This window comes from Oryctolagus cuniculus, chromosome 5, assembly GCF_964237555.1.
Source record: "Oryctolagus cuniculus chromosome 5, mOryCun1.1, whole genome shotgun sequence".
Taxonomy (NCBI): Eukaryota; Metazoa; Chordata; class Mammalia; order Lagomorpha; family Leporidae; genus Oryctolagus; species Oryctolagus cuniculus.
The window spans coordinates 120,508,232-120,580,320 of NC_091436.1; the positions used below are offsets into that span (position 1 = coordinate 120,508,232).

General features: G+C 36.4%; 3 protein-coding genes and 1 pseudogene across 8 annotated transcripts; 3 read left to right on the forward strand and 1 right to left on the reverse strand.

Annotated features, from left to right (window-relative positions):
• Positions 1–6,104: 6,104 nt before the first annotated feature.
• Positions 6,105–7,761, forward strand: PGK2 (phosphoglycerate kinase 2). The gene has a single exon (XM_002714491.5). The coding sequence runs from the start codon at positions 6,233–6,235 to the stop codon at positions 7,484–7,486; it is 1,254 nt and encodes a 417-aa protein (XP_002714537.1). The 5' UTR covers positions 6,105–6,232; the 3' UTR covers positions 7,487–7,761.
• A 6,711-nt stretch (positions 7,762–14,472) lies between these two features.
• Positions 14,473–17,561, reverse strand: LOC100350408 (tudor and KH domain-containing protein-like; annotated as a pseudogene).
• A 12,996-nt stretch (positions 17,562–30,557) lies between these two features.
• Positions 30,558–49,365, forward strand: LOC100350165 (cysteine-rich secretory protein 3). 2 transcript variants are annotated; one of them, XM_002714381.5, is made up of 8 exons: positions 30,559–30,677; positions 36,386–36,459; positions 39,490–39,606; positions 40,196–40,283; positions 41,878–42,023; positions 42,444–42,538; positions 45,105–45,193; positions 48,975–49,365. In XM_002714381.5, the coding sequence occupies exons 2-8, from the start codon at positions 36,388–36,390 to the stop codon at positions 49,118–49,120; spliced, it is 753 nt and encodes a 250-aa protein (XP_002714427.1). In that variant the 5' UTR covers positions 30,559–30,677; positions 36,386–36,387; the 3' UTR covers positions 49,121–49,365. The 2 variants fall into 2 exon arrangements, with proteins under 2 accessions (XP_069930763.1, XP_002714427.1); XM_070074662.1 differs by lacking the exon at positions 39,490–39,606 and having other exon boundaries at positions 30,558–30,677.
• Positions 49,366–52,617: 3,252 nt separating this feature from the next.
• LOC100358266 (cysteine-rich secretory protein 2) lies at positions 52,618–68,148 on the forward strand. 5 transcript variants are annotated; one of them, XR_011389008.1, is made up of 11 exons: positions 52,618–52,774; positions 53,611–53,714; positions 55,207–55,245; positions 57,784–57,854; positions 59,354–59,470; positions 60,115–60,202; positions 62,290–62,435; positions 62,860–62,957; positions 65,742–65,830; positions 67,323–67,418; positions 67,539–68,148. XR_011389008.1 is itself a non-coding variant. In XM_070074663.1 (10 exons), exons 3-10 carry the CDS (start codon positions 55,233–55,235, stop codon positions 67,292–67,294), a joined length of 666 nt encoding a protein of 221 aa, XP_069930764.1. In that variant the 5' UTR covers positions 52,618–52,774; positions 53,611–53,714; positions 55,207–55,232; the 3' UTR covers positions 67,295–67,309. The 5 variants fall into 5 exon arrangements, 4 of the variants coding, with proteins under 4 accessions (XP_069930764.1, XP_008261255.1, XP_002714536.2 ...); XM_070074663.1 differs by lacking the exons at positions 67,323–67,418; positions 67,539–68,148 and adding an exon at positions 67,251–67,309; XM_008263033.3 differs by lacking the exon at positions 67,323–67,418 and having other exon boundaries at positions 52,619–52,774.
• Positions 68,149–72,089: the final 3,941 nt, after the last annotated feature.

Below are 72,089 nucleotides of genomic sequence, written 5' to 3' on the forward strand. Positions count from 1 at the left end.
TAGATATTGGTTACATTCTCTCAAAAACATTGAATTTTCAAAAGTGGAGGATATATACATACTTTACTAAATATATTAATAAATTTCTAGTGTTTCAGGGCTGCTGTTGTGGTGCAGCAGGGTAAGCCATTACTTGTGATGCCCGCATCCCCTGCTTCCAGTCCTGGCTATTCTGTTTCTGATCCAACTGCCTGATAATGTGCCTAGGAAAGCAGCAGATGGCCAAAGTGCTAGGGCCCCTGCCACTCAGGTAGGAGACCTGGATGGAGTTCCTGGCTTCTGGTTTAGGTTTGGCCCAGCCATGGTAGTTGCAACCACTTGGGGAATGAACCAGAGGAGAGAGTTGCTTCTCTCTCTCTCTTTCTTTCTCTTTCTCTCTGTGTGTGTGTGTGTGTGTCTGATTAGCTCTGCCTTTCAAGTAAATAAATAAATCTTTAAAAATAAACATCTAGGGGCTGGCACTGTGGTGTAGTAGGCTAAGACTTCACCTGGTGTGGATACCAGCTGCTCCTCTTTTGTTCCAGCTGGCCTGAGAAAGCAGTAGAAGATGGCCCAAGTGCAGAAGAACTCCTGGCTCCTGGCTTCAGATTGGCCCAGCTTTGGCCATTACTGCCATTTGGAGAGTGAATCAGCGGATGGAAGATCTTTCTCTCTGTCTCTCTCTCTCTCGCTCTCTCTCTATGTAACTCTACCTCCCAAATAAATGAATAAAATCTTTAAAAAGCAAAAAGGACTTATCAAAAAATAAACATCTGTTATTCATTATAAAGTTATGAATAAAATTCAGTTTCATATTAATATTCTCTTCATTTTGTGACAATTTTATTTCTTAATACATGTATCAAAACCAGAAGTCAACATTAGTCATTACTGTTAATTAAACTGAAAAACTTAATTTGGATTAAAATATTTTCTCTGCTAATGGCCTTTATTCAGAACCAATTTTTTTTTTTTTTTTTGGACAGGCAGAGTGGACAGTGAGAGAGAGAGAGAGAGAGACAGAGAGAAAGGTCTTCCTTTGCCATTGGTTCACCCTCCAATGGCCGCTGCGGCCGGCGCACCACGCTGATCTGAAGCCGGGAGCCGGGTGCTTTTCCTGGTCTCCCATGCGGGTGCAAGGCCCAAGCACCTGGGCCATCCTCCACTGCACTCCTGGGCCACAGCAGAGAGCTGGACTAGAAGAGGAGCGACCGGGACAGGATCTGGTGCCCCAACCGGGACTAGAACCCGGTGTGCCGGCGCCGCAGGCGGAGGATTAGTCTATTGAGCCGTGGCGCCGGCCTCAGAACCAAAATTTAAATCCAGCATGCTATATTGTATTTAGTTATATTTTTTCTTAGTTTCCTCTGATATGTGATGACTTCTCAGTATTTCCTTATTTTTAAAAAATTTTTAACAATTTTTAAAAACAGTGTTCATGGCCGGTGCCGCGGCTCAATAGGCTAATCCTCCACCTGCAGCGCCGGCACACCAGGTTCTAGTCCCGGTTGGGGCGCCGGATTCTGTCCCGTTTTTCCCTCTTCCAGGCCAGCTCTCTGCTGTGGCCCTGGAATGCATTGGAGGATGGCCCAAGTGCTTGGGCCCTGCACCCCATGGGAGACTAGGAGAAACACCTGGCTCCTGGCTTCGGATCAGTGTGGTGCGCCAGCCGCAGCGCGCTGGCCACAGCGGCCGTTGGGGGGTGAACCAACGGCAAAGGAAGACCTTTCTCTCTGTCTCTCTCTCTCTCACTGTCCACTCTGCCTGTCAAAAATAAATAAATAAAATAAAATAAAAATAAATATTAAAAAAACAGTGTTCATGTATTTTCAATTTCTTGTTTGGTTTGTCAGATGCTTTCTCATGATTAGACTGGTATTGTAGGTTTTTTGAGAAAAAAAAATCACAGGAATAAAGTATAATGAAATCTATCAAATTTCTCCATTGTAAACTTGCTATTATTCAACTTTCCATACTCCATACTTACTTCTACCTTCAAGTCCAGTAGTCCACATTCACGCATTGGATTCGTTAAGATCCATCTCCAAGAGAGGAGAGTATCCATGGAACGTATACAGATTACTCAGAATTCTTCTCTAAGAAATATTGGCCCTTTCTCCACCACTTATTTATTTATTTCATTATGTATTTATATATGAATAAACACAAGTGAATTGATTTCACACATTGGATAATAATTCAATGCATATTTGTTTTTGCTCAGGTTCTGAAAATTGTATTTCTTTACTTTTCTTTACTACAAAATACTCTATATTCAACTTACTTTTCCTTTCCTAGTGTTAGAAAATGGCATTTATCTAAGGATCTTGGTTCTTTTTTTTTTTTTTTTTTTTGAGAATGCTATTTAGAAATTAAATTGTGAACACAGGGTGTATATTTTGTGACTGAGATGGCTCTGCTTCTATGTCCTCTTATAGAAAAACTGGGGAATATTTATTTGTACACAAATCACATTTTGGTAAGCAGAATAATGGTCCACCAAAAATGACCATGCCAGGTTCCCCGATAATTTTTGAATATATTATGGAATATAACAAAAGAGACTTTGCAAATATGATTAAGGCACAGAACTTAAATAGAAGGTTCACACTATTTAGCCAATTGGGACCAACTCATCAAATGAGTCCTTAATAGAAATTTTACTCTGGCTAAAGGTAGAAGTTGGATGCAGCACATATGAATGTCTAGGATTCCGTGTGTAAGGAGGAGTTCATGTACCATTGCTGGTTCTGAGCTACGGATGCCCATATGCATGAACCTGAGAGGGGTTGTAACAGATTATTAACAGTTTTCAAAGAAGCAGGAGGCTCACTCCCATAAATGCAAGGAGTCTACTAAGTAAAATACAACCACCAACACATTGAGTTTAGTCTGATAAAAACTAGAGCAGAGAAACCAGCCAGGTAAACCTGGACTTCTGACCTACAGTGCTGTTTAAAAGCAAAATTGTGTGATATTAAGTCACTAAATTGTGAAAATTTACCACAGTAGTGACAGAAAGTTAGCACAAATGTATATGCACATATCTATAACTTTTTTCCATATCTAGGTCCACATATATGTTGAACTGAATGTGACTTCATACTGATATCTCCAACTCTTAACTCCAATTTGACTCAGTTCATTCTTATCTTCTTCATTGCTTATCTGTAATTCCTTTTCTGATAAGGTGAAAACTTTATTTTATGACTTACCATTATTTATTTCTTTGTTTGTCTCTAACATATATGTAAAGTAGTTTCATAGTTGTTGACTATATGCCTGTGATTAAAAATAAACTTACATTAGGGTATTATATGTATGTAAAATTATTATCATTAGACTTACAAACTGGAAACCTAATTTTTAAAATTAGTTGAGTTTTTTTTTTCCACCTCACCTGCAGTGATATTTGTTATATTTTATGATACTTTCAGGTTAATCCCTAATATCCTCCTTCATTTTCTTTTCTAACATCCTGCATCATTCTTTTTTTTTTTTTAGATTTATTTATTTATTTGAGGCAACATTGCACAGAGGAGAGACAGACAAAGAGAGAGAGATTGCCCATCCATTGGTTCACTCCAATATATCTGCAAGAACCGAGGCTGGACCAGGCTGAAGCCAGGAGCTAGGAACTTCTTCTGTGTCTCCCACATGGGTACAGGCACCCAAGGACATGGGCCATTCTCTGCTACTTTCCTAGGAAGCAGAGAGCAGGGAGTAGAATCAGAGGTAGAGCAGCTGGGACTTGAACTGGCACCTATGGGCTGCCAGTGCCGCAGGCTGTGCCTTTAACCTATTAAGCCAGTGTCAGCCCCCAGATCATTCTTTAAATTTGCTCTGTATAAAGTAAAACTCTGTAGACTTGAGTAAATGCATAGAATCGTGTAGCCTCCACTCCTATATCATGTAGAAATATTCTATCATACTAGAAATTCCCATTGGGATCCTCATTATTCTTGACCACTTACTCATACCCAGCAACAAAAATTATTGATATGTTTTCCATCTATTTAATTTTATCTTCTGGGGCAGACGCTGTGGCACAGCAGGTAAAGCTGCCACCTGTGGAGTCAGTGTCCCATATTGGCACTCATTCAAGTCCCGCTGCTCCACTTCTGATACAGTTCCCTGCTAATGGTCAGGGAAAGTAGCAGAGGACGGCCCAAGTGCTTGGGCCCCTGCACACATGTGGGAGACCTGGAAGAAACTCCTGGCTCCTGGCTTCAGATCAGCCTAGCTCTGGCCATTGCAGCCATTTAGGGAGTGAAACAGAGGATGGGAAACACTTTCTCTCTCTCTCTCTCTCTCTCTAACTCTGCCCTTCAAATAAATAAATAAATCTTTAAAAAAGAAAAGTTCATGGAAAAATATAATTAAAAGATAAGCTCATTTAAAAAAATTATTAATTTTATCTATTTTCAAATGTGGTATAAATGGAGTTACACATAATCTGCATGTATTTGTGCCTGGTTTCTTTCAGTTAACAATGCAATTTAAGTTTCATTCAGGAGATCTATGTAATAAATAACTTGCTCATTTTTGTGTTAGAATATTCTATTAGTAAATAACTTGCTCATTTTTGTGTTATAGTATTCCATTTCTTGAGTTATTAATTATCCATTCATGAGTTGAAGGATATCCAAATTTTGGTAATTCCGACTAAAGTTGCTCTAGACACTTGTATACAGAATTTTGAAGGAATATTGGTTTTTGATGTACTTGAACAAATGCACAGGAGTTAGGTTGATATGTCTACATTTAGATTTATAAGAAATTTCCAAACTTTCAAATTGGCCATGGCATATCTTATTCCCAACAGCAACAAATGAGAATTTATTACTGTACATCTTAGTGACACTTGTTATTGCAAATTTAAAAAAACCCAGCCATTACAATAAGAGTGTAGTGAAATCATTATAAAAAATGCCTATGAGTTGGGTTGCAGGGGTATATGAAAACTTCATTGTAAGATTTTTAGAAACTGCAAAAGTGGTTCCTGAAGTGAATTGACAATCTTACTTTACTATCAAAAATATATGAAGATTCCAATTTTTCTACATCTTTATCAATATTTGTTTTCTTTCTTATCATGAGAATCCTTGGGTTGCCTCAAATATATTTCTCTCAAAGTTCTTATGCTAACATATTTATAGTTCATCCAATTTATGAAATGGATTGAATGAAAAAATTACCGAACCGGTTTTCATTACTAAACCAATTAACAACATACACTTTCTTTTTCAAAAAGTAAAATCTTTCATTCTTGTTACAATAGACATATGTTACAATAGACATATTTATGAAAACTATGACTTTTCAATACAATTTTAAGTTACATGGGTAGTAAAATAAGGAGATAAGAAAGAAAAGGAGGCTCTTTATCAATTTGTAGACTGAAAGAAACATCAACCTCGCTTTCCGTGTTTTTTATTTTATTTTTTTACCGTTGCTCTTTGCAATGATCTCTATGGAATCGTCCTGAAAAAGCCTGAGAATTGGAGAAACAGGGTAATGAAAAAAATGACATCATCTCAACCCCACTCTTAAAATATATCTAAAGAAAAAAGCTAAAATCAAGATATGCCTTTAGCAGAATTATTTGACACAAGGCCTTTAGCAGAATTATTTGACACAAGGGAAAAAAAGAAAAAAAAAAAAAAAGAACCAGACTGTGCTACTTTGAAAAAACAAGGTTTCATAGACCCATTATTTCAGATTTTCTCTTTTATTTGGCACCACAGCGATTTTTACATATCGCTAAGATTTGATATGGGTGCATATTATACCAGTATGTTGTTTGGTTTTTTGTTGTTGTTGTTGTTGTTTTGACTGGCTCGTTTTGAAAAAAGGAAGAGTAACTGTCAAAAGTAATGTAGGAGAAAAGGATCAGCAGAAAGCTCCGATCTCAGGGCTGTTCTTACTCTGCCATTTCTTCACCTTCCTTACTGGCCTCAAGACAGGACACTACTCCACCACTTCCCCTTCTCCCCTGACAGTTGAAATCTGTACCTAGCAACATAGTCCAAATCCAGATTGACAGGACCAATGACCAATCACAGAGCGGGATTTCACTCCCCACTCTAAGACTGGCTGCCAGGGTGGAGATTTCCGGCCTAGAAGGAAGGGGCGGGACAAGAAAAAAGGCGTTAAAAATCACCACCTCCCAGCCTCCCAGCCTCCCAGCAGGAGTGAAGTGGTTCTTCAGCATCAGGATCCAGGTGTCATCTTATGTCTTTGTGTTATCAAGATGTCTCTTTCTAAGAAGTTGACTTTGGACAAAGTAGATGTTAAAGGAAAGCGAGTCATCATGAGAGTAGACTACAACGTTCCCATGAAGAAGAACCAGATTACAAACAATCAGAGAATCAAGGCTTCCATCCCAAGCATCAAGTACTGCCTGGATAACGGAGCCAAGGCGGTGATTCTGATGAGTCATCTCGGCCGGCCTGACGGTATTCCAATGCCTGACAAATACTCTTTAGAGCCGGTTGCAAGTGAGCTCAAATCCTTGCTGGGCAAAGACGTTCTGTTCTTGAAGGACTGTGTAGGTTCCGAAGTGGAGAAAGCCTGTGCCAACCCAGCTCCTGGTTCAGTCATCTTGCTGGAGAATCTGCGCTTTCATGTGGAGGAAGAAGGGAAAGGCCAGGATGCTTCTGGGAAGAAGCTGAAAGCTGAACCACATGAAATCGAAGCTTTCCGAGCATCACTCTCCAAACTAGGTGATGTCTACGTCAATGATGCTTTTGGCACTGCGCACCGGGCGCACAGTTCCATGGTGGGAGTAAATCTGCCTCAGAAGGCATCTGGATTCCTGATGAAAAAGGAGCTGGAGTACTTTGCCAAAGCCTTGGAGAACCCAGAGAGACCTTTTCTGGCGATACTTGGTGGAGCCAAAGTGGCAGACAAGATACAACTCATCAAAAATATGCTGGACAAGGTTAATGAGATGATTATTGGTGGTGGAATGGCTTTCACCTTCCTGAAGGTACTCAACAACATGGAGATTGGTGCTTCCCTGTTTGATGAAGAAGGAGCCAAGATTGTCAAAGATATCATGGCCAAAGCAGATAAAAACGGTGTAAAGATTACCTTTCCGGTTGACTTTGTCACTGCTGACAAGTTTGATGAAAATGCCAATGTTGGGCAAGCCACTGTGGAATCTGGCATACCTTCTGGTTGGATGGCTTTGGACTGTGGTCCTGAGAGCAGTAAGAAGTTTGCTCAAGTGGTGGCCCAAGCAAAGTTAATCGTTTGGAATGGACCAGTAGGAGTATTTGAATGGGACTCCTTTGCTTCTGGAACCAAAGCCCTCATGGATGAAATTGTAAAAGCCACGTCCAAGGGCTGCATCACTGTTATAGGGGGTGGAGACACTGCTACTTGTTGTGCCAAATGGAACACTGAAGGTAAAGTCAGCCATGTGAGCACTGGAGGGGGTGCCAGTCTAGAGCTTCTGGAAGGTAAAATCCTTCCTGGAGTAGAGGCCCTCAGCAACTTATAATTGACACAGTATTCCTACCTCCTGTTTCTTGTCTGCAGTCTTTAAGTTAACTTACTGCTTTTACATCTCAGCTTTCATTAAAAGCTACCCACATATTAAGACCCAGGTAATGATCAAGTCGTGGGCCATCAGGAACTCTACATCAACCAACAATGCATTTTACTTCTGTTATGCACTTGCCTACTTTCTTCAAGATCTCATTGGAATTTCACCATTGTGCTGCATAGGGAGGATATATTCTTAAGTTGCCTATTAAAGAAAGTGAATTGAGTGAACTGAATTTCTCTCTTTTTTTTATTTTACTTCAGCTATTTGAAAAATGGAAACTGGACAAAATCCAGGTTAGGGAAGGTGGGACAGAAGTTAACAAAAAGTAATATCAGTGCCCAAACTGAGGAAAATAATTACATATAAAAATACATGAATAATGAATACAGCTCTGCTAGGATGAAATTATTACTAAACAAGAATAAATAGAAATCAAATATAGCTATTAAATCCAAGAAATTTTTAAAAAGGGAAAGATACTAAGCCCAAAGAAAGAATTATTTCTGTGTTGTGGATACACAAGTGAGTATACAAATATCTCTGTCAGAAATTCAAATTCTAAATGAAAAAAAATTGTTATTTTTAAACCATTTTATTTAATAAATATATAGCTGATAAATACTAAAGCAGAGTTTTTGAGACATAAAAATATTTATGAATTGTTTAATAAATGGGATAAGCATTAAACTACTCCTGGAGATACAAGCTGAAAACTGTTTTCCTCTCTATTTCAATAAATGAAAGGCCCAAGTGAATTTAATATTGGATAAGTGAGTACTAATTAGTACCACATTTAATTACATAGGTCAAAAGCTTAATGTTGAATTATATACTATTTAAGATTTCACAATAAAATCCTCAGCTTTAGAAAAAAAAGAATTGAAAAAACTGTACAGAAAACTGCAAAGAAAAAACAGAAAAATAGAACTGTAAAATAAACAGAAAATTCATTGAAAAAATTTCCCCCAAACTCTATAGACAAAGAACTGTTACAGAGCAATAACATCAATGAATTAAGTTTAAAAATGTACAAATTTTCTCAGATATAATATCCTACATCCGCAGCAGTCCAAGATTACAAATTCAATAACCTGAATAATGGAGCATCAAATATAAATTTAATACACTCAAAATTTCAACATTTTAAGGATAATATTAATAATTGTTTGCTAATCCCAGAGAAGAGGCAGAAGTTAAGGTGTAGAATTATAAATAAGTAGGGGGGGAGAGAACCAAAACTTTTATTGTTAAAATGAGATTATGGGGCTGGCGCTGTGGCGCAGCGGGTTAACACCCTGGCCTGAAGTGCTGGCATCACATATAGGCGCAGGTTCGAGTCCTGGATGCTCCTCTTCTGATCTAGCTCTCTGCTATTGCCTGGGATAGCAATACAAGATGGCCCAAGTGGTTGGGCCCCTACACCCACGTGGGAGAACTGGAGGAAGCTCCTGATCCTGGCTTCGGATCAGCCCAGCTCTGGCTGTTTCGGCCAGTTGGGGAGTAAACCAGCTGATGGAAGACTCTCTCTCTCTCTCTCTCTGTCTGTCTCTCTGCCTCTCCTCTCTCTGTGTAACTCTGACTTTAAAATAAATAAATAAATCTTTAAAAAAATGAGCTTATTGCTATCTTACAAAAAAGTCTAGGACAAAAAAATGAGCTGTTATGTCATCTAGGAGATGAACCCAGTAGAATGAATCTGCTGTAATGCACAAATGGGTTCAGCCTCTGTGGGAGGTATCTGAGGTTTTTCTACTGTGTAGCCAACCTAAAGGTGAAATCTTGTGAGATAATTTTTTAAAATAAATGACCCCAAATTTTCAATTATTCCATTAGCTGTTAGTCACATGTTGAGACTGATTTTGTGAGGAAGGCTTGGAATGCATTCTTTCTAGCTGGCTATCTTGAACCCAATTAAAAATCAAACTAAACCCAACTAAAAATCCAACTAAAAGGAAGTTTGAGGAAATAAGCCCTTGTGGAATATTAATGATTTCTATTAGACTGTCACTTACTCTGACCACCCATATAATCACTTTCAAGTATGTAACACTCCTACCAAAAAAAAAAGAACTCCAAGAAGCTGAATCAAATGTGCTGCCCATTTTTGATTGCCAATCAAATGTGGGTATCTCTGGATAATGCACAATCCTTTTATGTGAACCTAAGAAGAGCCCAACATTCTGGCAAACTAACATGCACAGACATTGTTCTCATGTTTCTTTATCTACTCCATGCACACCCATTAAGGAAACAAATAGGATAACTGCCATAAAAACACTACCTTAAAAATCCATTAGTTCTTTAAAATTTTTAAATAAATCATTGCTGGATTAGAATTTCAAGAACTCTGTGACCTAGTAGTGGAAATATTTTTTGGTTGTACTGGTTTTGTTCTACAGAAACAATTTATTCTTCAGTGCCACTTTTGGCCCTTCTTTCACAAACGTAGACATCTTCCTTCTTTCCATAACTTCCGTGGCATCTTCTAAAACACATGTTGGAAAGCTGGGCCACAAGCTTGGCAGACTTCCTAACCTTCTACTTGCTAGCAAAGTTTTAAGAAACCAAGGATGCCATTAATGTATCACATAATGAAAAGCTTAGGAAAGCCAAGTTAGGGTTTTCTCAGCTTTCTCAAGAATCAAGTTTTCTGTTCTATTTAATTCCATGTAAAAGAATCTCACCCCCCAAATTTCTTTGCATTATAATTTTTAAACTCCAGATTCCTGCTTTTATTTAATTGGCTTCTTTCCTGAACCCATTTTATTCTCTTACATTTTTAGGGTGGATAATAAATGGCCATCTGAAAAAGTTGGGAACATCTATAGGCTACCCTTTGTCTCTGACTTTCTCATACATTTGGCTGAATAGTCCAACTGGGTGTTCTTTAAGAATGCCCTAGGTGATTATCTTTCTCCTGATGTTTGTGGTATTGAGCTTTTTCAATTCTGAAAGAACTCACTTTCCAAGTCTATTAGCAACTTGTGGGATGCCTCCCAAGAAAAGCTCTATCATATGTATATCTGTTCAGTTTTTCCTGGAAATGCATATTTTTTGTTATAGTATTTTGCTAAAACAGCATGTTACAACTAAAATATGCTGATATGTTGCATCTTTCAAAGCACTTACCTTGCAGTTTCAGTTTCTGTAGGAATATGTTCAGCCTATTACAATAGCACAGACAACACTTTTACTAAATGCCACTGCCTTCCAGCCTTCCATATTTACTTTCTCTCACCAGACCCCTAGTTAGATACTTATTTTGTGGATTTTTGAAGGGAACACCCACTACAGGGAGCAATTGCTGTGGTAATTAGTTTACAAGCTTATGTCTAAGTCTGGAGGCATTTTTGCTTGTCACAGTCAGGGTTGCTATAGGCATCCAATAATAATGGCTAAGGATGCTACTCCACAGCCTACAATACTCCTTTGCTACCTCTCACAACAAAGAATTATGCAGCCCCAAATCTCAATTTTAAGGTCTAGAAATTTTCCACTACACTGATCTACAGTAATAAGTAGACTTAAATATATAGCTTATCCATCAACATAGAAAGTCACTTCTTTTTCGCCTAATATTCCAAGTACGTACAGATATGTAAACATCTCTTGAGCTCATCTAAGGACCTACTGTTGCAAAATGACTCTTTCATCACCTGTTCATGGCTTGCATCTCTGGAAGGTAGAAGATCAACCAACACATGACTGCTTTCCAGCCCACTGGGTAGGTAAGGAAGAATCCAGGTGGGTATCCTATCTTCAGGGAAGAGCATGAAAGTCACACTATTTGACATTTACATATATCCCTTTGGCCTGAACTTAGTAATATGATTACAGTTTGCTGTTAGGAAATCTGAGAGATTTATCTCTGGCTGGGATATCATGGGATCAGTTAAAATCAACACTAAAATTATGAATAATAAAAGGTGAGTTTATGATATCAAAACAAGGAACATATAAAAATTTCAAACACTTTGGAAGAATCTAGAATACTAGTCTAGATGGTTTACCTTAAAAGAAAGAAGGGAATTTAGAAAAGAAAATGAAAACTTCATGAAAGAAGTTAAAATAAATTAAGAAAGAAGACAGTAACATGAGATGTAACATAAAATGTTAAGTACAAGAAAATATGGCATTCTAATAACACTAGTACACAATATTAAATGGCATTAGAAGGAGTAAATAAAATAATTGAAAGTTTAGCAAAAGGATCCAGTGTCTTAGATTAGAATATGGAAGAGTGTTGAGAATACAATACAGACTTAGAAAAGAAAAAGATGTCTGTGAATATATAAGTGTATACATAGACACACGAGTCTATCATTGACATGCATATATGATATAGGTGTACATATTTATAGGTATTTCATACAGTTTTAATGATGTTATAGTTACACATTATAATTGTATACATTGAAAATCGTTAGTTTTTGTCTACTAAAACCAATTGTTTTAACACATTTATAATTACGATAGTACCACAACGTTACGGTTTTGCCTTGATGTTTTAGTTTAGAAGTATGGAGTTATTTGTTTTGCCCAAGGTTGCAATTTAGGTTACTTAATTCATGTACTTCAACAGTACATTTCATTCATTTTTATGTGTATTTTAATAAATATATCTGTTATGAAACAGCTAATTTCAAGTAGCATTAGCAAATAAAGCTTTGATTAAATATGTTTTAAAAGATAAGAGCAAGTGTTGTTATTCATGGCTTTATGTTTCCCTTGACTTTGCTTTTATGGAATTTCAAATCTTAGCTTTTAAAAATATCACAGATATCATAGCATACTTTGTGTTGCCTAAGTCAATGTGTGATAATGACAAATATGGAAAGGTAGAAATACCTGATAAAAATAGGAGTGATAAATGATAAATATGGAAGTCAGAGAGATGACAGGTAGATGGATAGCTGGATGATAGAGGGACAGAATGTTTTAATTTGCACCTTGTCATTTCAGAGCTCAGAAGATCCACCTGGGGTTGCCCTTCCTTCTGTGTGGCCTGGAAACTCTCCAGACAGTAATTAGATTTGCTGTAAACTCATTTTGTTTGTTTCCTATCTCAAGTATTGTTTCATGGATTTTATCTAGTTTTTCTGCTTTTTTTTTTTTTTTTCCTAGAAGGCACCCTATCCTGTCTCTACTAGCCTATCTTACTCTTAAGTGAAGAATCAAAATAATTTTTTTAATTTGTATACCAACATTCTTTTTCAGATCTAGCTGGGTTGTTGCTATGTTATCTCAGTTTTAAGTTTGTCTTATTTTCTTATATTGTTTTAGAGAATATTTTTTTCACTGTATCAGAAAACCTTGCTCTGTGTGTGTGTGCATGTGTGTTAAAAGACTATTTTCTTAGCAGTTTTAAGTACACAGCAAATTGAGCAGAAAGTACAGAGTTTCCATACACTCCTGTCACACTCTCCCACCCACATAAACATATTTAGATTAATTATATTTAAAGTGGCTATTTATACAATTGGATTGGTATTTACCATATTTGTCACTGTTTTTGATTCATTATATTTTTATTCCATTTTTTGTCTTTCATTCTGTGTCTGCATTTTTGTGGTTTTAAATGAGAATTTTCTAAGATTTGATATTCTCCTTTCCTGGTATATAAATATATTTTTTCTTGCTATTTTTGGTAGCTGCCTCAAATTATTACACTATTTAAAATTAATCAAGGTTGTTTCTCAAATAGCAAAACATCCATAATTCCTTCCATTATCCCTTATATTGTTCCTGTTGTTCCTATTTTTTTCATTTCCCTTATGAGAAGGAACTTGAAAATGGTTGTGGAAAATGCAATTAAAAGATAAGATTATTTTGATGTGCATTAGCAGGAAACTGGAATCAAGAGCTATTGTCCAAGATTAATATGCCAATACATATTGGCCTAGGTCTACACAAGGTCAGCATCACCAGTATCCTTGCATTTCCCATCTATATCTTCTCTCACTGGAAGGTGTCCAGAGGCAAAACCATCATGGGGTTGTCATCTACTATGATAACAATGCTTCCTGGACACCTTCCAAATACCTGCTTGAGGTTATTTTACAATTAGCTTTTTTTTTAATAAGTAGAAATGGTACACTCTAAAATAGTGGCAAAATAGTCTACAATAATACATAAACCAGTTATATAGTCTTTTATATTCATTATTAAATTTGATATTCATTATTAAGGTGCATGTGCTATACTTTTTTTAATCTTTATTGGGAACTTTATTCAATAGAGAATCCCCCAAATTATTCACACAAACTATATGTGTCTTTTGGTACATATCTATACATATAGATATTACACTAGCAATTTATAATATTTCCTAAGTTTCCTCTCCTTTCCTTCTTTTAACTAAATTTTGAAGAGAAATAGCTGGACCACTCTTTCAAAGCCCTGCCTCTAATAACATCAGCAATTGAGGCTTGGAGGCAGCATTCTCTTACTTCCTGAAACTTTTTCATGCATTCATGCTGATTGTTGCTTTTGCCTTCTGACTCAACTGCAATATTTGAGTCCCCAGTTTTGAGTTCACATAAACACTTCCTTTAACCAGAGCCACCTGATGAGGTGAATCAGAAATCTGCAGAATCATCGCTTCTAATAACCAAACCTTGGCTGTTTCCCAACTTCAAAAAGGGCACAGCCTAGCAGTAATGTGTATTATAGCTGGCAGAGGGACAAAGCCTGACATTGAAGGGCCTGGTAGCAACACATTCATACTCACTGAGGGGGTGAAGAGGGGAGGGGATGTATTTGTATCCTTCCTCACACTATTTCTGGTGGTCCAATGGAAAGAGAAAATTAATTTGGAACACAGGAAGACCATTTGTCCAATTAAGAAAGGCTGCCTGGATCTTTTTATCATAGACTTCTATTTCACCAGGAACCAAATCAAAGCTAAGCTGATGGTTGAGCCAGTTGAAACTCAGACTTCAGAGTAAGCAATCATCTTCAGGTTTACCTTCACCAAACAGACAGGCAATCTCTGATAAGTTGAGGCAGAACAGAGTATTGCCATCTCTCCAGTGCTCTTGTTGGTCTCCACGAGCACGCTCCGTAGAGAAGCATCTGCTTCCATGGTCCCATGCTTCAACATTCCTGGACAACTCTGATCTTTTCTGCATCATCAGCAAGTTCAATTGCAGATCCTTTCCAAACAAATGCTAGCCCAATAGCAAGTTTTCCCCATTACTAGTCTCTTAAAGGTAGCTCTCTGGCCAAGCTGAGATTCCTGTCTGATTATATTTAGAGATCTTGGCCACCAGGAGCTTTCATTCAGATAAGTGAATGAGTCTATCAAGCTCATCCAAAGCTCGTTTGTCCCATTATTCACCAGAGGAGACAACCCGTGCCAGAACATATTCTACTGTTTGGAATGGAAGACTCACAAAGTCACTTTTGAGAGCCCTGAGATCCCTCAGTGGACAGCTTCCATAATTTCCTAAGTTCTCATTCTCCAAAGTACAAGACTCTGGGCTCGATGCCAGGAAACATGTTTTAGGTAAATGTGCTGTTACAGTGTCTCCCACATACAGAGTCATGTCCTCAGCCCCACTGTTCTAATAGGGCTGGGTCATCTCACTGATACCCGTGTAAAACTGCAGGCTAAGGGAGCCAATGATTTGGATGCAGTAGTGGTTGGTCTGTTCAGAAGCAGAGAAACAGACTTCCAGGTACTCATCAGCATGGAAACTGAAGTCAAAACAGGAGATTTCAAATATGGACATCCCTGGACTGGCCTGGACTCCAGACCTCTGAAAACTGCCATCATTATATTTCTCCTAGCCACCTGCTTTTGGCCCTACGATAACCATGTCATCACCTCCTTTGTGGGGAGGAACTGCCAGGAGCACTGCTTGCCCCATGCTAGAACTGCTGCTATTCCAAAAACTGAACCTACACCTCTTCCTGGCTCTGTCACTTCCTCCCTTTTCACACTGATTGGCTGACTGCATGGGACTCTGGTTTCTTTAGAATAGGCAATCCTCTTTCTAAGTGTCGCTCCCCCTCTTCGTGGAGGAACGACACTAAACCCTGCCTAGGCTTCATATCCGAGTCACGGCACCATTATGTCGCTCCCCCTCTTCGTGGAGGAACGACACAGGATCCTGCGTTGTTCTTTCGTCTGCTCGGCCCTCCCCGGGTTTGCTGCTGGTTCTTCCCGGGTTGGCTGCTGGTCCTTCCCGGGTTGGCTACCAACCCTTCCACCTCCGTGGAAGGGCAGTTCCTCCTGCCACATTCCCCACTTCCGCGGGGGAGCGGCACACCGCCGGCCGGCTCTCTCGGGGGCTGCACAGGTGTTCCCTCAGGTGTTCCCTTTAGATGTTCCTGGTGTATGCCGTCTCTCTCCTCCTTTATAGTCCTCCTCCGCCAATCCCAACTCAGCTGCCCACACGCCGAGTACGCTGCTCTCCTCCAATCAGGAGCAGGATCAGCTCCTGGAGGTCATCACTCAAGTTGGCAAGAGGCAGCTGCGTAGAAGCTGTTTTCTCCTCTCCCAGCGCCATATTGTGGGAGAGCAGATGCATAGAATAAGTCTTAATTCCAGTAACTCAGTCCAGTCCGGGTTGCTCCCCACACTAAGTTCTTTATCTTAATTTTTCTCTTGTTTCAAATGCTGGTTGCTGCCACTCCCTCTATGTTCCCTAGATTTTTATGTCTTGATAGTAGTAACATCTCCTCTGATTCTTTGCCACAGCTAATTTTAGCTCCAGAGGCCTTCTAGACAGAACGAATGGTCTTGCCTCCTCTCCCTATGACTCTGGCCACAGATCACTTGGGAACTGAGAGCTGCTTAGGTATTGGGGTATTTTCTGTCAGAAACTTGTGGACTTCTGCTTTGGCCTTCACACCTGCAGAGGAAAACCACTGGTAAGCATCGCTCGTTCATTGCTTACTTCCTCTGTGTTCACATTGATCAGAGTACCTGCCTGTTTCCACAGCTGTTTAGTATTGGCTCTTGCTTGCCAGTGATGAGCTTCACAGCCTCCTGGGGAACCTGTGTCTCAATCTCAATGTCATTCTCCCCAACAAATGTCAGCCGCTCTTCTCTGCTTTCTCTATACCTGTGGTAAAGGATGTAGGCAATTGCTGCTCTGGCTGGGATTCCAAAGCCCAGGACTATTTTCGAATTCAGGACTGGTTGTACAGGAAATCCTTTCAGTGGGCATTTTCTGATGTACTGTGACTTACATTCTGACCTTGCCACAGTATCTCTCGTAGCTAATTTCCTCTTCTCTGAAAGACCTTCTCTTAGCTTCCCTGACGCTACACTCTCCAGGGTTTCCGCCTTCACTTCAGACTGCTCTTTCAGTCCCAGTTGCTAGTTCCTTCTCATCTTTCTAACCTCTGAATACTGGAGTGTCCAGGGATATGTCCTTTATCCTCTGCTAGACCTTTTAAGTAATTTACGATACATAGGAATTTTTACAGCAGTGCCGTCACAAACATGAGTAATGCAATAACATTGCAAATTATGATGCCACTAGGCAATAGGAATGTTTTAGCACCTTTATAGTCTTATGTGACCACCATAAACTATGTGATCCTACCTTTTTGGAGTTGAATCAGCAAATGGAAGATTTTCTCCCTCTCTCTCTCTCTCTCTCTCTCCCTCCCTCCCTCTCCTCTGTGTATGTGTGTGTGTCACTCTTTCAAATAAATATTTGAAAATATTTCATTCAATGTAAATTCTGTATAGATAGTTGTCATGTTATTCAAAGAGTAATGACAAGAAAAAATTCTGTACATGTTTTGTACAGACCAATCTATTTTCAAATACGTTTGACAACCTAATCATTGAATCTGCAGAACTCTTAGATGTGAGGGTTGACCATACGGCATAACATAGATGGGGTATGTTATGTTGTGGTGACATATAATGGTCGATTTTGTATTATTCCCTTCTTACTGACAGAATGAGGGTCATGTAGTTTCCAAAATATCTTGCTAGTTTTTTACTTTTGTAGAACCACTCTTTGTTATTTTCGTTACTCTTTAAAGTAACTCCAGCATCCTTCATTTCTCTCATATATATCGTTTAACATGCTTGATTACAAAAGATAAAAATAGTGCTCCAAAGAACTGCAAAACCTTTATTTCTTAGTTCCTTCTCTGAACCCTTAGCCTCCATTCCTATGCAGATTAGAGCTTTGCAACATTAAAAGAAACCTGAACGTGGGGTGAACTTCATGGACATTTGACCTGTGTAGTCACACAGGTAGCATTCTAAGAAGAGCTCTGAATTTGATTTAATGTTCTATTCTTGATTCCTTAAAATAACTAATAATTTTGATTATGAGGCCTACCGTTGACTGGACACTTCCTCCCACAATTAAGTAGCCAGTCCTTTTGAGGACTTCTTCACTGATCCTAGAGTTAGGAAACTAAGACCAAACTTCAATTTTTCCCTTGGAAGTTTGCAAGTTTTGTTAACTCTTTATTTTAAAACATTATTTTATTTATTTGAAAAGCAGGAAGCAAGAGGAAGAGACAGAGAGAAAGTGATCTTCCATCTACTCATTCACCCCCCTAAAGGCCACAGTGGTTGGGACTGACCAAGAGTAAGCCAGGAGCCAAGAACTACATCTGAGTCCCCCAGTGGGTGGCAGGAGTCCAAGTACTTGGGCCATCTTCTCAGGCACATTAGTGGGGAGCTGATTCAGAAGCAGAGAAGCCAAGATTCAAACCAGTACTCCAATATGGGATATAGCATCACAGGTGGCTGCTTAACTGCTATGCCACAGCACCAGCCCTCTCTAACTCACACCAAAGCCCTACAGACTTTCTGAAGAATTAAGGTTTTTAAAATGCTCTAAAAGATGAAACCTCCTATCCTTCACCCCAAAATTTTATTCAGTAACAAATCTGTATGGAAATATGGCTTCCGAATACCTCAATAATAAAAATCATTTTTTTTCATAATGCCTCCATGCTTGCTCAAAAAGAGGACCCATTTGGTCATTTGCTCTCTACCAAACCATGAAGAAATGAGAGATTAAAGAAAGCATCATGGCCTTCAATATCCCTGAGGTGGGATACTTTAATACCTCATGGTGATCTTTCATTCTCTACAAGATTCTTATATCTATCCAGAGGTGAGAAAAATGAGTAGTTGATTCAGAAAAGTCTGTCAAAATTGTGAATCAAATTTTGTCTAAATGATAGTTATTTCCTCTAAAAATATACGTAATCTTTTTAAAAGAAAGTAATGGTAATGAAAATTGAATGTTTTATTTATTAGTGATTGATTAGAATATTTTTAATAAAGCAAAAATTATATGTGATGTTAATTTTTTAAACCTCAGCAATTATATTTGCTGAAAAAATTTAATGTTTATTTTGGTATATTTATAAAAACTTCTAATTATTAGCCACTGTGATTTTCTTTTATTTTTAATATTTATTTATTTGAAAGAAAGAGTTACAGAGAGGCAGAGGCAGAGAGAGAGAGAGGTCTTCCATTTGCTGGCTCACTCCCCAGATGGTCATAACAGCTGGAGCTGGGCTAATCGGAAGCCAGGACCATGAGCTTCTTCTTTCAGCTCTCCCACGCTGGTGCAGGGGCCCAAGGACTGGGGCCGTCTTCCACTGCTTTCCCAGGACATAGCATAGAGCTGGATTGGCAGTGGAGCAGCTGGGTCTCCAACGGGTGCTCATGTGGGATGCTGGCACTTCAGGAGGCAGCTTTACCTGCTACACCACAGTGCTGGTCCCATGATTTTCTTTAAAATGAGTGATTGTTTGTTAACTGTGTCTTGAGCTCAGCCTAGCCACAGCAGCCATTTGAACTAGTAGATGGAAAATTCTCTCTCTCTTTCTCTCTCTCTCTCATTATCTCTATGTCTCAATCGCTCAATCTCTCTCCCTCTGACTTCCCTTCACTCTGCCTTTCAAATAAATAAATCTTTTTAACAAATCCATGCAAGTAAATACCTGGTTGCTTTTCTTTCCCTGTTTGCTTGTTTTGACTTGTATGTTTAAAGTTGTGATTTGGTTGCTTTTGCACCATTTGGATTGTGGCCATCTGGGGAGTGAATGTGAAGATGGAGGATCTTTCTCTCTGTCTCTTCTCCTCTCTGTCTGTAACTCTGTCTCTAAAACAAATAAATAAAATCTTAAAAAAGAAAACTAGAGCAGTTAGCATCTGATAATAAAATGAGAGTCAAAATTGAAGTTAGCACTGTGAATAATTTTTTTAAAAAATTTGTATACAGCATGATTTACAGATTCAATGTAAATCCCAATCAAAATACCAAGGAAATTCTTCACAGATCTAGGAAGAGCTATAGTAAAATTCATATGAAACCTGAGAGACTCTAAATAATCAAAACAATATTTAAAAAAAAAAAAGCAAAGCCAGGGGCCGGCACTATGGTGCGGTGGGTTAAAGCCCTGGCCTGAAGTGCTGGCATCCCATATGGGCACTGGTTCAAGACCTGGCTGCTCCTCTTCTAATCCAGCTCTCTTCATCAGCCTGGGAAAGCAGTAGAAGACTGCACCCACATGGGAGACCTGGAGGAAGCTCCTGGCTCCTGGCTTCAGATTGACACAGCTCCGGCCTTTGCAGCCATCTGGAGAGTGAACCAGAGGATGGAAGACTTCTCTCTTTGTGTAACTCTGTCTTCTAAATAAATAAAATAAAACTTAAAAAAAAAAGCAAAGCCAGAGGCAACACAATACCACATTTCAAGACATTCTACAAGGCCTGTTTCTGGCACAAAAATACACATGATAGAATTGTTGGCCAATGGAACAGAGTGCAAACCCCAGAGAATAATCCAACTAATCTATGACAAACAAGCTAAAATCACTCCATGGAGAAAGCAAAGTCTCTTCATAACATGTTGTTGGGAAAATTGAATCTCTGCATCCAGAACTGTGAAACAAGATCCCTATCTTACACCCTACACAAAAAATCAAGTTATAATGATAGTTCAAGGATCTAAACCTAATACCTGAAATCATCAAATTACTGGAGGAAACCATAAATGAAACTCTACAAGACATTGGCCTAGTCAAAGACTTCTTGGATGGGCCGGCGCCATGGCTCACTTGGTTAAACCTCTGCCTGCAGTGCTGGCATCCCATATGGGTGCCGGGTTCTAGTCCCTGTTGCTCTTCTTCCAGTCCAGCTCTCTGCTGTGGCCCAGGAAGGCAGTGGAGGATGGCCCAAGTGCTTGGGCCCCTATACCCACATGGGAGACCAGGAGGAAACACCTGGCTCCTGGCTTCGGATCAGCATAGCTCTGGCTGTAGCTGTCATTTGAGGGGTGAACAAACAAAAGGAAGACCTTTCTCTCTGTCTCTCTCTCTCTCACTGTCCATAAAATCTGTCAAATAACAAAATTAAAAAGACTTCTTGGATAAGACTTTAGATGCAAAAGTATTAAAAACAAAAACAGAAAAATAGGATTGCATCAAGCTAAGAAGCTTCTGAGCAAAGGAAGCACTTACAGTGAAGAGGCAATTGACAGATTGGGAGAAAATATTTGCAAACTACGCTTCTGATAAAAGGTTAATATCCAGCAAAGATTAGGAGCTCAAGAAACTCAAAAACAACAAAACAAACCATCCAGTTAAGAAATGGGCAAATGACATGAACAGACTTTTTTCAAGGGAGGAAATCAAGTTAACAATAGAATCATGAAAAAATGTACATCTCTTCCCTCTCTTATTCCCACTCTTATATTTAACAGCGATCACTTTTCAGTTAAGTTTCAACACTTGAGAATAACTGTGTATTGATTACAGTATTCAACCAAAAGTATCAAGTAGAACAAACAAAAAAAAATACTAAGAGGGATAACGTATTAAGTTGTTCATCAACAGTCAGGGCAAGGGCTGATCAAGTCACCGTTTCTCATAGTGTTCATTTCACTTTAACAGGTTTCCTTTTTGGTGCTCAGTTAGTTGTTACCCATCAGGGAGAACATATGGTATTTGTCCCTTTGGGACTGGCTTATTCCACTCAGCATCATGCTTTCCAAATTCCTAACAGGGATCACTTTTCAGTTAAAATTTAAACACCTAAGAATAATTGTGTGTTAATTACAGAGTTCAACCAATAGTACTAAAAATGCTCAGGATCACTTGTCAACAAGGAAATGCAAATAAAAACCACAGTGAGTGTTTACCTCACCCCAGTTACAATGAGGATGTGGAGGTAAAGGTACATACAAAACCCCTAAATTGGGTGTGAACTTCCACTGAGAAATATGAAGAGGCCGAATGTAGTTGGGGAAGCATCACAAGGGAGGGTGAGCATGACTGATTGAGCATCACAAGGTGCTATGAGTAGAAAAAAAAATATTTCTGGAGAGTAGTGGGTGAGTTAAAAGGCAGCTCAGAACTAATGTTGAGAACAATGCTCACACATTTTGTGTTCTGCTTTCAAGTTTCCCTCTGCTGAAAGGTACTATTGAAGTAGTTAAATCATGTGGATAAGTAACCAGAATATATAGATAGATAATGCAAGAGAGAGGAGAGTTTGAAATTGGAAGTCAGCCGGTGGAGGTTATATCTAAATCTTCTCCAAACAGACAAGAAGTGCTAATTACCCTGAGTTGATCATTACTCAGTATGTACATGAGTCAAAACAACACCTTATGCCTCATAATAAGTATACATATTTTGTGTTGATCAAACCATTTTTAGAAAGAGAAGGTTCTTTGTACCATAAAAATAATAAATTTTCTAAGGGCAATATAACTTGAATAAATAATATGATCTGACCCTACACAAACAGTTCAATACTTGTCAATCACATATACAAATTTATAATTTGTTATGTAAACTCAGTTTTTTAAAAAAAGTCTGCTTTTGTTTGAGTACAATGAAATGAACATAGGTGACTTCGTTTTTGTGTACTTTGGAGGAAACGATGAACTTCTAGAATAGATGTTAATAACTAAAGAAGGCTAGCTTATTCTCACTCTGTGAGTATTTTAAAGATAATTATTATCTTTAAGAAGAAGTAGACAACTGCAGTTAGTCCATAGGCTTCATATTAAAGGCAAACAAGATGTGATCTTTTTTATTTAATAAATGTAAATCTACAAAGTGCAATTTTTGCATTGTTGTGGCTTTTTTCCCCATAATCTCCCTCCCACCCACAGCCGTCCCATCTCCACTCCCTTTCCCATCCCAATCTTCATCAAGATTCATTTTCAATTATCTTTATATACAGAAGATCAATTTAGTATATACTAAGCAAAGATTTCAACAGACTGCACCCACACAACTGCACAAGATATAGAGTACTGTTCAACTAGTAGTTTTACCGTTAACTCTCACAGTAAAACACATTAAGGACAGAGATCCTATGTGGGGAGCAGGTGTGCAGTGACTCCCGTTGTTGATTTAACAATTGACACTTTTATTTATGATGTCAGTAATCACCCAAGGCTCTTGCCATGAGCTGTCAAGGCTATGGAAGGAAGCCCCTTGAGTTCACCAACTCTGAACTTATTTAATCAAGGCCTTATCACAGTGGAGGTTCCTTCCTCCCTTCAGAGAAAGGTGCCTCCTTCTTTGATGGCCCGTTCTTTCTGCTGGGATCTTGTTCACCTTGAAACACAGGCTAGACAAATTCACAATCACAAGAATTGGCTTATATTAAGTCATACATAACCTTTGGACCCCAATGAATGATTAAAACAAACATAAAAAGGTCACATATCAAAGCACAAGGAACCAGAGTGAGCGATAATGGCTTCCAGATAAATCTCTAAATGGATTTCCTTATTCATTGAGTCTTAATTGGAAAAGAACTTACATTTGGCCAAGATCTACAAGCTTTAAGAGATAATGAGCAGGAGGCTAAAGAAGCCATCAGCTGACCTTTGAGAGAAAGAAGGCACATGCACAGAAAGATTAGGGAATACTTAACAGGGATTTGCATTGTTCTGAGACACAGATGAGCTATTGTTTGGAGTTGAAATCAAGCCCAAAGAATAACAAAGTATCAGTTATTACAAACCTGAGATTATAGTGAGGAAATAAAGCTTCCTTCTTACTGGTTTTAGAAGTGCAGCTCAAAACTCAACTCATAGGCATAAAAGAATAAAAGTGGAAGAATAGTTTTCTTCCTTCTATCTCATTCACTTACTAACTCAATATTGTCATTTTCCAAAAACTAATGTATTTATTTATTTTCCTGCGTTTTTCTTTTGCTATTACCTCATTGGGAGTATGAATAAACCTCATATTCACTCTAATCTGTCAATTTTGTTCAAAGTTCAGTTCACATTGTATCACATTCATTAACCCCATCTGACTAATCTTAACCACCTTTTTTCATAGTTATGTACTTTTTCAGAAGGTATTCAGTTTTCATACAATCAATATACATACAGGAAAAGTACTAAGAACCACTAATAAATACTCATGAAAACATTTTGGCCTGGCAATCAAGAAAATAATTTAGAAGTGAGATGGACATATAAATTGAAAGCCATAATCCAAAAATTACTGAAAAGGAGAAATATACTAAATGAAATTGAGAACATGGAAAGCATTCAAATTGGCCTACATGAGCTAGGGAAGACCATAATGAAAAAAAGGAATTAAACTGAATTACAAATATTTCGCACACTTTCAGAAGAACAAAATTAAGGAAAGATAATGATCCAGGAAGCAGGTGTGAAAGGAAGGAGGTAAGGACTACACAGAAGACGTGGTAAGAAGGAGCCAAATTACAAAGCAATTGTACATTCTAAAAAGGAGATCACTTATTCTCAAGGAAAATATTCAAAGTACTTCACAACCAATGCAACATAGACATTTATTGTTAGAAAATGTTCAAATCATAGTACCTGAGCTTGTCCCAAGATGGAACTGGTATACCATGCATAGATTTATTTCTTTCCTGATTTTGGAAAAGTTCAAGAGAGTCCAGGCCGGCGCCGCGGCTCACTAGGCTAATCCTCCGCCTAGCGGCGCCGGCACACCGGGTTCTAGTCCCGGTCGGGGCGCCGGATTCTGTCCTGGTTGCCCCTCTTCCAGGCCAGCCCTCTGCTGTGGCCCGGGAGTGCAGTGGAGGATGGCCCAGGTGCTTGGGCCCTGCACCCCATGGGAGACCAGGAAAAGCACCTGGCTCCTGGCTCCTGCCATTGGATCAGCGCGGTGCGCTGGCCGCATCGCGCTGGCCGTGGCGGCCATTGGAGGGTGAACCAACGGCAAAGGAAGACCTTTCTCTCTGTCTCTCTCTCTCTCTCACTGTCCACTCTGCCTGTCAAAAAAAAAAAAAAAAAGAGAGTCCTGAGGGTAGGGGCAAAACTAGTTCTGCAGTAGGGGAAGGAGAGCAATAAGGGGTGAGAGTAGTGGTAATTTGTCAACTAATATTTCTAAGACCCTTTTATAAAGTGAATATTAATGATAAAAAGAACAGAGATGTTATTTAACAAGTGTGCAGCAGGTAAAGGAAGGTAATAGACATGAGGCACAAAGGGCCCAGACAGGAGAAAAGAGCAATATAGAGTTTCCCTGGATGAAAAAGGATAATGCTCTCTTATTCCTAAGACGGTCTCAGAACTTCAAACGACATTGAGACCCCTGGGATCTCATAATTATTGTAGACTATAGATAGCTCTTTGTGTTACACTGGGAATCCCGTCTGAATGATTAGAAGTTAGTTGGACTAATACATACAAGTGGATGAATTTCAAACGCACCACCTTGAGTAGGTACTACAATACCATGCAATTCCATTTATATGAATTTAATCTTCAGATACAGACTACAATCAACACTTGTCTGGACCAGAAATGGAGAAGGGGGCTTCCTACAAAGAGGCATGAGGGAAAAATTAAGGGCAATGCAAGTATTTTTTATTTTTATTGTGCTGGAATCACCAAACATCTCAAACCTCATTGAACTGCCCAAGTAAATTTGAACCATTTTATCATGTATACATTTTACCTCAATACAATTGATTAAAAAAAGAAGTTAGTTGGATCTAAGAAGGATAAGATGGAGGTAAAAAGTCTTGACAGAAATGGCAGAATCAGGGGCCTGCACTGTGGCACAGTAGGTTGATCCTCTGCCTGCGGTGCTGGCATCCCATATGGGCACCGGTTCTAGTCGTGCTGCCCCTCTTCCAATCCAGCTCTCTGCTATGGCCTGGGAAAGCCTTGGAAGATGGCCCAGGTCCTTGAGCCCCTGCACCCATACGGAGACCAGGAAGAAGCACCTGGCTCCTGGCCTCCGATCGGCGCAGCTCCAGCCGTTGGGGCCATCTGGGGAGTGAATCAACAGAAAGAAGACCTTTCTCTCCATCTCTCCCTCTCACTGTCTGTAACTCTACCTCTCAAATGCATAGAATCTTTTAAAAAAAGAAGAAGAAATGGCAGAATCAAAACATCATCTCTCCCTAAAATTCTACAAAATGTATTGCCCCTTGATAAAATAAGAGTATTACTCACTATAAGATTTTTCTCTTATGCCTCACTTTTTCTTTAAGGAAAAAGTCAATTATCTATAATTTTTACTTTGAATAGAATTGTTTCCTGCTCTGTAGCTTTTTCCAGAAATATCTACATTATCTAATTTGAAACTACATATTTATAAAACACCTCCTTCCCAAAGTGTTTTCCTATTTGACCACAACCTGCTGAGCTAGTTAAACTATTCATATAGGTAAATGATTCAACTAGTCAGAATCAAAGGATAAGCATGTATGTAAGTCCAATATTTTGACCCACCCACTAACCAGTGTATCTTTGTCATCCATTCTACACTAATCCATTTCCAGTAAGATGATGAATGTCTTGCTGTTGTGTATGGTATTTCAACCATATGGAATGTCCAGCCTCAAAAAGTTAATGGATGAGTTACTTTAGAGGCCTCTGGGCCTGTCAGAGTTCTGAAATCTCATCATAGAAGAAATATTCTTTTCTATTAGGAATGGTACAATCATGAAGGGCTTTATAAATAGATGGTTATTATGGTCTAGGAAAGTATTTATATGTATAATAGAAGTTCTTTTCTATTACCAATAATCTTCATATTTCTCCCGATAAAATGTCATGATGAAAATAATAGGAATATGGAGAAGAAACAGAAATATAGTTGAGCAATAGGGGATAGCATTTGAATTGTGGCTTAAGTAATAGAAAGTGATGGAGATAAAGAAATGGAACAAGCTAAAAAGAAAATAATTTAATGAAATGTATCATTCATTTAAAGAAACAATTTGTTTTTTCACATTTATTCTCTTTAAACAAACACATCAACTTGAGACATCAAGGCTGTCTATCTATATCTATAGATATATAAATATATAATATAGATATATAAATATATAGATATATCTAATATATATGTGTTTATATATATTTATATTATATAGATATATAAATATATTTAATATATCTATATTATATAAATATTTAATATATCTATATTATATAAGTATATAATATGGATATATAAATATATCTAATATTTACATACAATATTAGATATATTTATATATCCATATTATATAAATATATAATATTATATATTTATAATATATAAATATTATATATATAAATTTATAATATATAAATATTATATATATAAATATTATAGAGATATATAATATTCTTTATTATAATATATTTTATACATATTATATAATGTATAATATATATTATATAATATAATTAGATATTATATATATTAATATATAATATGGCTATATAATATAGATATATTTATATATCTATGGATATAAATAGATATAGATATAGATATAGATATAGATATAGATATAGATATAGATATCATTGCTTCTTAGCCTTTTGGCTAAGATCAAGTTTACACTTAGTGAAATTAGCAGTCCCAAAGAGACAAATATCATATGTTCTCTTTGATCTGTGGCAACTAAGATAGTTCCTAAAAGGTAATCTATTGGAGTGTAATTGACACTTTGATGATTTTGAACAGCCTTTGTCTTGACTGTTGAAGAATGACGTTTTGTTGTTGTTTTGTTTTGCTTTCTTTGTTTTCATACTATTAGTTGAACTCTACCTTATGAGTATAAAGTTAACTGAAAATAGTTATTATTTTGTAAGAAATGAGAATGGGGATAGGAGAGGGAAGAGGAAGAAGAGTGGGAGTGCAAGTGGGAAGGAGGGTGAGATGTGAAGAATCACTTTGTTCCTAAATTTGTATATATGAAATGTATATAGTTTGTATTCCTTATATAAAATAAAATTAAATACATTAATAAAAAAGAAAAAAACAAAAAGAAAAAACATGTGTATCCCCATTCACATACACCACCCCTAAAATTTAAGGCAAATAATACAATTGGTTAGTATTTTCAATATAATATTTAATATTTGAATTTTTGAGAACTATACATATGTAATCAGGCTTCTGAAATGATGTACAGCCAAGCTTTTAATGAAATATTCTAATTTGCTTGCATAACTCTCATGCATATATAAAATACTATGATTGCTCCAACAATTTTAGTTTATGGAAATCAATTAGTATTTTATACAAATACAGAATTTGAGAGTGTAGTTTAACTTGTTTCATGATAAAAAAATCTTAAAATGTCTACTAAAGAAGCAAAGATGAGTAAGAACAGAAAGCAACCATTTTGAGTCTCATCATTAACACAAACAGTTCTTATCCCTTGTGAGATAAAATGTATTTTCATGGTCAGGTTAATGAGCACTCCTTGGTGGATAACATTTGATTTTATACGTAGCATGATAAAAGATTGCACTAATACGAGCAGCTGTACACATTGGCTGTCCATTTACAGTCAACTTCACTTGAAAATATTGCCAAGATTCATAGGAAAACATTACCAAAAATATTATTTGCAAGTGATTCATTATCAATTGCTGGCTTTATTTTTTCATACTTTTCTCACATGCAACCACTGTTCTGTTTATGCTGTATTTATTTGTGAAGGTACATATGTTGTTATTGATTATGCTACTGATCTTTTATTGCTCAAGGAATTCTCAAATTATAATTTTTTTCATCCAGCAACAGAAGATTCATCCTCCTTTCTCATAGTTTTTCCAGCAACACTGAATAATCTCTGAGATGTACAGATTTATGCGTGTGTATGTCTAAGCAAAGACACAAATACCCTTCTCCCAGATATTTGAAAATAATACAGTAGATGGTATTAATCTCTATATGTCTATGTGTTTCACAACTAATGCCAGTGACCCTATGTCCATATCCAGATTATGGACACATTTCCTATGGAAAGGGGAGAGTTAATGAACAAATGATTAAATTAATTATCATTTGTCAGAAATCTGAACTTTGGTATTTATTGCACCTCAGATGCTGCAGTTCTTAAGATTTTATTTCCAGAACTGGTTTAGTGCTAATATTTTTAAGGTTTGAAGTAGAATAGTGGGTGTAAATAAAATTCTAATTTTGAAAATTTCTGAATTGATGGTGTGATGGATAATAACAAAAGAAGTAACATTGAAGCAATTTTAACCCATAAAATAATTTACTGAAAAAGGAAATTGAAATAGATTGATTTGTTACAATAAATAAACGATTATTTAATAGTGAGAATAGCCAAAAAGAGAGGATTTTTTCTATTAGCCTAAGACACTTCGTGAAAATGAATTGTGTATGGAATCACATTTTTTTATCTCAATAAATCTATTATACAACACATATCTAATATGAGCATTTATTCAATAGACATTGTTTCTCTTCCAAGTATATTTGTAAAGAAGCTGGAAACAAAGAGTAACTTTAACATTAGTAATAGACCCCTCCCTGGAGAAATTAAGATAGAAAATATAAGTTGTCTTCAAATAGTACTTTATAGTTCGTTTGTGTGGGTTTGAACTGTTGAAATCTTTTCTTAGTATATAGTTGATCTTCTGCATATAAAGATAATTTAAAAAGATTCTTAATGAATAATGGGGTGGAAGAGGGAGTAGGAGGTGGGAAGGGAGTATGTGGGGAGAGTAGGTAAAGGGGGAAGAATCACTATATTCCTAAAGCTGTACGTATGAAATTTATATTTATTAAATAAAAGCTTTCTAAAAAAATGGTAATAGCAATCTTGAAATCTAAAGTACCATATAGAGAACATTTTCAATAATTATTTTAAAGCAGTATCTAGGTCTGTAACTTATGATTAACTATAATTAAATAATATATCTGTTGAGAAGGTACTGGTCTGTTATTGTATATTTTGGCCAAACAAATCAAGAAAATTAAGTATAAACATGCAAATGAACAAATATTTCCAAATAAAGCACCACAAGGTACAAGGTGTATGCTAGCTTGGCAGTCAGAAATGTCTCCCAGTGCTACAGTTGTGCTACTTGTAATTTATTAATAAATTCCCCTTTGTTTATAAGAACTGAACATTTAATATTATTGCATTTTAGAGAGAAAGTGAATATGAAATAATTGACCTACCCCAGCTTCTTTTTTTAAGAAATATAAAGAAACCTGGAATAATTAAATACTTTGATAAATTATCAGATTTAAATGATCATAATTATGTATGTAGATCAATGTTATGTTGAATTGTTACAATCAGAAAATAAAAAAACAATTCCAGGAAAACTTAAAACAGGAGACCGACAAATTACAGATCACTTGCCATTATGTTCTGAAAGCCAATATGTACTTGTATTTAAACAGATAAAAGAACAAATTATTCTGTAAAACAAAGCACATCAAATTGTTAATAATGTATTAGAGTTACATAAGAAAACATAGTGTTCTCCAGAAATTATGAAAAGCATAAGCTTAACCTTAGTCTTAAAGAATTAACTCTGAAATTTGTGATGAGAATGATTTGGTCAAGAATTTTCAAATATGAATAAATTGTAAGATTTTATGAGCTCTAAAGAATAAACATAAAATAGTAATATTTGGCATATTAATTTAGTTGTGGAACTCTTGTAGGAAATCAACAAATAGTGTCAGAATTACAGTTGGACAACCAGCAATGAAATATGAGATTATAAGTATGACAAATGCTGTTTCAGACCTTGTTGACCAAGATTTACTTGCACAACAAGAATTTGCCAAAACAGGAAACAGGTGTAATATATATATACAGTTCAAACCTTTTCTTTCTTCACCTTCCTTCCTTCTTCCAACAAGTAAAACAAACACTTCACTGTTCTGAGAACCAACGGTAAGTTATAATTCTCTTATTTTAAAATGAACATTTTATTATGCTAATATATAACTTTACAGTGGTACAATGATATATTTAGTAAATTTATGTGGATTTTCAAACCTCTATTGATAACTTTTATGGAGAGTAATTATCTTAATATCTTTTTAAGCTAAAAGGGCAACATATAAATAGCCACATTACATATAGCTATTACAGAAGTACTTAATCTCATTTACTTACTTAAAATTTTTGACTCTATTCTAAAATAAGTAATATAGTGAATTCTTGTGTTTATGCCTTTTGGAAATAATTAAAATAGAACTATCTTTAACAGAAAAATGAAAAAAAAATTGGTTTTACTTGTATGCTTTTTTTCTATCATCAATTTTTTTTAAAGATTTATTTATTTATTTGAAAGTCAGAGTTACATAGAGAGAGAGTGTGGTCTTCCATCCACGGTTCACTCCCCAGATGGCCGCAAAGGCCGGAGCTGTGACAATACAAAAGCAGGAGCCAGGAGCTTCTTCGGAGTCTCCCACATGGGTGCAGGGGCCCAATGACTTGGGCCATCCTCTACTGCTTTCCCAGGCCATAGCAGAGAGCTGGATGGGAAGTGGAGCAGCCGGGACTTGAACCGGCACCAATATAGGATGCTGGCACTGCAGGCAGCTGCTTTACCCACTAAGCCACAGCGCCAGCCCCTCTATCAGTAGCACATATGGCTATGTGTTAACACAGACATTATTTAAAAAGATTAGGAGTCATTACTAACAGTTTTTAATTGGCCAAAATAAAATTCCAGCACTCACTTTGACATGAAACATATTTTATTAAGAGCTCAGCATAAAATATAATTTAACTTATGGAATGCACTCAACTAAAAACATAAAATCTTTTAGATAAGCTCAGGTAGTTATATTTATGTAGATAATTTAAATATTAGATATTGTGCATATTTTATATAAAGAAGCAATTTCCACATAGAACTGTATATTTGTTGGAAAAAGAAGTGAGTATGGAGAATCAGATATTAGGAGACCAGAGAAATACCTAATGATGACATGAAAGTAACTTTCACTAGAGGGAAGATTTTACTTATAAAGAGTATTTTATTAATGCTTTTCTCCTCTGTGGCTAAATGCCAACTACTAGAGATGCTCAATTCTACTGCCAGAGAAAATCCAGTGTTACCTCTTCTAGTGGTTAAACTAAACCCTAGAATTCCTGCCTGCCTGCCTGCCTGCCTGTATGACTAACTCTCTGATGGTGGATCAAAAAAAAAAAAAAAAAAATTAAGTTGATAACAAGTTTACAGCCTGGGAGCTACTCTATAATAGCATGTTGTGATGAGAATTGCAGTCCCAGAATAAAATCAGATTTGCAACAGGCAGGGGTAAATTGGGAAGAAGAGTGTCAGAATTCTCACATAATGTAAATCATACACAGATAAGAAGTCCAGTGACATTGTATAGCACTTTTCAGATAAAGGAGAGGGAATTCATTCTAGGTGGAAAAAAGGTGCTTTTCAGGAATTGGAAAATAGCTAGTCTTATTCAGATATCTATATAGGCTTCCTACGTGATGAGGTCTAGCACTTTCGCAAACTAGTATGTTGGCATAGGCATCATTCTGTCTTATAGGTTCATGGTGAGATGAAAGAAAGTTACTAATATGAAGATTAAATATTACATTTTAAGTTAGAAAAGCTGCATCAAATATTTTTCTAATCTGTGACTAGTTCGTGCATGTCTCTATACCTATATCTTACACATCACACACATGTTAATACTTTTAATTACATCTTTGCAGGTCTAATTTAAAACATTTCTATTGCCCCTTAAAACAACAGTGACATCAAAGAGTCTGGATTTTTCTCTCTGTTCTACTTCTTGCAGGTTTACACTATTTTATTATTAAATTTTTGATCTAGTACTGTCCATCTGCAAATGTAAATATTGAATCACATCATCTAATACTTAGGTTTTTATGAGTTTGAAATGAAACTCATAAAACATGACACAGTGTCTAGTACAAAACACATGGTCAACACATTTATGGCATTATTATGTGTAACTCACCTAGGGCAAAGGGGTACAGCATTGAAAGGTTGTGTGTAACTTATTTCACTTACTTATAAATTTACTCCATCTACATCCAGCTTTTTAGGCAATGCTTAAAAAGAATCGACTTTTATTTTCCCCATTTATTTCGCCAGTTTCCCAACACCACATATTAAATAATCTTTTCTTTCTCTAATACTTTTTTAAAAGATTTATTTATTTATTTGCGAGGCAGAGTTACAGGGTGGGGGCGGGGAGAAAGAGAGAGGGGTCTTTCATTTGCTAATTCACTCTGCAAATGGCTGCAATGGCCAGAGCTGGGCCTGTTTAAAGCAGGGAGCCAAGAGCTTCTGCCAGGTTTCCCACTTGAGTGCAGGGGCCAAAGCACTTGGGCCATCTTCCACTACTTTCTCAAGCCATCAGCAGCAAGCTGGATCAGAAATGGAGCAGCCAAGACTTGAACCAGTGCGCCCATATGGGATGGCCAGAGCTGTGGAGTACCAGCCCCTCTCTAATACCTTTCAATTGAATCTTGTTTGGTCTATCACTTAAACTTTCTGTTTACCTCAATCAGTCCATTTGCCTGATCCTACAATATTATCAAATTATCAAAGCTTTGAACTCCTTTTTAATAGCTAAAATAGAAAGTTATCCCTATTAATTCTTGTCTTAAAAATTGGACCCATCAGAATATTTATTGAGATTGTAAATAATAGACTAATTAAAAATTCACCTTGATAACATTATTTTAATAAATACTACTTAAAAGCATTGAAAAAACTCAACTTATTCAAATATCCTATTTGTTCTTCACTGGAATTTTAAAGCTTGCTCCCAGCTGTTGTGGTCATTAGCAGAGTGAACTGGCAGATGGAAGCCCTCTCTCTGTATTTGTTCCCACCTTTCTCTATCTCTCTGCCTTTGAAATAAATAAAACTAAATGTATAAACATTTTCTAAAATAGCATAATCATAAAACTGCAGAGAATAATATCACATAAAAAATGAACTCATTCTCCTTTGTTTACTCTCTCTTTTGTTTTTTGCCTGCCTCACATTTTTTAGCTTTGTGGCAGAAAGGTAAGTGGTAAGCTATGCCTGTCCTCCAGTAGATTCATAATGGATGCATTCCCAGCTCTGACAGCACCCCAACTTCATCAATACCATTATGCAATAAAAGTTGGTCCAAGATAACTATTTGATGCTATTGTTCTGCTACATCAATTTGGAAAAAGACTGTATTGAGAGATGGAAACTGGATGGTAGCTGGAAGTAAAGCCTCTCTCTCAGTGCCTTCCTGAACATATCTGCAAAAATATATATCGGCAGCTCCAGAAGATTTCAAATTAGTACATGTTGCAAATCTTGAATCTCACTCAAACATAACCTAAGCTTCCAGTATCAAATATGAGAATGTGAACTAGTTGTCAATCTACTTAAGAAGCTATTGGAGACTGGGTAACCTGAGGACAGAATTTATTTTTTTTTTCACAGTATTCTGAGCTAGAAATCAGAAATCATGATACCAGCAATTTGTAGTACCTGTACTACAATTTGTAGTTCCTGGTTTACAAATAGTCTCATCCTACTTGTTGTTGTGTCCTCACTTCCTCACTTCACTTCTTTGTGCATATGTGGAGAGACATGAGGTGATAGAGATGACAGATACAGACATACACATAGAAATAGACATAGACAGATATGCAGATGGAGATTAAAACAGAGAGGAGAAGAGAGAGGGGAATATGTTCTGATGTCTCCTCTAAGAAGAACATTAATCCTATTGATTCAGAGCCCCATTCTTATGACTTCATTGAATTTTACTGCTTCTTTTGAGGCTCCATCTCCAAGTTTCACCACATTGAAGCTTAGGGAATCAACACGTGAATTGGGGGGAGGGAGACAGGAGTGGAGGGCAGAAATATTTAATTTATAAGAGAAGATTAATAATCTACCATGTGCTCTTTGATGTTCTGTCTTCACTATTTTTAAGTTTTTATTTATTTTCATTCTATTTGAAGGTGACATACACAGACACAGAAAGAGATCTTTCTTGTGCTGATTCTCTTCCCATATATCCACAAAACCAAAATCTGGGGTAGGCTAAATCCAGGAGACTGCAACTCAATCTAGGTCTATCATGTGGGTGGCAGCGACCTAAGTACATGAGCAAGAAGCTGGGTTAGAAGCAGAGCAGATGGAAACTGCTATAACCACTATATGGGTGTAGTTATCACAAGCAGCAACATAACTACTGAACCACAAGGTCCCTGACCTTGTAGTTTTTTAACTTAATTTTTTAAAATTTATTTTATTTCTTTGAAAGACAGAGTTACAGAGAGAAGTAGAGAGAAAGAGAGAGAGAGAGAGAAGTCTTCCATCGCTGGTTCACTCCTCAGATGGCCGCAATGGCCGGAGCTGCACCGATCCTGAGCCAGGAGCCAGGGGCTTCTTCTGGGTCTCCCACATGGGTTCAGGGGCCCAAAGACTTGTGTCATTTTCTACTTCTTTCCCAGGCCATAGCTGAGAGCTGGATCAGAAGAGGAGCAGCCAGGACTAGAACAGGCGTCCATATGGGATGCCGGTGCTTCAGGCCAGGGCTTTAACCCACTACACCACAGTGCCAGCCCCCCCTTAACTTAAATTTTAGCAAATATTTTTCTTGTTACTAAAGCACCATGAAATCATAGGAATTTTTACCTATAACACACCTCAATGGGATACAGTCTAGTCTATTTAAACATTTCCTCTCCCTATTATTGAACATATATTGATTTATAATATTTTATCCTCATAAATAATATGATGAAAAATTCATGCCTAAATCATTCCTAATGTTTTTATTATTTTCTCTATATCCTAAGAAATTGAATTAGTGAGGCAAAGAATGTGAACAGATCAATGTTAATAGAGGTAAGGTTAGTAACTCCTTAAAAGTGAGATGTCAAACTACTGCATTCTGTTTCAAGCTCCAGAGGAAGACTGGCTTTTTGGAATGGGAGACATGATTCTAACGATAAAGATTTGAAAGGGAATAACTGAGAACTTGGGCTGCATGGCAAAGTCAAGGAGAGTGGTGTGGAGGATTGAAAGAAAAGCACATCCATCTTAGATAATTTGCCATGGGTTCTAAGAATGGCTGTGAATGAGCCAGGGTACTGACAAGATGCAAATGGCACATGTTAATTTCTCACTTGAAGAGATGGCAGTAAGTGTATATTCATAAGGGTGTAGGCTGTGCTTAAGATAACCAACCAGGGCTTATGCAAATGTACCCCAATAATAGTAACAGTTGGGAGTTACTACTACTTCTGAGTAGATATGTGAAACCCATTCCCAGGAATTAAAGATAATAGCTATATAGCTAAGTTTGTGGGACCCAGGGGGCGGGGTGGGGAGGAAACACAGCAGAAGGTTCTTAGCTTTTATGGATGTCTTTCAGGGCTCCAGTCCAGTGTTTTTTGTTGTTGTTGTTGTTGTTGTTGTCCCTGTTGGAAGCATGCTTCCACAACTGAGTCCACTAGCACTCTTCAGGCGTCACATGACAGTTCCTTTGTTACATCTGGGATAACAGAGATTATGGCCCCTGCCCATGTTACTTGGAAGTTCATGTGCTAAGGATGTACTAATGCAAGTCTTCAGCGCCTGTGTTTTGTTTTCCCAGAAATGGCATTACTCCTGGGATTGCTGTTCGTGGCTGCTGTGCTGCATCCATCCTTCCCTGCAGATGGGAATCAGGTATGCAGGAGGCGAAAACTATTTATTAAAGCTTGCTGTGAGCAACAGAAAGCTACCAGATCAGTCTTTAACAAAAAGGTGTAGAGGATCTGGCACACCACAGAATCTTCACTGCCTGCTCAGGAAAGTTGACACAAGTTTAAAGCAGTGGTGAGCAATATTGTAGCCCTAAGTACAGGAGGGTAGTAAACTGAAAGTGTGATTTATCTGAATCAAGATGAATATACCTTTTAAATTTACATAAATTTTCAAAGACATTGCAAAAATGGAGAATTAAAAGAGCTAATAATAAATTTACTATTACTGACATGATGAAATTATAATATTTTGAGTATCTTAGTTAAATAAAATAAACTCTTAAGATTAATTTCAATTATCTACTTTTTAAAGTGTTCAGAAAAAAACAAACTTGTATGTGCTGTTTTAGCTATAGTTTTATTGGACATTACACATCTACAGTTTAGATGGTGAAATTCTTCATGTCCCAAGAAATTTTTCAAATTTATTCTCACAGAAACTAGAGTATATTTATATAATCTTACATTGGTATAATTTCTTGATGTACAGTGGCTTGTGAGAATATATCTGACTTTTAAATTAAAAATTTTCCTTGAATTTGTTGTTTATTTTATATTCTCACAGTACATTCATGTGCTCATTGGCCAAAGGCTCTTATTTTTTTTTTATTATTATTATTATTTGACAAGTAGAGTTATAGACAGTGTGAGAGAGAGACAGAGAGAAAGGTCCTCCTTCCGTTGGTTCATCCCCCCAAATGGCCACTGTGGCCAGCACTATGCCATCCAAAGCCAGGAGCCAGGTGCTTCCTCCTGGTCTTCCTTGCGGGTGCAGGGGCCCAAGCACCTGGGCCATCCTCCACTGCCCTCCCAGGGAGCTGGACTGGAAGAGGGGCAACCAGGACTAGAACCTGGTGCCCATATGGGATGCTGGTGCCGCAGGTGGAGGATTAACCAAGTGAGCCACGGTGCCGGCCCCCAAAGGCTCTTATTTTTAACATGCCTCCTTGCTTTAGTAATTTGAGATGCAGAATATGTCACCCTCTTCAATGTTGGGGTATAACACCAACACAGAGTGCTTTATCTCCTAGCCAGGAAGCCAGTGAATATGAAAAGCTTCAAATTTTGACATCTATTTTCAGACCGTTCTTTGGCTATAGGCCTGGAAGACTAATGCAGACTGGAGAATACTGACTCTTAATTAAAATCTCATTTGCCATTTATAAATATAGTCTTTGTGTTACAATAATTGAGGCAACAGTCTGAAGATTCTTTATTCACCACCTCAGTCTTCATTTAAGTAGTTTGTTGTTCTTACAATTTATTTCCTACAAAGATAACATTTTGTGACCCTTTACAAAACCTATCTCTCTTGAGTTTATTTACAAAATTATTACATGAGATGTCAGAGAGATTCAGAATCATTTTTTGTAAGTCTTGAGTATGAGGAAAAAAAATGTATGGAAACTCATTTGGAGTGGAGAGTTGGAGTATTTATCACAACATCTCATATAAAACTTTATCAGAGAGCCTCCTGATCTTATTTTCATAAACAAACTTCTAATTTCTCATGCCAATAATTCACACAACTCCAATCCATTCTCCAGACACCCACACACACACTCAAATACCAAAATCTAATTTAAAATATTATCAGTTACAGTTTTGTTAATAAAAAATACAAATAGGGGCCAGCGTTGTAGCCTATCAGGTAAAGCTACCGCCTGTAGTGCCGGCATCCAAGTGGGCATTGGTTTCAGTCCCGGCTGCTCCACTTCTGATCCAGCTCTCTGCTATGCACTAGGAAAGCAATAGAAGATGGCCCAAGTCCTCAGGTCCCCGAACCCACGTGGGAGACCTGGAAGAAGCTCCTGACTCCTGGCTTCGGATAGGTTCAGCTCTGGCCTTTGCTGCCATCTGGGGAGTGAAATAGTGGATAGAAGACCTCTATCTCTCTCTCTGCCTCTGCCTCTGCCTCTGCCTAGCTCTGCCTTTCAAATACATAAAAAAAACTTTTTAAAAAAGACAAAATAAACAGTTGTTCACAAATTGAATGACCATTCCCTGTTAATACTTTGCAAGTTTTTGAATATGATAGAAGAATACATACAAGTCTTCTACTGCAGTAGTGAATATCACAAATGTTCTTGGACTGAGCCTAAACATTATTTCTTTAAATTCCAGACACCACACCAGAGGGATGTTCTCTCTAAAGCCTAGAGTAAATCGGGTATCCACATCCTTAGTACTAACTTACTGTAGCCTACTTGAGTGTGAATATCTTAATGATTCCTGTCATGTAACTTTATCATTATGACATCATTATAACTTTTATTATTATAAGATATCATCATAAACCACAGAATTTATAATAATATTATAATAGCATATATCTAGAAGAATCAAATTAAGACCTCTTTTCAAACCAGAAATTGGCATTTGTATATTCAGAAGAGATTTCAATTTGTCATGCCTGAATTAAATCCCCATCTTCAAAGCTTCTCAGTCTACCTTTTTTCTATTTAAAAGTTGTAGCTTTGGCTCAGACTCACTGGTGATGCTAAGCAGCTAATATTGTCATGCACTAAACATATTTTCATAAATATTTATTTGAAAGTCAGAGCTACAGAGAGGGAGGGAGAGATAGAGATCTTCCTTCTGCTGGGTCACTCTCCAGACGACTGCACCGGCCAGGGCTGGCCAAGCCAAAGCCAGGAGCCAGTAGGTTTTTCCAGGTTTCCCACATGGGTAGCAGGGGCCCAAGCACTTGAATCATCTTCCACTGCCCTTTCTAGTCTATTGAGGGGGCAGGATTGAAAGTGGAACAGCCGGAACACAATCTGGTACCCATCTGGGATGCTGGCATTGCGGGTGGCAGCTTTACTCACTACACCACAACATCAACCCACTGAACATATTTTGAAAATGACCTTTGTTTTCTTGAACTAACTCATTCACTACTATATATGCTTTCGAATATAATAAAAATTAGTCTCACTTTATTTCTCTTTAGAATCAAGCTTCTGCTGCTTTGTCAACCAGCCTAATAGAAGTCCAACAGGAGATTGTAAATAAACACAATGATCTAAGGAAGTCAGTCAATCCACCAGCCAGCAACATGCTAAAGATGGTAAGAGGCAATAATATAAGGAAAATGGCTTGCACCAGCTATGGTAAGAACAGGCAGCTGGCGGTCAATATCTCATAACTCTGTGGTTTATGAAGCTCTGTCTCTATTTTGTTATTTCATTTAGCTAGAATGGTCTTAATTCTGCTTTATAATGGTTAAGTAACTTGTGAAATTTGTAGGCTTATTTAAATTGTGGAGAAAGAATTAAAACCGAATCTCTGGACATCCGGTAGAATTCATCCTGTTTTTGTGCTCATGATCCTAATCTGGATTTAAGAAGATACTTTCTCTTTAGGATCAATACCATTTAGGGTAAATAGTTGCCAACACTTCTGGGAATAGTGCCAAAGAGCATAGTCTCCCAAACACTTCACTCTGTTCTCTTCTTACCCTTTCAATTAACTTAATGTTTAATCGTTAAAAAAAGAAAAAGGCACATCAGTGAAATTTTTCTTTGAATATGACAAAAATCACAAGTGCCTGTACCTAACTTTAAAATGATGTGAATCAACTTATCTGATAATGATATTTATTATCTTTAGAGGTTTGAATCATTAATTGAATGTCTTTTTTTCTCTCTCTGTTTTAGAGATGGAACAGTGGAGCAGCAGCTAATGCCCAAAAGTGGGCAAACCAGTGCAAATATGAACACAGTGACAGAGAGGATCGAAAAATCAGTATGTAGATTAATAAACATTTTCTGAATAGATACATGAATAAAGTAATTACAGATGACATTATGGTTTGCATTAAGAAAATTTTGTAAATGTTACTTCTAATGCCTGTCTCAAGATAATTCTCTCAGCATAAAGGGTTAATCTGAGAACCACCACTTTGTATCTCTTGTTTTACATTTTTATAAAAACTGTCTCATACAGCACCACAGTTGTTCCTCTCAACCAGCTTATGAGTAAAGCAGGTGATTAATCACCTCTTTCTCTACTTCAAATATTAGAAAACCAACTGTGCAGAGGAAAATGAACAGTATTTAGTGTCTCATACAGGAAATTAAAAACTAGAATTTTTGACTTTTCACCCAGTACCTTTCATGGTATTAATTAGCTTACTATCACTTCGAAAGCTTTTTTTTTGTATTTATAAAAACTGTCGAATTTTATCAAATTGTCCCTGAATTCTACTGAAAAAATAACATTAGCATTTACATTGCTATTTTTTTAATGTTTTATAATCATAAGTCAAGTGCTTTGTGTGTTTTGGGTGCCTAGCATGCATACTATATTAGATTGAAAAAGAACCCATAAGACATGACCTATACATCAAAGAACATAAAGATGTAAGATAAAATACCATATGGATGAAATATTAGAGAGAATATTCATTCAATTACTAAAATGACATAAATAAATATAGCCCAACTGGAAACTAGCAAATAACGTACCTGTTTTAAAGATAGTCCTGCAGTTGTTATTTATATTTTGATATTATAGTTCTAATAAAATTATAGAGAATAACTGCATTAAATGAAAGATTGAAAAAAGTGGTCTTCAAAATTCTAGCCTACTGTTAAAAACTTAGCTCTTTTCTCTCCCTCTTAAAGAAGTTATCCAAAAGTAGTTTGTACTCTTTAAGCAACAAGCAAACATTACACTTAGAGCCTCATAAACATAAATATTAATTTCAGAGTTTGAAGAAAGTAAACAAGTTCATGGGCTACAAGACACTTTAATTCTCTGGGGAGAGTATGGCTTGTGATGTTCTGATTTGCTGATTACAGTTCACAAACTTAAAAAAAAAAATGTCCCTACTAATGTCATTTGATTCCTGCTAGGATCTCTTAAAAACTTATTATTAGATGTTTTTCAAAGCTCACCCAAACATTATTCAGATTTTTATATATGAAAATCTCTGCTGGGTAACAGTGAAAGCAACAGAGATTACAAGAGTTGGTCTCTGCCTTCAATAAGCTTAAAATAAAAAGCTGAGTGCACATGAGGCACACAAAGGTAGACTTTTATGTGTAGATAAATGACTCTAGGCAGAGCAGATATTTAAAAAAATGACTATTCCACCTGCTCAATGTTTGCATGTTGAGGCCAGACTCAAGGCTTTGGGCACATCTAGCCTCTGCTCAGTTTATAGCTAATAAGGATCCATGGCACCTTCCTTATGTATTAGTCAACAGTGAGCAACTATGGGTACTCTGAAGACCAGGAAATCAATGGCATGTGCATGTGTGCTTGTCTCTGTGAGTCTGTGTGTGTGTGTATTTGCCATTGCATGATTTAATATGTTGGATCTGCTCCTTTTTAGATATAAGCTGTGGTGAGAACCTTTTTATGTCAAGTGGCCCCACAAGTTGGTCACAAGCAGTCCAAACCTGGTATGATGAGCAACTTAATTTTGTCTATGGAGTAGGGCCAAAGACATCCAATGCAGTAGTTGGACATTATACTCAGGTAAGAGGAAAAATTGAATATTCGCTAACACAATTGTCCTGTAAGGAAAGTTTCTCTAAATTTTTACTCACTCCCATATTAATTTTGGGGACTATTTTAAGTGGATATAGTAGCCTGGGCATATTGTAAATATTTTAGTTGTGAACTGCCGTTTTTCAATAGCTTTCAGGCTCTTGGTAGAAAAATAGCCTCTGCATTTTTTTAACAGGCCGAATAGATAAAATACTTAATGTTTACAGAAATATAATACTTTCACAAATTTACAGTTTGGTTCAGTAATTTAACAAAAATATATTATATATAAGACATACAGAAACAAAGTACATCAGAAACATTCTTTTGAGTTTTGGGTTTCTTACTACTTATTTTTGATACTTCCTTCTCTAATGTACTCTCATGTTTTCACTTATCGGTGTGTAGGTTGTTTGGTACTCATCTTACAATGTTGGGTGTGGATATGCCTACTGTCCTAATGAATATTTAAAACACTTCATGGTCTGCCAGTATTGTCCTCCGTAAGTATGTGCTTTAGAATTTACTGCTAATAATTCCAAATGCAGTTTAATATTCTTAAATTATCATATAATAAAAAGATCAAAAATAAAATATTAAGAAAAAAGAGATAAGTCTTTAGAAAAGTCTTCTGAAGTTGATATACCTTCTACCAACTTCTTGGTTCCAAGTACAATATTCTGAAGTTCTCTGTCTATATGCCTAAAATGTATAATATGTTCCTTCTCAATGGCCACTCCCTATACTCAGAGGTACTTCAAAAGTACCTGTAGTACATGTAGTATCTATTTTTCCAGATGTATATTATAAATTTGTGGTCAGTTAACACACTAGAAGGTGAAAATTTGACATTAGGCCAGGGTAAAGGTGAAGTAGCAAATAGGAAATGACACATTTTAGTGATTCCAGCAATTTCTGTTCAAATGTTCCTATAGTTGTTTACCTAAAAGTGACATATTTTTATCATTGAGAAATGATTAAATAAGAGGTATCCAGGACTTTTCAAGAGATCCCTAATATATTCAAATAATCAATACTAGATAATAGTTTCAAGGCTTTGCCTCTCAGAATTTATTTTTTAGAAAGTTTCAATTATTTATATGAAAGGCAGAGTAACAGAAAGAGACATAGAGAAAGAGACAGAAAGAGAGGTCTTCCATCAGCAGGTTCACACCTTCAAATAGCCTCAACAGCCAGGAGCCAGGCACTGCACTCTGATCTCCCACAAGCACAAGCACTTGGGCCATGTACTGTGGCCTTCCCAGATGCAGGAAGATGGGTTGGAAGGAGTGCAGTCAGGACTTAGTTAGTGCTCTGATTTGGGAAGCCAGCTTCACAGGTGGCAGCTTAACCCACTGTGCCACAATACCAGCCCTGCTTTTCAGAATTTACCACCAAAAACATGGAGGGAAGCATCCATTGAGATTTTTATTTCTAGCCAGAAGCCTACTCTTTCTTTGAATATTATGTTTGAACTGTACATACACACACACACACACACACAAAATCCTGTAGTTATACTGAAGACAAATTTGCAATTTATCTGTTAATTTTATTTTCTTTTTAGTATTGGAAAATTTTTAGTACCAGAGACAGAAGTTTCCACCAATAAAACGTCCTCTATCATGATTTTGGAAACTGTAGATAATTCCAATGAAATAGGGTTCCAGTTTGTGAAGCTCAATCCTCAAAGTCATTTTTGAGTAAAATGTTTTTGATATTTAGTAGAGAGAATGAAAGGTCCTAGGAGAATGCATCCAAATGCCTGGTCAAGGGAATGGAACATGCAGTTAGGCATTCATAATGAAAGAGTGAATAATAATGGAAAGAAGGGAAGAGAAAACTTCCAGAGCACTTTCATACATGTCATGATTTTTCCATGTTGTCACATGGAATATCTATATTTTATACAGAAAGACTGAGCTTCAGTTACATTGCTCTGTCATCTTGCCTTCTAAGTGCAATTGAGACTGAATTTTTTTTGACAGGCAGAGTTAGACAGAGAGAGACAGAGAGAAAGGTCTTCCTTCCGTTGGTTCACCCCCTAAATGGCAGCCATGGCCAACATGCCGCACTGATCTGAAGCCAGGAGCCAGGTGCTTCCTCCTGATCTCCCATGTGGGTGCAGGGCCCTAGCACTTGGGCCATCCTCCACTGCACTTCTGGGCCACAGCAGAGAGCTGGACTGGAAGAGGAGCAACCGGGACAGAATCTGGCGCCCCAACTGGGACTAGAACCCCGGGGTACTGGCGCCCCAGGTGGAGGATTAGCCTAGTGAGCCACTGCGCCAGCAGAGACTGAATTTTTTATGTGTATTTTCAGATAATGACCTATAGGAATAATCATAATCAATTAAGTACAGACTAGTCTTTGTAGGATAAACACACTCTGGAAACTGGTGTTAATGGAATTTTTTTGTCTGTCTAACTAACAAAATTATTTTTGGTAAACATACAAATTCATTCACTTGCCAGTTCTTTACCTTTATAAGCAGTCCAAGTACAACCTCCTCCCCCAAAAATTTGCACACTAGAAAATCACCACCCCATCCAAGAGTCAAAAAAATACACTGAGGCTTTATATACTTTCATCGACACTATGGAAATGTGTACATTTTTCAATTTTAGCTGTAAAATTATAATTTATATAATTTTCTTATTGCATTCTTTTGCCCCTACCCCCACCCCAGGTTCTTCTCCTTTTTCTATCACCAGTACATTGTGATAAATGGTCTTAGCAATTTGACCAAATGTTTTGGAATATGAAGAGGCTGTTACTACAGTGGAAACAGACTCTGATAACTTTAAACTCTAGTTATATTATTTAAACTCTAGTTATATTATTTCCATTGCTCAAGTTCTGAGATTTTGGTCAAGGAAATAAGTGAATATGTAGATTATCTTCTTACTTTGTATTATCAATTGAATACACTTTGTTGGTTTTTCTGTTATTTTCAAAATCAAAAATTTTAAATGAATATTCATATATTTTTGGTGACTCAGGCTAACTTTGAAGCTAATCTAAACAGAAAAAAAATTTAAAGTTGACATTTTGCATTTCAAATTTCAGTGGGAATGATGTTAGCAGACAATATATACCTTATACAAAAGGAGAACCTTGTGGCAGTTGCCCTGATCACTGTGACAATGGACTATGCAGTAAGTCTGATGTGATTAATTTGCTGGATAATAAAATGTCATTTTTTTAGAATCCTCTTAATATAACCAACTTAAGCTATTCAAAAGCAAAAAAAAACCCTGTTTTTTAAAAAGATTTTATTTTTATTCATTTGAAAGACAAAGCTAGAGGGAGGGAGGGAGGGAGGGAGGAAGGGAGGGAGAGAGAGAGAGAGAGAAAGAGACAGAGAAAGGAATAGAGATATATTCTATCCACTGGTTCATTCCTTAAATGGCTACAATGGCTGGTTAGGGCTGGACCAGGTCAAAGCCAGGAGCTTGGAACTCTGTCTGGGTCTCCCACTGGGCTGCAGTGGTCCAAGAACTTATCCTAGTCTCCCAGGCAAGTTAGCAGGAAGCTGCATCAGAAGTGGAGCAACTGGGACATGAACCATACCCATTTGGGATGCCAGTGCTGAGGTAACAGCTGAACTCACTATGCTACAATGCTGGCCCTCACTTTGTACTTTTAAGTGAAGTTTTACACCGTTTAGTATCTATATATTATTTAAATTAAAAATACTGGTAATGTGCATAATCTAAGAAATATCTACTATCTGTGTATACTTGTTACTACATTAAGAACACTACATATTGGCATCTATGAAAACGTTTCTGTGAAAATAATTCATTGGGGTAAATGCAAAACCTCTTTTCATCAAAATAAATGTCATTATGCCAAAGGAGGCATTTTCCAAAGAGAAAAAACATAGAAACCTAAAAGTGGGAGACCATAGATGATGATTAAGTCCAGATGGGAACATAAAATATTGCAAGTTTTTATATGCCAAGGAGTTTACCATACTAATTCTTCATTTTCTTCATGGTGTTTTTAGAACCAGTAAGTTCAATTTAATAATCACTGCATTTGTGTTTGTTATTAATTTTATGTAAAAAAAAAAGAAATCCTGTTGTTGGCAACAAAATGGATGAAATCCTATTGTTGACACAAAATAGATGCAACTAGAAACCATTATACTTAGTGAAAGAAGCCTGTCCCAAAAATACATATACCATATGTTCTCCCTGGTCTGTGGTAACTAATGGAGTACATAAAAGGTAATCTATAGGAATGAAATTGACACTTAAATTCACTGATTGTTTTTAGCCCTTGAATCAACTGTTGAGGAACAGTGATTTTTTTTTCTTCATACTATTTTCTGGACTCTTTACTTAGTGTAGGATTAATCTTATTAGTATAAAGTTAACTGAAAGTAGATCATTGTAATAAGAATGGAAATAGGAGAGGGAGAAGGAGGAAGTGGGAGTGTGGGCAGCAGGGAGGGTAGGGTGGAAAGTATCACTATGTTCCTGAATCTGTATATAAGAATGCATGAAATCTGTATGCCTTAAATAAAATATAAAGAAAAATAAAGAACTAATCCCAAATCTTCTCAGACTATTCAAAACAATTGAAAAGGAGGGAATCCTCCCAAGCTCCTCCTACAAAGCGAGCATCACCTTAATTCTCAAACGAGAAAAAGGAACAACTAAGAAAGAGCACCATAGAACAATATCCTTGATGAACAGTGATGCAAAAATACTCAATACAATACTATCTAATCAAATCCAACAACACATTAGAAAGATCATTCACTTGTACTAAGTGAAATTTATCCCTGGTATGCAGGGATGGTTTAACATATGAAAATCAATAAAAATGATACATCACACTAATTGGAGGACATTGCATCTTAGCCAATGATTTTTTTACATTTCTTGAGATGATCCCATGGTTTTTGTTCTTTACTCTGTCACTGTGATGTATTACTTATTGATTTGTGAATGTTGAGTCATATTTGCCCCCCTGAGATAAATCTCACTTGATAAGGATGCATGATCTTTTTAATGCAGTGTTGGATTCTGTTTGCTAGTACTGCTTTAAGAATGCAGTGTTGGATTCTGTTTGCTAATACTGCTTGAAGAATGTTTGCATCTATGTTCATCAGAATATTTGTACATAGTTTTCTTTTCATGGTGTACCTTTGTTTGATTTTGGTATCAGAGTAATGGTGGCCTCATGAAAGGAAATGTGGCAGAGTTTCATCGTTTTTAATAGTTGTATAAAAATTTGAGAAGTTCTGGATTTACTTTCTCTTTAAATGTTTTATAGAATTTAGATATAAAGCCATTATGTACTGGATTTTTCTTTCTTTTTTCAATGAGACACTTTCACTTACTGCTTCAATCTTGCTTCTTTTATTGGTATGTTTGGATTTTCCATATTTTCTTTATTTAACTTTGGTAGGTAGATATAGGCAGGCATGTATTCTAGGAGACTGTTGATAAACACAGACTTAATAACAAATGGGTATCTTTACTGAAGTGCAAAATGAAAAGAAAGAGACAGATATGAGAGATAGGAAAAATATTATAGTTTTTGTTATCTGCACTTGTTTAAGGTTGATGAAAAGTATAGAGAAACAAATTCTGGTGATTCCCAATTTGTCCTTACAGTTATTTAGTATTTGGGAGTGCCATGGACTATGTGAATTGAATGGAGAGATTTGTGAAAATATCAACACATTGTGAAGTTTGTGCATGATAAGATGATTAATTAAATTTGGAATTTGCTGTCTTTGGCCACTAAGGGACATCTAAATAGAAATACTGGTGGCATTAGTTTAGAGCAATAGTGTCCAACAGAACTTTCTATAATAATGGAAATACGTAACATTTTCACTGCCATGTAAAGTAACCCATAGGGATGATGCTTATTAGCACTTGGGAGGCAACTAATGTCACTGTGACCTAAAATACTTAATTTTAATTAGTTTAACTTCAAGCTTAATCAATCCCATGTCTTGTGGCTACCACTTCAGGCAGTGCAGGTATGGTGAATTAATTTAAGTTAGTTTTACTCTGCTTTTTAAAAGATGTATTTATTCATTTGAAAGGCAGTGTGACAGAAAGAGAGGGAGATAGAGAGAGAGAGAGAATGCTTCCATCCACTAGTTCACTCCCCAAATGGCTACATTGGTAGTCTGAACTAGATCAAAGCCAGGAGCCAGGAACTCCTTCCATGTCTTCTGAGAGGGTGGTAGAGACCCAAGTACTTGGGTACATCATTCCCAGAAATATTAGCAAGGAGCTGGATCAGAAGTGGAGCCACTGTAACTCAAACAGGCACTCTGATATTGGATGACAGCATTACAACTGGAGGCTTACCCCACTGAGTACATTGCTATGTCCCAATCCTCTGTTTCTTGAGTGAAGAAAATCAGTAAATTCATCATGAAAACATGACTAATAACTCAAATTTAAAAGAAGCAATTGGGGCAAGTGTTATAGTATAGTGATTTAAATCAGTGCTTGCAACGCTGGTATCCCATAGGAAGGCCAGTTGCCAGCTAGACTGCTCCACTTCTAATCCAGCTCACTGCTAAAGCAGCTGGGAAAGCAGTAGAGGATGACCCAAGTGTTTGAGCCTCAGCCACTCACGTAGGACACCTGGATGGAGTTCCATTCTCCTGGCTTTGGCCTAGGCCATCCCTGGCCATTGGGCCATTTGAGAAGTGAGCAAATGGGATGGAGGATGTCTCTCTCTCTCTCTCGATCTCTCTCTAACTCTGCCTTTCAAATAAATAATTTTTAAAAAAAATAATGAATTATTCAAATTTTAACTTATGTGTTCCTCAATGAAATGGTCATCATAATGTAATGATGTACCATTGTTTGCTTAATTCTCTATTCCCTGTTTAAACATAATGTATTGTTCCTGTGGAGAAATGGTATAATCAAGTATTAATTTCTTTTTTTTCAGCCAATGGTTGTGAATATGAAAATATCTATAGTAACTGTGATGACCTGGAAAGAATGCTAAGTTGTGAACATCAATTGGTTAAGAACAACTGCAAGGCCAGCTGCTACTGTAAGGATAAAATTTATGGAAAGCCCCTCACAAACTAAAAGGAATATGGAGAGAAGCTACATCATCCACTTAGATTTGATGTATACTAGCAGGGAAGTTATAGGTGCATTAGCTCCAAATTTGATTCCAAAATGTAATAAATATTTTTCTTTTGAATATACTTCTTATTTTACAGAAATGGCTTTTAGAGAAAGGATTCAAAGTAATAAAATCTATGGTAACAACTTGAAATTTCTGTATATAAATTTGTGGTGTAAATTAAATTAAATCAAGTAGAAGCTTCTGAAAGTTGTATTGTTTTATAACTATGGTTATTAAGCTCCGGAGCTGAAATTGAAAATCATGTTCCTAGATTAAAATGTACAGTAAGAATGGAATGTATTAGCTTTGTCACATAAATGCTGGCCAACAGTCATCTTTCCTAGCACTGCTGTATAAATAAATACCTCCAAATAATCATTTACATATAATCCATTTTTTAAAGATGTACTTGAAAGTCAGAGTTAGACAGAGAGAGAGAGAGAAAGATCATCCATCCACTGGTTCACTCCCCAAATGACCGCAACAGCAGGGGCAGGGCCAGGCCAAAGATAGAAGCCAGGAGGTTTTTCCAGGTATCCCACATGTGTGCAGGGGTCCAAGAACTTGGACTGTTTTCTACTGCTTTTCCAGGTGCATTAGCAGAGAACTGGATCAGAAGTGGAGCAGCCAGAACTTAAACCAGCCCTATATGGGATGGAGGCATATCAGTTACCGGCTATGTGGCAGTGCCAGCCCCCACATATTTTATATTTAATGCTGTTTCATTCATTCACCCTTTGTCTCACTCATTCAGCTCAACCTACAATTAAGTTGAATGTGTCCTAAAGGAACCCAAACTTTAAGTTTGCCAAGATTAATGAAGACTTTTGATTCACTTTAAAATCATTATTTATTTATTTGGTAGGCAGAGTTGCAGAAAGAGAGAGGGAAAGACAGAGAAAGACAAATCTATTCACTGATTCACTCCCAAAATGGCTGTAATGACTGGGGCTTGGCTGGCCAAAGGCAGGAACCTAGAACTCCATCCAGGTTAACCACATGAGTGGCAGATTCCCAAACACCTGGTCCATCTTCTGCTGCTTCTCCCAAGCCACTAGCAGGGAGCGGGGTTGAATGAGGAACAGCCAGAACTGAAACCGGCACATGTTACATGTGGCGACTAAACCCAGCACCACAAAGCTAACTGCAATTTACACAAGTTTTCCAATAGAAAATGATCACACTTTATTTTTTATACCTCTTTTCCCTTAGAAAAATTTTCTTTTAGAAACATTTTTAAAAGAATTAAAAATAATCTCCATAAATACCCCCTCAAGAAGGCACAACTCAGTCTTCTTCATTTTGAGACTCGTTGAATTTAGTGACTCACTTCCAAGAACTAAAATGTGGAAGAAGCAAAAGAGTAACAATAAAGTTGAGGGTTGGCAAGTTCCATATGAACCAACAGATCCAAATTAACACCATCAGTGATTAGTTATGTGGATTCTGTTCTTCATCCTCTGTGACATTCTCGCTAAGAAAATCAAAATCTCTCTCTAATCAAATGAGCTAAAACATCAGACAAACCTAAACTGAGGCACAATCTACAGAATACCCCTGAAGTATTTGACAGTACTCCTCAAAACTAAAAATCATGAAAAATCAGGAAATTTTGAGAAATAGTCACAAACCAAGGGAGCATAAGGAGACATGAGAATTAAATGCAATGTGCTATCATGGATTGGATATTGGAAGAGAAAAAACCATTAATGGGAAAATTGGTACAATCCAGGTATAGAGTATTATTAACAGTGACTCTGATTTCTTAGTTTTGATCATTGTGCTAGGGAAATGTAAAATGGTAACAATACAGAAAGTGAATCTGAACGAGAAATACATGCAGATCTCTCCACTATGTTAGCAAATTTTCTGTAGACCTAAAATAAAAATAAATAAAAAATGCATTTAAAAAGAGCAAGATTTTTTTTCTTGCCACCCAGAAACTTCACATTTTTTCTCTAGATTATCTGATTATTGATCTTTCAGACTTCCCCTGACTAACTTTCACTTTTTCTGTGCAATTGTTAAACAGATGATTTTGTCATCTTTTCATAACCTTTCAAATAATACCAATAATTGCACTGTCAAATTTGAAACTTGCTTATCCAGTGTCTGACTTTACTGAAAATTTCAAAGATATACATAGTCTTGAGGGAAGGGAAAGCAGGAAGCTCCAAGGCTGCTACTGTAATTCGCAGATGCTATTTTTGCAGTATCTCTTAGTCTTTAATACATTTTCTAATTGGTTTCCATTCATAACTTTTCAATGGCATTCTTGAGTATTTAGAGAATTCACATATTCATACTCAAACCAAACTGAAAGAAACTGAATGAGTTTCTACTTTCCCCTCCAATCCCATTTCATTTTACTCTCCCTTACTATGATCCAGTACAATGACCCCATTAAATTCTGTGAAGCACCTCAAATCTTTTATATCTCAAGGCAGGTATGTTTGCTATTAGCTCCATTTGAAAGCATCCTTCTTATTACTTACTGCAGTAGCTAATGCAAAATAAACATTCTATCAAAGATATTTCTGTGAGAAGATAACTGAAGAATTTTTTCTTATTCTCTTGCAACTCCATGTATTTTCTTTCATAGTAATCATCACAGTGTGTATCACTGTTTCTTGAGCTTAAGAAATATTTGTTGAAGATAATATGGAGCTCATTCTGGTAGAAAAGAGAAAAGGAAAACTATTTTGACTGATACTAAGAAATCATATACATTATCAACTAAAATTGCTAGAGGATAAAACATGATAAGGATGGGCTTGGAGAAAGAAAGGTGGATTTAAACAACTTTTCAGATAAATCCTCTCTGAGAAAATGATATTGGGTCAGAAACACAATAGAAATGAGAGAACAACCAATTAGATTCTTTAAGGGAGAAGACTTCTGACAGAAAGAAAAGTGAGTACAAATTTATTGAGATAGATAATAACTTGACATAGTTAAGTAAAGGCAAGAAGCCCAGAAGAGCTGAAGCAGAGAGAGAAAAGCTAAGAAAATTTGAAAAGAAGCAACAGCATTAGGCAGAAACCTGGTTACATAGTGCAAATGTCAAAACATCACCTAGTGCCCTTTAATATATATATATATATATTATTTTCATGTTAACATTTTTAATAAAAACACTTTTAAATAAATTAGTATATTATTAAAAGTAAAGTGGCAAGTCATCAACGTATGTTGAAAAGGAGTGTGATATAATGAAATCTATTTTGTAAGGGAGCAAGAATGGAAGCAAGAAAGCAGTTAAGAAGCAATTGACTGAAAATCATTTTCAGTTAGGCTGTACGAGATTATTGGTGTATATCATAAATATAAATATTTTTGTGTATGTGTGGTAGCCTCAGCTAATTCATAGGGTATACATTCCAAGAATAAAAAAAAAAAAACGAGAAATGTACTGAAGTTTTTAGGCGCAATCCTAGGGACAAATGGAGAAGCGATGGGAGGAAACCACTTAGCGAGATGGCTGTGAAGGCATAAAGCCCTGTGACGTCGCCCCCACGTGGTGCAATGGGGAAAGCTGACAATCGCCATAGGAGGGGCGAGCAGCCGCAGCTAGGCCCCACACCACGAAGACCTGTGCTCAGGAGAAGGAGGTAAGTATTAGGGTAGCCTGGGAGAATGGAAACGACCAGGCACGGGAAGGTGAGTGAAGACAGAGAGATACATCTGTGAGGAGGGGGGGATTGCTCGTCTTCATCCATGCCTGTGGGCACTGTCGAGGGTACATTGGCAGATTTCAGGGCAGATAGTTCACTATTATTGCTTAGTACTTACCCACCAAGGACGTTCAATGCACCTCTCTGTTTAATCTATCATATGCTTTACTTATCTTATAAAACAAAACATCCTATGTACCTGAGACCTATTAATTCACACAAGTTGGACGTCTCTAAATCTGGTCTTTCATGAAATCAAATTAAGTGCCTTAGTTTCTTATGTTTTGAATGTACTGTTATTCAAAGTTGTATACAATACTTAGACTTATGGTCATTGCCTCTTCTGGATTTTATGTCATCCATTGTCTTCCATATGAAAACATGAAGTTAAAAATTTAATTCCCAAATCCATGTATGTCTGAAACTTCTTACTGATATTATCCTTTAGATAGTGCATGAGTTGGAGTCCTAGATAAGGGATTAGGAGTATTGAAAGTATGCTATGATTTTTCAGAGAAGCTAGGGAATCCAGAATTAGTTGAACTCTTTTAAAGAGTCTACTTTTAGGTTAGTGCTTGAAGCAAAAACTAGGACATAGAAACACAAACTGATCTCTAGAGGAAATTATAGTCATAATGGTGACTTCATATATACTAATGAATTAGAGAACAAAACTAAATAGTTGAGCCAAGTTTTCAGTTTGTGACAGAAAATATGGATACTATCTATAACAGTAGTCTTCTTTTATTTATTTTAAATATTCCATTTTTTAGCACTATGAAACTGTACACCATGCTGCTCCTACAGACATCCTAAGACAGCTATGTCATCCTGGTCTTAGAACATCTGCCATAAAGGGCACAGTACTTTTTGATTGGTAAGTGGCAAGAGAAAAAATGGTAACCAACTTTTCAACTATGTATGAATGTAGAGATAACATGAAGTTATAGTGAATGGAGAAGTATTTCATATGCTCTCACCATTGTTTTCATTGATGCAACAAAGATGATTGAAAGATGTTGGATGAGTGAAAAAGTATGGGGAAGGAGAGAAGCAGAGAAGAGTGTATCATATCATGGTCTATTAAATTATGGAATAATATGTCATCTAAGGCAAGCCTATTGATTGACTGAGCTGTGCAAAATCTTCAGGCTCTTATGTATATTTACCTTTCAAGGAACTGATGATGATAAGCAACACAGATGTTAGGTAGTTTTCCTAAAGTAAGCCAGAACCATGTCTTGAACACTTGAATCCCTGATTAGATTTTTCTGATCCCTCCCTAATACGCACGCACCAAGGCATCTAGAAGGCAAAACAAGTCTTATAAACACTTCTGAAATCAACTACTAAATATAATATATGTTTATATAAAGATCTTAGGAATCCTCACACTACCAAATATGTCATATTGTGTATGAGTATTGATTATACTAGGTGTTTTGCATATATTATGACTTTCAATTTTCAAAGTTGACAATATATGATAATCCACATTTTACATAGAGAAATTTGACACTGAAGCTCAGTGAGAGTTTCATAGACCTAATGACTTCCAAAAACTGTATTCCTAATCATTAAGCTGTAAGTAGCTGATAAGTAGGAAGTAAAAGTCAGAGAAAGCAGAGCCATGGGCGCTCTCTATGATGCTGGCTCCTTGTTCCTGGTAATAAATCTGACTTCAGTGGTGAGTATAGAAGCAGTAGGTCAAAAAAGCAAAATCCAGATTTTGGTATCCTTGAAAAGATGAGAGGAACTTTGCTAGTGAGAGGGAGACATCATGGTTTACTTTCTCTTAATGCTTTGTGGGAAGCAAATAATGTCATAACATTGTTGATTAAATGGTGATAAAAATTGAGGCCACTGATTTGAAAAATATCATTTCAGAATTTTTATGACAATTTTTTTCATTATTTAGATTGTTTATACTTGCGGTATACAATGTCATAATTCAATACATATATTCAATGTGTGATGATCAGTTATCATTTTAAATTCCTTACACTGTGTCAAAATCTTTAATAATAGTGCATTTTTCTGTGGTGCAGTGTGATAGTTCAATAAATGCATACAATGGGTGTTAAGCCAATCAGGAACATTAGCATTTCCCTCTTCTTGTCATTGCTTCTATATGTTCATAAAATATATAGCAGGTTATTGTAAACTATAGCCACTCCACTGTGCTGTGAAACTCTAGAACTTATTCCTTCTATCTGTATTTTGGTGCCCATTGTCCAGCCTCTCTGTGTGCACCCCCTTATCTTCCCAGAATCTTTTAAACTTAGGTTTACTTGAAAACCAGAATTTACAAAAACAGAAATGGGTACAATATATATTTTCCTATAACTTCTCTCCACTGTCCTTTCTAGAGTTTAAACAGATATTACATCCTGCTATGAGAACCAACAGTGAGTAGCAGTAGTAATATTTTAAGAATATTCTATTATGCCATTTATTTTTAGGTTGCTATGGGTAAAATTATATATTTAGTAAATATACCTATGTTTTCTAAAATTTTGATAAATTTTTATTAAGAATGATTTCAATAAAACTTTTAAAATTAAGAAGGAATATTGTAGCACTATTACAAAACAAAGATGTAATATCCAATGAATTTTTATATTCATTCTAAAAATAATTTCCTTAATTCCTGTCTTTATTGCTTTTTTAAATAATTATATTAAAATCACCTTAAATAGAATTTAAAATGTTGCTATTTATGTATATAAACTTCCATATTAATTGTTTTACTTCTATTACATATATGATTATGCAGTAGTGTATGAATTATTAAAATAGGAACAGCAAGGCTCCATTGTGCTGCAACAATGATTCATTGTTTGCTTTTCCCAGTTGAAACTATGTCTCTTTCAGTGTATATTGAGTTTTAATTGGATTAAAATTAATTTCTGATATTGAATAAAAAGTTATCATTGAAAAGGGCTAACTGATCTAGGCCTTTATTTTTTCATCTGTAAAATTGAAGAGTAATACCCAAGAAAGCAGCAAAGTGCATTACACTTCAAATTTTATCATAAACCATTAACAAATGTTCATTTTCTTCATTTAATTGGCATACCATTGAGGATCAATTGCCTAATATTTACAAATTGGTGAAGTCTGAGATGTATCGCAAATGATTTTTTGAAGAATTTCTTTCCCTCCAAGAATTTGGGAGTGCAGTCTCACACATTGGAAGCAAATCAAAGCGGACTTTAATTAGCAAAATAAGTGAAGTAGATTAATGGCAGGAAGATGAGTGCTTCCTAAGTGAAATGGTCTTACTGCTTCATCCGAAATGTCTAGGACGTTTTGATACAGTAAGAAAGGACAATATGTGAATGGAAGGGGAGAGGGAGTGGGAAAGGGAAGGGTTGCGGGTGGGAGGGACGTTATGGGCGGGAAGCCATTGTAAGCCATAACCTGTACTTTGGAAATTTATATTCATTAAATAAAAGTTTAAAAAATGCTATAACTAGTACTCAAACAGTATTTTTCACTTTGTTTTATGTGTGGGTGTAAACTGTTGAAATCTTTACTTAATATATACTAAATTGATCTTCTATATATAAAGATAATTGAAAAAGAATCTTGATGTGAAAGGAAGGGGAAAGGGAGCTGGAGAGGGGAGGGTTGAGGGTGGAGGGAAGTTATTGGGGGGGGTGGGGGAGCCATTGTAATCCATAAGCTATACTTTGGAAATTTATATTCATTAAATAAAATTAAAAAAGAAAATATTACTGGGAATATTATGATAATTCAACAACTAAATTGAAACTGAAGAGTTTTTTTTTGTACATAAAAAATTTAAGAACAAATACAGCCTGAAACTTTTGAAGGAAATCAGAAATAGTGATAGTGGTGATTATTTTTCTATTATGTACACTATTATATTGATGTATACAAAATTTTTTTCTCATTTTTGTAAAAATTTTAATTATCTTATCAGTGTTATAGTTTTCAGTTTTAAAAACTACATAATAAAATTAAAATTATTTTAAGAAAAAAAAAGAAAGGACAATATGGACAATGAAATGCTGAATGACTTTTCAAAAATTAATGAAAATATTACCTGTGTACCAAATCATGTATTAAACTTCCTTGAACAGCTAAACTTTTAATACATTGATTGTATTTGCATTTTTTTCTCCACAGGAAATTTGAGATTACACACGAGTATAAGGAAGAAAATTAACACAACTTCTAAGAGTTCCATTAGAAAAATAATTAATGAACTGGTTGCACATATATGTCTATGTGGTCACAATCCTGGAATCTTGATTGCAGTCTGATATACATAAAATGGACAAATAATTATACTTTTCATATAAAATAGCAAATCAAAAGACAGTACACGGGGGCTGGCTCTGTGACATAGAGGTTAAGCCTCCCCCTGCAGTACCGGCATCCAGAGAGTGAACCAGCAGATAGAACATTCTCTCTCTCTCTCTTTCTCTCTCTCTCTTCCCCTCTCTCTCTCTGTAACTCTGCCTTTCAAATAAATAAAAATAAATCTTAATAATAAAGAGACAGTACACATTGAAAGTAAGCTTTTCCAAAACATAGAGATGAATAATAGATGCTAGTACTATGAATACCTATGAAGGAATGTGGAGTTTTTTCCATATTTTCCTTTTGGTAAGATAAGGGTAACAAAACCATGATAAAGAAGGCAACATGTCCCTATCATTTATAATTGCACCTTAAAGGCATCAATCAAATTATTCACTTTATTCACTGCTGCCCTTAGTACAGACAGGATCAGCTCCACTATGAGTCTACTGGAACTATGTCAATTATTCACTAATTATGTTATTAGCAAATTTGAAGGTCACAGTTCCTTTGGATAAGCAAGATAATTTCATTGATTTTTCTTCCTCTTAGTCAGAAATCCATGCACTGCTTGATCTAATGCAGGCTTTTGTTTTCTTTTGCTTAATTTCTAGCAATGGCTTTATTCCCAGTGGTGTTGTTTCTGGTTACTGTGCTGCTTCCATCTTTACCCACTGAAGGAAAGGTAAGGTTGAAATTGATAATCTCAGCACTATCTGCAACTAGGTGGATAGCAAGCTACTTCAAGGATGGAAGTGTCTGGTATGCTATGAGGTTCTCATCGGCTATTCAAAGGACTTGACATAGCTGTCAGTCACATGTAGTGATTAAACACTTGAAATGAGGCTTGAATGAGACAAATTGTAGCGCAAGTATGATACCACATTTCAAAGGTTTAGAGAAACAATAGCAATAAATTTCAATAATGATGAAATGATAGTACCTTGAATATTTAGTTTACAAATGTATTTGATTCCTAGGGCTACTGAGACACAAGATCATAAGCTTGTAACTTAGAACGACAGAAATTTATTCTTTCACAGCTATAGAGGCCAGAAATCTGAAATCAAGGTATCTTGAGACCGGATGCTCCTGGAGGTTCCAGAAGGGATCAACACCTTGCCTTATTCCCAGCATCTGGTGGCTTCTGCCAGTCCCTGGCATTGATAAACGTGTGGCTCCATCACTCTGATCTCTGCCTTCATCTTCACACTGCTGTCTGCTCTCTGTGTGTCTCTTATAAAATATGGGTCACTGGATTAATGGCCCACTGGATAACGTAGGATGATTTCAATCTAAGATCTTTAAGTGTATCTTTAAAGAGTGCCTTTTTTGATTCCAAAATAAGATAACACTCACACATTCTGGGGATAAGCACATGACATGTCTTTTTGGAAATCACCACTCAACTCATTATAAATAATATACATTATTAATTCAGTATCACCCATTTCTTTTTATTTTTCTAGATTTATTTATTTATTTGAAAGTTAGCGTTACAGAGAAGCAGCAGAGACAGGGAGAGCGAGAACGAGGGCAAGAGCAAGAGAGAGAGAGACAGAGAGAGAGAGAGAATCTTCCTACAATGGTCAGGGCTGTGCTGAGCCAAAGCCAGGAGCCAGAAATTTTTTAAAAACATTGCAAAGCTTCTTTTAAGAAAAAAAAACATAAAATCTGCCACATAGTAGGTAGAATGATTTTAGTTGAGTATTGAATGTGAGACATGCACTTCAGCTGGTCCTCAACATTCTTTCTCCAAATACAAATCCTTATCTCAGGGCAAAGAAAGTCCAAGATGAATTTCGGGTTCCACCCTTATGTCACTTTGCTGCAGTCAAAAGAAATGGGAATGAATATGCCCTAAGGTTCTAAAATATCATCTACCCTATATCTATAAAAATCATATAAAAAATTTCTTGAAGCCAGAAATTTGCATTTGTGTCTCCAATACAGGTTGTTATTTGTTGTGCCATGAATTACTCCTTGTTGCAAAGCTTTTCTCTACTATATCCCCTGCAAAATTCATAATTTTGTCTCATTTTTATTGGAAGTGCTCAAAACTTTGTTTTTAATAATTCTGTATTATCATAAATTAGCTAAATCTTATGCACATGATTTTTTCTCTGGAATTATTCACTATTATAATTTTCAAAAGCGTTAAAAATAATTCTTATTTTTCTCTAGGATCCAGCTTTTACTGCTTTGTTAACCACCCAAACACAAGTGCAAAAGGAGATTGTAAACAAACACAATGAGCTAAGGAAAGCAGTCTCTCCCTCTGCCAGCAACATGCTGAAGATGGTAAGAGGAGATAATGGATGGGTAGTGCTGTGAACCAGTGTACCAGCAGTGAAAGGGGCAGGCAGTGGGGAATCACCTCTTTTCAGGTTTTTGTGGTTTAAAAAAGCCAGCCTGTTTTCTGTTCACTTTCTTTCCTACTCTCATCTCAAAAAAATCTCCCTTACCTTTTTGTTTCACTCTTCGAGATCAGTGGCATTTTATATAAATAAAAGTTAACTTCCCAGGTCACAGTCCCTGAAAGTTGGTATCTCCCATATAAATGCAGTGGTATACAAAATAAGTTCGGAATGACCCAGGCCAGGATACAAGTATTGAAATATAATTAGAATTTTTCACATATGAATCCATGTTTAGGTTATCACACTGCCTAAAATCCTAGCTGTGGCTGGTTAGCTCTCTTAAATAACATGGTTCTAGATATTTCACTCCTTAGATTCACCATCTATGGACTTCAATTCCTGTGGAAACTGGTGCTGTGGCAGACAGAGAAACACTAACACCTAAAATACAAAAAAAAAAAAAATTAATAGCAGTGATAATTAGATAATATGGAAGTTTTAAGATATAATCAATCTACCAATCAGATTATAAGCCATGTGCCTCATTGTGGTGAATCTGTGTATTTTTTTTCCTATGATATTTAGGAATGGAGCAGAGACGCAACAGTAAATGCTCAAAAGTGGGCAAATAAGTGCACTTTAGAGCACAGTGACCCAGAGGACCGAAAAACCAGTAAGTAAATTAGAAATATTTGTTGAATAATTAACAGATAAAACAAAAGTGGACCTTGGTGGGATATTACATTAAAAAGATTTTGTGAATATAGATTGCTTATACAGTAATCTCTCTTCAAAACTGTATGAGATGCAGAGATAGTGAAGATATGAACAATTTTGGACTTCTTTATTGCTTACATTATGCAAATAATTTCTTACATATTATTTGTTCCTCTCAACTAGCTCAGAGTAAGTCACGTGTCATCTGTGTGTGTTTTTTTTTTATTTTGCAATTTTAAAGGTTAGAAAATTGTGTTTATAAAGTTAAGTGACAAACCCAGAACACAATCTGAAAAGGTGTCATACCAGAAAATTTTTAATTTCTAAATCACTGTTCTTTTTATAATAAATAATTGTTCAATGTTTTGAAATCTGATTTTGTCTTCATAAATACATTAAATTATGTTGATTGTCCCTAGTATTGTTCTAAAAATATTAAACATTTTTTACTATTTAATCATACTAAAATACATCATATTAAAATTCACATAAAATTAATATTTTGAGTATGATCATTAATTTTTTAAACCAAGTAATCAAGTATTTTGTATGTACTGAGTGCCACCAATGTACAGAATATTATTTAGACTGAAAAAAGTCAATAATACATATCAAGTATTATAAAAAAAAAAAGAGATAGAAACATGTGCTCATTAACTTTATGAAAAATACATACACTATCAAGATTGGGATCCACATAGGCAAGCCTAATTTGAAATCAGTGGGTAATTTGCCTGTTGTTTCAAGTGAACTATTATTATTTATATTGTTGCTGCTATGATAATAATAAAATTATGAAGAAAGATGACTGCATTCAGTAAAAAACTGAGACAAATGGTCTTAAGTTACAAGTCTCTGGTTAGACTCTTAATTTCGCTTCTTCTCTTTACAAAGAATCCCAAGAATATTTTAAAATCTCTGTAAACAGCCTGTAGAGTTTGAATTACAAAAGCACATATATTATATATGATATATGCTGTAAATATAAAATAAATATATATATATGAATATATATTGGTGGATTGCAAAAAACAGAGAAATATTTCTGGGCTATCATGCACATGTGGAACTCTCTGAGGAGGATTTGGTCTTGTAATATTTTGATTTCCTGATTAAGGGATGATTTACAAGTTTTGAAAGCTATTGTGGGGCTGGCGCTATGGCATAGTGCGTAAAACCGCCAGCTGCAGTGCCTGCATCCCATATGGGCACTGGTTCGAATCCCAGCTGCTCCACTTTTGATCCAGCTCTCTGCTATGGCCTGGGAAAGTAGTACAAGATAGCCCAAGTCCTTGGGCTCCTGCACCCACGTGGAAGACCTGGAAGAAGCTCCTGGCTCCTGCCTTTGGATCGGCACAGATCCGGCCATTGCAGCCATCTAGGGGGCGAACCAGTGGATGGAAGATTCTCTCTCTCTCTCTCTCTCTCTCTCTCTCTGCCACTCCTCTCTCTCTCTGTGTAACTCTTACTTTCAAATAAATAAATAAATCTTTAAAAAAATAAAAGAAAGCTATTGTTCCCCCTGACATCAGTTGTCCCTTGATTGGGCCTCTTAAAGACTGATTATAAACACTTTCTTCAAATTTCACAAAAGTATATAAACATTTATTCAGGCTCCTGTATAGATATGAATACTCTTTGGTGAGGGTGGCACAGCAGTGGAGACAGTATAAGAGTTGGCAGCTGTGTTCCAGAAGCTCATAGTACAAAGTCAAGAATGGGGAGCATTTACACACAAGAAAATTTTAGCATGTAAGTAAATACATGTTTGACCATCTGGAAGGAAAAATATTTTTAATGAATGAAATCCTCTCAATAAAGTTATGCATGTCCAAATCAGCTACCATGTTTGAGGCAGTTTTGCCTTCTAATCAGTTTTATTGCTGATTTAAAAAAAAAAGGCATTCTTCTTGTGTATTTTCAACAGTTTGCAACTTCAGTTCCTACGTTTGAATGAAGCATATTTATGCTTATGTTGTAATTTTTTTTATTTCCATTGAATGATTTTTTTACTTTCCTCATGAACAATCTGGTTTTTCTTAGGTACAAAATGTGGTGAGAATCTCTACATGTCTAGTGACCCTACTTCCTGGTCAGATGCAATCCAAAACTGGTTTGATGAGAGCCAGTATTTTACCTATGGTGTAGGACCCAAGAGTCCCCATGCAATTGTTGGACATTATACTCAGGTAAGAGGAATATTTGAAAGCATCTCTACCGCAAGTGCTCTAACAGAGAAAGCTTCCCCAGAGAAAGCTTCCCCAAATTGCTACCAGTTTACATGTTCACTTTGAGGGAACAACCTGAGTAGATGTGCTATACTCTTGACATTTGGCTGATGCTTCATCTAGAGCTGTCATTTTACTTCAAGTCTGAAAAACTCCTCAGAAAGCATGCTCTATAGTGTTTATATTATAAATGGGTAAAATGGTGAATGTCCATGAAAATTTAATGTTAGAATTTTATGACATTGATCAAACATTTTATTTTCTTAAGGTATATGACTACAAAATACAGCAGTAACATTTCTTCCATCTATATTTGTTATCATTTGTCTTTTAATATTTTCCCTGTAATATATTCTAATATATTTCTTGCTTTGTGGATTTTTAGCTTGTTTGGTACTCATCTTACCGTGTTGGATGTGGAATTGCCTTCTGTCCTAATCAAGATAACCTCAGATATTACTACGTTTGCCAATATTGCCCTGCGTAAGTGTGCAGTTTAAAGTTTAGTGCAGATAATCCCATATTCAATTTTATATTTCAAATGTTTTGTCTATCATCAAAAATCTTAAATACATCAGAATTAAATATATAAGAAAGACGTACCTGTGATCAGAAGAAATGATTCACATCCAATATCTCAAAATAATTGGGACATGTTATTAATATAACATTTGATAAATTCAGTAAACAAAATTTCTGTAAAGTAGAATAAAAAGTATATTTCAGTGTAAAGAGAGAATACATTTTTCAAAATGTCTTCAAGATCAAAGTACTGTCAGAGAATCAGAAGCACTTGTTCCTGAGTTATAAAATGTTATCTTTTTTTTTTTTTTTTTTTTTGCCTCGGGTGATTACTGACATCATAAATAAGAGTGTCAGTTGTTGAATCAACAACGAGAGTCACTGTGCACATATTCCCCATGTAAGATCTCTGTCCTTAATGAGTTGTACTATGAAAATTAATGGTAAACCTAATCTTCAAACAGTACTTTATACTTTGTGTGTCTGTGTGGGTGCAGTCTGTTAAAATCTTTATGTAGTGTACACTAAGTTGATCTTCTGTATATAAAGATAATTTAAAATTAATCTTAATGAAGAATGGGATGGAAGAGGGAGTAGGAGATGGGATGGTTTGCGGGTGTGAGAGTGGTTATGGGGGGAACAACCACTATAATCCAAAAGTTGTACTTTCGAAATTTATTAAATAAAAGTTTAATAAATAAATAAATAAATAAATTTTTGAAAAAAAATGTTATCTTTTCTGTCTGTTGTCTTCCCCAAGGCTCACGGTTAGTCCTTAAACATATGTAGTATGCATTTCTCCAAATTTGCTATCATTGTTCTTGTTGATTACACACTCTAAGAGTGTAGAAACTTGATGGTTAAGCTAGATGTGTTGATGGATTAGCAAATTCAGTTGAAATAATGTGATTTTAGCTCTTTCAGCTCAATTGGTACTATTCTTCTTTATCTAAAAAGAAAACGTTTGTATATTATTATCCTTACAAATAAGTCATTATTTGGAGACTCAAAAATATTTTCAGGAGACTTCTAATGTATTTCAGAATCCTGAAAAGGTAATATATTAAGTCTTTGATTAGAATTTTGCAGAAAATTCCTTAACCACATTTTGAGGTCTTCATTTAAATTCTATGAATATACAAATATTTAATAAATATTCACAAGTTATCTGCTTTGATTTTCTTCATGTTTGACATTCTTTACCACTGCAAGCAGGGGTTCCCCATAAAAACCTCCTATAGTATTTGTTTTGAGACTCTGGATAAACCTGCTGATGTTGGGTTACAGCTGGAGAAATGTCACATTCAAAGACATTTTACAGTGAGCAGATCCTAAAGATCAGTAGAGAGGATCAAGTCCTCAGGAGAATGCATCCAAACTCACTTCTGGGTTCCCAGAGTGAGGCATCTGGAGCCAGATGCTTAAAGTAAAGGTTGGAGTGAGTAATGAGAGGAAGCAAGGGGGTGAACACTTGTGAACACTTCTATATCTATTTCACATTTTTTAAAGTGCCTGTACACAGAATATGTATTATGCAAGGGAGATGGAGTTTCAATAGTGTTGCCTTGGACTCATGTCCCAACTCAGTTTTGAGATTTGCACTCTTATGTTGTTACAAATTAATTAAGATAATTATCATCAATGAATTGCAGGCTAGTGAGTATAAAGTGACTACACCCTGGATACTGATGTTTATCAAATTTGTTTTTGAACTAATTCATTTTGTGTAAGCATAAAATTCTTACTCTCACCTTCCCATTACATGTCACTAAACAAACACACCACTAACAACGTAAAGTAACTACCTCTATCTAGAATTAAAACAAAACAAAGCAAAAAAAAAAAAAAAAATACCAGGACATCATTTTCTCCAGTTTTGAGAAATTAGGGTGCTTTTTCATTTTTCAAATACAAGATGGTACTACTAAAAGCATTGAATATTCTTAACTATATCCATTTTTTATATAAAGGTAAAAAATTCATGTATTTCATATAAACAGTTTTAAGAACATAATGATACTACTTCCTACCCCACCATTTCTTCTCACCTGGCTCACACCCCCTCTCCTCCTTCTTTCTTATTTTTCTTATTATATTTGGAATGACATGCTTTCAATTTACTTTATAATAGTAAGTTTAATCCTCCACTAAATAAAGAATTCAACAAGTATAAAGTAGAAAAACTGCAGTTCCTCAGGAATATAGATAGTCTATAGACAATAATCAAATATCAAAATGTCAATTTCACTCATATTCATTACATTTTTTGTACTCATATATATCACAAATCAGTGAAAACATGATACTTTTCTTTTTGGGAATGGTTTATTTCACTAAGCAAAAAGGTCTCCAACTGCATCCGTTTAGAATATTCTTTTCCCTACTGGGACCCCTTGGCCCCAGGACCATCACCTTTCCTGTCTCAGCAATTTGACCTGGTCTACTGGAAGATGAAGATGGTGTAATTAGTTGAAATATGCTCTGACAATCCTAGAATCTAGTGATCTCAATTTTGTTGGTCATCCTGTGTAATAATGGTCAAAGAATAGGGGTCAATGTGGGAAGCGTGTTATTAACTTGAATTATTATCTGAGTTATACTTGAAAATTATAATTTTTCAGATTTGTTATATAACCCCAAATATGAATGATTATTTATGTATATATATGGTGGCTGATACTGCCTTTACAATGTAAGCTCAACAACAAAGTAAAAATATTTGATATTGTAAATTTCAAATTTCAGAGGGAATAATGTGAATAGAAAGAATACTCCTTACCAACAAGGAATACCTTGTGCCAGTTGCCCTGGTCACTGTGAGAACGGCCTTTGTAGTAAGTTTGAAGTAATTAACTTGCTATTATTTTAAACAATTCTTAATTCATTTTCTTTTATTAATAAATTCCCTAAAGTAAGCAATAAAAAGAATGTGTTAATGCGAAAAGGAAAAGCTCATCAGTGTGTTAAATATTTTATACACTGCAGTGGTCTACACTGCATTTGTAATTACTACATACAACATAATGGAGTACTTACCATCAAGTAACATGTTGGATACATTTTAATTATTATGGATGGTAGAGTTGATTCGCTGAGAAATTTTACCTTTTAAATGTATTCACTATTGAATAGCATTCTTTCTGACCCAACTGTAATTCAGAATATTGAAAATATCAACACTATTAAACGAGTATAAAAGAAAGATAATATGTATAACACTGCTGAACACTACTTGCCTAGAGTAAGAACTTCTTGAGCAAAATGTGGCTAAGTTAGAATCATGTTATTTGAAGAGCTTTCTAGCAGTAGCATGCAGAAACAATTGCCTGACCTTCAGCTAGGAAACTTGAAATATGTAGATTTTGTAAAAAAGGATGTTATTACCATAGTAATATCAAAATAAATAACAAAAACAATATTTGATTTGTTACCTATGCTGGTTGAGTGCTAATCAAAAGAAAAGAGGAGTTCAAAAAATTCCTGTTTCTGCCTTAGATTTTTTAGTTGGAGCACCATTGCACTTGTATGTGGGAAGGTTTCAAGGGGGTTGCCCCAAGAATTGTTACTCTTTTGGCCGGCGCAGCGGCTCAATAGGCTAATCCTCTGCCTGCGGCGCCAGCACACGGGGTTCTAGTCCCGGTTGGGGTGCCGGATTCTGTCCCGGTCACTCCTCTTCCAGTCCAGCTCTCTGCTGTGGCCCAGGAGTGCAGTGGAGGATGGCCCAAGTCCCTGGGTCCTGCACCTGCATGGGAGACCAGGAGAAGCACCTGGCTCCTTGATTCCGGCAGTGCGCTGGCCGGAGTGGCCTTTGAGGGGTGAACCAACGGAAAAGGAAGACCCTTTTTCTCTGTCTCTCTCTCTCACTGTCCACTCTGCCTGTCAAAAAAAAAAAAAAAAAAAAAAAAGAATTGTCACTCTTATATGTAGTATGATGAGTTCAGTTTTAGACTTGTTGAATTGGGGCCCTTAGTGAGAATCCAACTGGAAACATTGAGGGGGAAATAGACATGTTTGCACTTTTTTACATCTGTATCCATCTTAAAGACAACTTACTCCAGAAGGAAAGTGTTGAAGTGTAAAACCCATGCAGTCCAATTGTGTGAGATGATGTAAATGTTATTTATGCATGTGTGTCTTGTTAGCTTAACCTAGGAGCATGTGAGGTCTCTGAATACTTTGACATGTGGGTAGTAAGATTAAGAAACAATGTTTCACTTAGTATTAATAGCTGCATGTGACTATTGGCCCCCATAGGGGACTCTGAGGATATAAAGAGATTTAATTATTCTCATTGCTGAATAAGAAAAATGAGCCAATTCATTTTAGAAACATACCACGAATTTGAAATAAAGTGACAGAATAATCACTGAGCACAACCAAAATACTTCATTTTTTCCTCAAGTCATAGAGCCCTATCACAGTGTGAGTAATGCTACCTTGTTATTCGTTTATAGCCTTTTCTTCAATCACTTTAAATGTATGGATTGTTTTGCTTCTACCAAGGAAATTAACCAGGATCTAACTTTCCTGTTTTTGTTACAGCCAATAGCTGCGAGTTTGAAGATCTCCTTAGCAACTGTGGCTCCTTGAAGAATACAGCTGGCTGTGAACATGAATTACTCAAGGAGAAATGCAAAGCTACTTGCTTATGTGAAGACAAAATTTTCTAAAATGGCTTGTGTGTCTTCTGCAGAACAATGTGGAGAAGGGTTGCATTACTTACTTGACACCAGCCAGGGGAAATTGTAGCTATGTTAGTTATGAATTTGATACCCAACAGCTTTGCATCTTTTTTCTCCTCAATCTTCACAGAAATCTCTTATCATACGATGATTTTCCATAGCATCCTAGTCCATGATGACCTCTGGACTTTGATAGAAATTTTGCACTTTAAATGTAATGAATTGAGTCAAACTGAAGATGTTGAAAGTTATATAACAATAGGACTTACACCACCACCACATGGATTAAAATGGAGAATTTCGTGTCCAGAAACACACTAAAGGAGAAAAGACTGTAACATCCTTGCATTCCTACTACATGATTTCCACCTGTGTAAAGAATGAACTTAAAGCTTGGCATCTACATTTTTCCTATGGCACTTGTTAAAAATCAGCTTTTAGAATAAAAAACTAATCTGAGCAACCACAAAGATGTTCCAATGCAGTGTTTTTACTGTTTTAATAACTGACTTGAGCTACACTCAGTCCAGATAAATGACTACACCAAATCTATCAAATTTCAAACAAAAAAGGAATCCAGTTCTGTTTCTTTTCATCTTCTCCCTTTATTTTTTATTAGAAACCAAAAAGGAGATAGAATTTTCAAACACAGCCCTTAAGAAAACAAACTTATTACTTTGGCAACTTTTTATGACTATCATTCTGTTAGAGAGATTTACCATTGATAAGCGCTGTGTTTTCAGTATGATCTTTTCCTTTCACCTCATACAAGAATTTAACCCTGAAAAATCTATGCTAATGGCATTAAGATGATAAAAATTAATCTAACAATAGTGTTTAGAGGTAGGGCAGACTTAAACAAGGCCATTAGAATGTATCATCTGTAACTGTATCCTCTAAGAATAGGGGGAGAGAGAACAGAGGTACACACTTGCTCAAATCTAGATATGAGCTGTGTGGTTTGGATGCTCAGGAACCAAAACTGTGAGCCAAAATAATCCTCTTTTCTCTAAATAATCCTGCTTCAAGTAGCTTTCTGTAGCAATTAAAGGCCAACGTAATAAATCTTAGCATAAATTTTCTTTAGATGATAACAGCAGTGTGAAGTGGGCCCATTTTAAATATGAGAAATTGCACAAAAAATCTCAAAAAGGAAAATTTTGTCAGTAGTCGTAGGATAGATCTGGCCAGATGTTGAAATGACATGAGCCATTGATGCTTCTAAGATATTGAAATAGATTATTTGAATCATTCTATAGCTAAGAATGACTTTGAACTTAGAAGCTCCTAGGAGGGAAATTTCTAGGTTCAGATGATTTCACTGAAAAATCAAGTGGGGCTGTAGCACCTTGTTCACTAAATGCATTTCTTTATTTCGTGAACCTTATTTCAAAGAGAATTACATGCTTTAAGAGGTAACAAAGCAGGAGGCTGAAGCAGCCGTCAGTTGACCTTTGAGAGAACAAGGTATGTGTTGCAGAAGATTAGTGAGCATTTGGCATGGATTTCTATCTTTCTGGGACACAGATGGTGATATTGTTTGGAGTTGGAACCAAGCTCAAACAAGAACAAGCTATCAATTGTTACAAACTCAAGGTTACTGTGTGAAAATAAACTTTGGTTTACTGGGTTCAGAAGCATAGGTCAAAACTACTCACACATAAAGGAGTAAAAGCTATAGGATTCTTCTTTCTATATTATCCATTTACTATACTAATATTGTTCTCCAGTCACCAATGTATTTCTTAATTTCTCTGTGTTTTGCTTTTGCTGTTGACCTTATTGGGAATGTGAATTAACCTCATCTGTATTCCCCTTGTTAAATATTTCCCTGAATTAAGCACAAAATATACTATATTCATCAACCCCAATCTATTCCTGTTAGCCAGCTTTTAAAATTTTATATACCCTCCCTGATAGGCTTTCTTTGTTTATATAATAATATCAATACCAATGAAATATGAATATCAATGAAAAGTACTAACAAGTTGGAATAAATGTACATGAAAACACATGACCTTGGAGTCAATAATATTGTTTAGAAGTGATATGAAAACATAAACAAAAGACACATTTCAACCATCCCAGAGATAGAGATATATACAAAACAGAATGTGAACTCAGGAAAAGCATTGACATTTGCTTACACAGTCTAGAGAAGATCATCATGAACAAAAGTGTCCAGCTGAATTACAAACAAAAGTGAAAGTTTGAGAAGAAACGGGGAAAGAGAATGGTCCATAAAGCAGGTGCTCAAGCAGGGAGACAAGGGAGTTATTGGAAAGGGCTGAACCTTAGAACAGGTGGAATATGAAGGAGTCAAAACCCAAAAGCACGTCCTGAAAAAAATTTGTTCTCAGGATGAATGTCCAAACTATTTTGTAACCCATCCAACACAGGCCTGTTAAAAGTTTCCTAGCCCTGGAGCCGGCTTTAGGAGGGCACTGGTGTGTCAGACTTACACATCTTGTCAGATTATGGAAAAGTCCATTTGGATCCTGAAGGTAGGGATCAATGTGGTTCTGGAGTAGAAAAATAACAAGAACAGGTAAGAGTGGTCTTATTTTGCCAACTTGGATTTTAACCACTGATGGATAATATTAACATGAATAATAAAATGTATGATGATAAAAAGAACAAACCAAGTGGTTATTAAGCTAGTATGCAGCCGCAATCAAAAGAAAGCAATAGATGTCACAGGAAGAGAGTCCCAGATAAGGGAAAAGAACAGAACCTATCACTAAATGAAATCCTATAGTAAGCTGAAATCTTACTGAAATGGGGTTAGGCTGTCATGGACTAAGACAGCCTCAGAAATTTAAGTAACATTAAGGAAACTCTTATTTTTTACAGCCTATAGCACTCCATCATACTCTGGAACTGAATTAGAATGAGCGGGAGATAATTGGATATAAGAAGAACAAGGTGTGGATAAGATAGAACAAAAACTGTACTAAAATAGGAATGTGTAACAGTAATTGCCTACATGAAAAGTAAGAGTGAAAAAAAGAAGAAAAAGAACTTAACTATCCATCTCAAGGACCTAGAAAAGCAAGAAAAAACAATCCAAAATTAGCAGAAGAAAAGAAATAACCAAAGATCAGAGCAAGAATAAATGAGGGGGGTGGAGCCAAAATGGTGGAATAGTGAGGACATGCACTGATAGTCCAGGAAAAGATAGTTTAATAAAAGTGGAGTTGCTGTAGTTTCAGGGAAAGGCTCGGGAAAAAAATTGCAGAGGAAACTCTTCCAGATCTAGTGGATGTGACATGGAGGACCTACGGGGAGAGCAAGGACACCCACGGCTTGGGAGCCCAGCCGTGGAGTCTATGCATCTGTGCTGGAAGGGGAGGTGAGGTAAACCCTCAGTAACCCGAGACATTGGCGGGGTATGGCAGAAGGAGCCTAGAGGGAACGAGGCTTGAAGCCCCACTAGGGAAAGCTCACCAGGCTAACTAGATGAGAGAGGAAAAAAAAAAGGACCGGTACAGACAGGAGTTCTCTCTCTCTCGGCTCACCTCTCAAAGGCGAGCAAGACAAAAAGCAGACGCCATTTTGGACATACGTAAAAGCTGTGCAACCCCAGGGCTGAGCCTGCCCTCAGTCAAGCAGAAAAACCTGACTCTGGGGGGTGAAATAATAGGTAAGGACCTAGTGAATGTGTGGAGCTAATGAACTGAGACTGTGAGAAAAAAGAAGGTGGATGATAGAATACATGGAGTTCACGTGAGTACTCTCCAGAGACACTACAATTTGGTAACCTTGGCAACCCAGTGGGAGACTGCAGGGGAATTTGAGCCCACACTGAGGGGAGGACAGATTCTTTGTGTGGTCCTTGGGAAAGAGCAGATGAATGTTATACCCACAGGAGCCAGAGATCTGGAGCTGACTACCTTCAATTCCTCTCAGCTGTGCGGAATTACTTCCCTTCTGAATCAACAAAAAGAGAGAGGGATTTACCATGCCTAAACTGAGTGTGTCACCATTGGCACACCCTTAACCCTGAAGAACCAAACAGAGCTCTCTGGCCACACCCATCTCAAGCCTCTAAGGCTTCTTCAAAAGCAGACAATCCACTTAATACAGTCATAGTATAACAAGAAAAAAACACCACAGTGAGGGAAGAAGAATCCAAAGAATATCTCCACAATGCCAAGCAACAAACACAGAAACTGAGGAAACAAGAAGAAACAAGACATTATGACGTCCACAAATGAACAAGACACTCCAAGCCAAGATTATGAAGATAATGAGATAGAAGAAATGCAAGACATGGATTTCAAAAAATTTATGATAAGAACATTTAGAAGTTTTCAAAAACAAAAGCTTGAGCTACGGAAATCTTTACTGGACAGGATAGAAAATCTCTCTTGTGAAAATGAAATCTTAATGAGGAATCAAAATGAAACAC

What these genes read in the sequence shown, in the direction of transcription:
- PGK2 (XM_002714491.5), top strand. Translation starts at nt 6,233, where the DNA reads ATGTCTCTTTCTAAGAAGTTGACTTTGGACAAAGTAGATGTTAAAGGA.
- LOC100350165 (XM_002714381.5), top strand. Translation starts at nt 36,388, where the DNA reads ATGGCATTACTCCTGGGATTGCTGTTCGTGGCTGCTGTGCTGCATCCA. An exon ending in CCAGCAACATGCTAAAGATG is followed by an intron (nt 39,607 to 40,195) that starts GTAAGAGGCAAT and finishes TCTCTGTTTTAG; the next exon opens with AGATGGAACAGTGGAGCAGC. An exon ending in CTGTGACAATGGACTATGCA is followed by an intron (nt 45,194 to 48,974) that starts GTAAGTCTGATG and finishes CTTTTTTTTCAG; the next exon opens with CCAATGGTTGTGAATATGAA.
- LOC100358266 (XM_008263033.3), top strand. An exon ending in CCCAGAGGACCGAAAAACCA is followed by an intron (nt 60,203 to 62,289) that starts GTAAGTAAATTA and finishes GGTTTTTCTTAG; the next exon opens with GTACAAAATGTGGTGAGAAT. An exon ending in GTTTGCCAATATTGCCCTGC is followed by an intron (nt 62,958 to 65,741) that starts GTAAGTGTGCAG and finishes TTCAAATTTCAG; the next exon opens with AGGGAATAATGTGAATAGAA.